At 43.9% G+C, this 71,262-nt stretch overlaps 3 protein-coding genes and 1 pseudogene across 6 annotated transcripts; 1 reads left to right on the forward strand and 3 right to left on the reverse strand.

Annotated features, from left to right (window-relative positions):
• The first annotated feature begins 2,266 nt into the window (after nt 1-2,266).
• NLRP3 (NLR family pyrin domain containing 3) lies at nt 2,267-33,921 on the forward strand. Of its 4 annotated transcripts, none has more exons than XM_030936884.1 (11): nt 2,267-2,434; nt 4,340-4,577; nt 5,051-5,371; nt 9,567-9,686; nt 10,184-11,933; nt 15,129-15,299; nt 19,195-19,365; nt 21,066-21,236; nt 29,215-29,385; nt 29,912-30,082; nt 33,498-33,921. In XM_030936884.1, exons 3-11 carry the CDS (start codon nt 5,089-5,091, stop codon nt 33,595-33,597), a joined length of 3,108 nt encoding a protein of 1,035 aa, XP_030792744.1. In that variant the 5' UTR covers nt 2,267-2,434; nt 4,340-4,577; nt 5,051-5,088; the 3' UTR covers nt 33,598-33,921. The 4 variants fall into 4 exon arrangements, with proteins under 4 accessions (XP_030792744.1, XP_030792745.1, XP_010385638.1 ...); XM_030936885.1 differs by having other exon boundaries at nt 4,996-5,371; nt 33,498-33,688; XM_010387336.2 differs by having other exon boundaries at nt 4,340-5,371.
• LOC115899241 lies at nt 24,352-33,294 on the reverse strand (annotated as a pseudogene).
• A 2,199-nt stretch (nt 33,922-36,120) lies between the features above and the next one.
• LOC104681130 (olfactory receptor 2B11) lies at nt 36,121-37,162 on the reverse strand. The gene has a single exon (XM_010387342.2). The coding sequence runs from the start codon at nt 37,142-37,144 to the stop codon at nt 36,191-36,193; it is 954 nt and encodes a 317-aa protein (XP_010385644.2). The 5' UTR covers nt 37,145-37,162; the 3' UTR covers nt 36,121-36,190.
• Nucleotides 37,163-58,817: 21,655 nt separating this feature from the next.
• On the reverse strand, nt 58,818-59,612 carry LOC104681155 (olfactory receptor 15-like). The gene has a single exon (XM_030934942.1). The coding sequence runs from the start codon at nt 59,610-59,612 to the stop codon at nt 58,818-58,820; it is 795 nt and encodes a 264-aa protein (XP_030790802.1).
• Between the last annotated feature and the right edge of the window lie 11,650 nt (nt 59,613-71,262).

A 71,262-nucleotide genomic window follows, 5' to 3' on the forward strand; every position in this document is an offset into this window, starting at 1 on the left:
TAGAGACGGGGTTTCACCATGTTAGCCAGGATGGTCTCGATCTCCTGACCTCGTGATCCGCCCGTCTCGGCCTCCCAAAGTGCTGGGATTACAGGCTTGAGCCACCGTGCCCGGCCTCAATTTTTAATACTAACTAATATTGTATTGTGTATATATGCCCTAAACTCTTTATTTATTAATCTGTCAACAGACACCTGGGTTGTGTGCCTATCTGGACCATGGTGAATAATGCTGCTATGAACATGGGTGCACAGATGTCTTTGTGAGGTGGTGATTTTATTTCCTTTGGATATACACTCAGAAGAAGGATTACTGGGTCATATGGCAGTTCTATTTTTAATTTCTTTAGGAGCCTCCTTATTGTTTTCTGCAATGGCTGCACCAGTCTGCATTCTCAGCAGCAGCGTGCAAGGGTTCCCTGTTCTTCATGCCCGAGTCAACGTTTGTCTCTTGTCGTTTTGATAATAGCTATCCTAACAGGTTTGAGGTGGTACCTCATTGTGGGTTTGGTTTGCATATCCCTGATGATTAGTGATGTTGAGCACTTTTTCGTATACATGTTGGCCATTTTTGTTTCTTTGGAGAAATGTCTATTCAGGTCATTTCTTCATTTTAAAAATCAGATTATTTGTTTTATGCTATTGAGTTGTGTGAATTGCTTACATATTTTGGATATTAACTACTTATCTGATATATGGCTTAAAAATATTTTCTTCCAATTTGTTGGCTGCCTTTTCACTCTGTTGATTGTTTCTTTTGCTATACAGGAACTTTTTAGTTTGATGTATTCCCACTTATTTATCTTTACTTTTGTTCCTTTGCTTTTGGTGAGACATTAAAAATATCCATGCCAAGGCTAATATCAAGAAGTTTTTCTCCTCTGTTATCTATTTTTTATTTTTAGTTTTTAATTTGTTTAGAGATTGGCTCTCATTCTGTCACCCAGGCTGGAATGCAGTAGAGTCATTACAGCTCACTGTTACCTCAAATTCCTGGGCTCAAGTGATCTTCTTGCCTTGGCCTCCTGAGTAGCTGGGCTACAGGTGCACACCACCATGCCTGGCTAATTTTGTTTTTATTTTGTAGAGACAAAGTCTCACTATGTTGCCCAGGCTGATCGTGAACTTCTGGCCTATAGTGATCCTCCTGCTTCAGCCTCCAAGAGTGCTGGGATTACAGGCATGAGCCACCATGCCTGGCTTCTTCTGTGTTTTCTTCTAGGAGTTTTACAGTTTTAGATCTTATGTTTAGATCTTTAATCCATTTTGCGTTGGGATTATAGGCATGAGCCACTGCGCCCAGCCTGAGCTCCTTTCTTTTGGAGCATATTTGGTCTGCTTTCTCTCTAGCTTCAGCACCTGAAGTTTTTGCCGCTGCTGCCCCGGGCCCGGCCCTGAATGACACCTTCGTCTGGTTCACGGAGACTCAGGTCTGCTCTCATGCCCCTGAGCAGGACTAGATGCGTCTCTCATCTTGTAGAGCATTCTCTCTGCAATTCTGTAGAAAGGTGGTGGTCATCGGAACCAACTGCTTCTTTTAGCTTCTCTGTGCCAGGCTCTGTTTTAAAGGCCTCACGTTTAGCCAGTCACTCAGTGTTTTCTGACAGCCTTCTAGGATAGGTGCCATTATTTGGGTTGATGTAGTGCTTGGTCAAATGCAGCATAATGAAGGGATCAAGGAGGGAAGAATTCCAAGCGAAGCCACTTGTTCACCCATCCTGAGTCTAGGAGATTGGGAAGATCTAAAGAAGTAGCAGGCGATTATTGTCACCATTTTACAGATAGAGGCACAGAGAGACCCAGTCATTTGCTGACATCCCTCCACTGAACTGGGCGCTCGTCCTTGTCACTCACCCAGAGGCTGAGCAAGTGCCTCTCACCCACCAAGCTCTGTTGAACTTGTGCCTTTGCCAGGCTGTGATCCTGTGGCTGTCTCATGGAGCTGCAGAGTAGGTCTGTGTGTGTCTCTCCTCAAGCTACTCAAGGTGAGGCTTTGTGTGCATGCCTGGCACACACCAGCCATTCCGTAAGTGTTAGTGGAACAGGTGAGTCAATAAGTCAGGGAGTAAAATTTGTGCTTTAAAAGTAGAACATGACGGAGAGAACTTGTACTGCCTTCCAGCCACCTTGCTGTGAGTGGACAGGGCATGGGCTCTGGAGTTTGAAGGCTGGGTCAGGTCATGCTCTGGATTCTTTACTCGCTCACATGGCATGTCCTTAGTTTCACTTCCCTCGCTGTCATTGGAGCTGTTGCAGCGGGCAGTGTCAGAGGCAACATCCGTTTAGCACTGCCAATTCAACCCCTAGCCCCATCTTATACTGGCCTGCCACCCTGCTTCTGTGGGGTGCCTCAGAGGAGAGCAAGGTGAACCCAACTATGGAACCGAGACACGGCTTTGACAATACTGTTGATCCCGTTTGGAAAATCCAGCTATGTGAGTAACCATTAGTTTCTCTGCCTCTGCTATGATGTAAGTGGGGACCACATCCTTCCTGCCCCTTCTGGGGCTGTGACTGCTATAAATTCATTGCATTTCCTCTCTAGCTGTTCCTGAGGCTGGCATCTGGGTAAGTCCAACTCCGTGGGGCAGGGTAGGCGACAGGACTGGGAGAGCAGTGGGGGAGGTTGTGTTGAGAGGGCAGAACTTGTCTTGGTTAATGCACTAGCAATTTCTTCTGCTAGCTCCAAGTTTGTGCTTCAACAACATTTCTGGAATGTTCTTTTATCATCATTTGGGCTCTACGTGTGCAAGTGCATGTGTGTGTATGTGGTGGGGGAAAGGGGAGAGGACGGGGCAGCAAGCATAGTTTACACCCATGACTTCAGCAGATTTGCCCAGTCTCCCTCCCAGGGGAGAAGATGCATGGGATACATAGAAGGAAACAAACCTCCTTAAAAACCAAAGGGCAGCAGATATTGTGCTGGTGTTCGGGTGGAAGGAGCACAGAAGAAAGGCAGAATCCTGATGCGGATTGAAGGACTGATGGGGCAGGAGCTGGGAGGGTATGCAGAGCTCATAGGGCTGTCTGGAGAGCAGTCACCTCAGGATGCACAGGGCTGGGTTTGCGGGGCTCAGGAGGTGAGGAGTAGATAGGCAGGAATGGAGATGGGACGGGAGAGATGAGTGAGTCTGGGGCGTCTTGACATTGAACTACAGTCACAGAAATTCCAGTTTGGAGAGCTCCACTGTTTTCCAGGTTCTCTCCCTCCCTTGAGTGTTATTTATGGCTTTGGGTTGAGGTGCTTTGCCAAATACAGTATAATCAAGGGATCAAGGAGGGAGCAATTCCAAACAAAGCCAGCTTGTTTGTCCAGCCAGGCTCTAGGAGATATGGAAGATCTAAAGATACAGCAGGTGATTGCTAGTTTTTGTGGAACTCAAAGTCTAGTTGGGAAGACTATGTTGGTGAATGCTGCAGTGAAATACCTGTGATAAATGCTGGGAAAGTGTGTCTTTTAGTCATCTATTTTGTTGTCTTTGTCTTTGTCTGACTGAAACAAGTGATGGAAGACATGGTCTCACAGCTCTAGTCAAAATCCTGGCTCTGCTCCTTCCTGGCTCCAAGCCCCTCGGCGGGCTTCTTAGTCCCCCTAAGACTCAGTTTATGCATCTATAAAATGGGCTAGGATTAGATGCACCTCATAGAGCTCTGTGCAGGTTAGATGGGGAAAAACAGTGAGCGCCTAGCCTGTGGAAAGGTCTAAATTAATGTGAATTATAATGATAATTGCAGATTTTGCAAGGAGACATTAGATAGATGTATGTTTTTATTTATTTTATTTTATTTTTTGAGACAGAGTTTTGCTCTTAATGCCCAGGCTGGAGTGCAGTGGCGTGATCTTGGCTCATCGCAACCTCAGCCTCCCAGATTCAAGCAATTCTCCTGCCTCAGCCTCCCGAGTAGCTGGGATTATAGGTGCCTGGTACCACGCCCAGCTAATTTTTGTATTTTTAGTAGAGACAGGGTTTCTCCATGTTGGTCAGGCTGATGTCCAACTCCTGACCTCAGGTGATCCACCCACGTCGGCCTCCCAGTGCTGGGATTACAGGGATGCATGTTTTTATTATTCTCCGTTATGCACTCCCAGCTTCATCTTACTTCAAACCACTGGTTGATAGAAGTGCAGTCAAAGACCATCCCCTCCTCTGCAAGCTTTTATGTTCTCTCTCCTCTCTCCCTAGCCATGTCCTGCTCTGCTATCAACACAGTTACTCACCTCCTGGCCTTCTCCTTCTATTGTCTCGCATCCCTCTTCCCTCATGAAAACAGAAGCAAAGAGCTAGAGCCTTCGGTTTGGAGGAACTGAGAACATTCTCTTCTGCTTTCTCATTTTATAGATGAGGAAACTGAAGTGGAGGAATAGTGAAGAGCTCATCCAACGTTGTAGCCCCGTAATCAACGGGACAAAAGTTTTCTTGCTGATGTGTCAAGATGGCATCATGAACTGGTTGTTCACTGTAAACTGTAATACAATCCTGTTTATGGACGTGTTTACATATTTTTCCCTGCATAGGGAAGCCTTTCTTCCATAGCTCAGAACACACTCCTAGATCGAGCCAACAGGAGAACTTTCTGGTAAGCATTTGGCTGATTTTTTTTTTTTTTTTTTGAGGTGGAGTCTCCCTGTGTCACCCAGGCTGGAGTGCAGTGGCGTGATCTTGGCTTACTGTAACCTCCACTTCCCGGGTTCAATCAGTTGTTGTACCTCAACTTCCTGCGTAGCTGGGATTACAGGCACCCACCACCACACCCAGCTAATTTTTGTATTTTTAGTAGAGACGCAGTTTCGCCATGTTGGCCAGGCTGGTCTTGAACTCCTCAGCTCAGGTGATCTGCCTACCTCAGCCTCCCAAAGTGCTGGGATTACAGGTGTGAGCCACTGTGCCTGGCCTTGGCTAACTTTTCAAAATTAACGATTATGACTTGTTACAGTCATGTGAACTTTTTTTTTCTGTCTGTTTGCTGAGTTTTTGATAATTTATCTCTCTCAAAGTGGAGACTTTAAAAAAGACTCATCCGTATGCCGTGTTCACTGCCTGGTATCTTAGTGAGGACCGAAGCCTAAGGACCCTGAGAACGGCTGCAGATGAAGATGGAAAGCACCCGCTGCAAGCTGGCCAGGTACCTGGAGGACCTGGAGGATGTGGACTTGAAGAAATTCAAGATGCACTTAGAGGACTATCCTCCTCAGAAGGGCTGCATCTCCCTCCCGAGGGGTCAGACAGAGAAGGCAGATCATGTGGATCTAGCCACGCTAATGATTGACTTCAATGGGGAGGAGAAGGCGTGGGCCATGGCCGTGTGGATCTTTGCTGCCATCAACAGGAGAGACCTTTATGAGAAAGCAAAAAGAGATGAGCCGAAGTGGGGTGAGTGGAAGGAAGACTTTAAAAAAAATTGTGGCGAAGTGCACATCACGTACAATTTTCCACCTTAATTTTTTTTTTTTTTTTGAGACGGAGTTGCTCTTGTTGCCCAGGCTGGAGTGCAGTGGCGCGATCTTGGCTCACTGCAACCTCCACCTCCCGGGTTCAAGCGATTCTCCTGCCTCAGCCTCCCACGTGTAGCTGGGACTACAGGCGTTGCGCCTCCACGCCCGGCTAATTTTGTATTTTTAATAGAGATGGGGTTTCTCCATGTTGCTCAGGCTGGTCTCAAACTCCCGACCTCAGGTGATCCGCCTGCCTTGGCCTCGCAAAATGTTGGGATTATAGGTGTGAGCCACCGTGCCTGGCCTTAATAATATTTAAATGTACAGTTCAGTAGTGTTAGGTACACTCAAATTGTGCAACCAATCTCCAGAACTGTTTTCGTCTTGCAAAACTGAAACTCCTCACCCGTTGGACAGTAACTCCCCCTTGCCTCATTCTCCCAGCCCTGGTAACCACCTTTCTATTTGCCACCTCTGTGAATCTTACTACTCTGGGTACCTCATGTAAGTGGAGAAACATACAGCATTTTTTTCCTTTATGAGTAGTTTATTTCACTCAGCATAATGTCCTCAGGGTTCAACTATGTTGTATCACGTGTCAGAATTCCCTTCCTTTAAAAAAGACTGTATAAATACTCCATGGTATGCATATACCAAATTTTGCTTAGTTATCTGTTGATGGACACCTGGATTACTTCTACGTTTTTGTTATTGTTAATGCTGTTATGAGTGTCGGTGCACAAATATCTCTTCAAGACCCTGCTTTGAATTATTTGGGGTGTATACTCAGAAGTGAAATTTCTGAATCATGTGGTAATTCTGTTTGATATTTTGAGGAACTGCTCTACTGTTTTAGATACCATCTGTGCCATTTCCCACCAGTAGCACACAAGGGTTCCAATGTCTTCATATCCTAAGAAGACACGTTATTTTTATTTATTTTTCCTTTTTATAGTAGCCATCCTAATGAGCGTGAGGTGGTATCTCACTGTAGTTTTGATTTCCATCCCCCTAATGGTAGGTGATGCTGAGCACCTTTTTGTGTGCTTGTTGGCCATTTTTAGAGCTTCTTCAGAGAAAGTTCTGTTCAAGTTCTTTTCTCATTTTCAGATCAGATTTGGTTTTTGTTGTTGCCTTGTAGGAGTTCTTTATATATTCTAGATATTAACCCCATGTTAGATATATGATTTACAAATATTTTCTCCCATTCTGTGGGTTGTCTTTTCATTCTGTTAACTGTGTCCTTTGATGCACAGAAGTTAGTATTTTTTTTTTTTAATAATTTCTTGGCCGGGCATGGTGGCTCATGCCTGTAATTCCAGCACTTTGTGAGGCTAAAGTGGGTGGATCACCTGAGGTCAGGAGTTCAACACCAGCCTGGCCAACATGGCAAAACCCCATCTCTACTAAAAATACAAAAACAATTAGCCGGGCGTGGTGGTGGGAGCCTGTAATCCCAGCTACTCAGGAGGCTGGCCTGAGGTAGGAGAATCGCTTGAACCCGAGGAGTGGAGGTTGCAGTGAGCTGAGATTGCACCACTGCACTCCAGCCTGGGCTAAAGAGCAAGACTCCGTTTCAAAAAATAAAAATCTCTTGTATTGTCTTGGTTTCTTCCTCTTTTCCCCTCTCATGGTAGTGCTATGAGAAGGTGGAGGCAAACTGTTTTCTCTAACTCCTTTAAAAAGCCAGTGCAGAGTGTACCTACCCCCTGGGCACCTGCCATGATTAGTTCCTCTTTATCCGAATCTCAGCAGTGCCTGGACCCGCCTCCAGTCCTCCATCCAGCTCCTCAGATCACATGTTTTGTCCAGTGTATGCTGTGTGGTCAACAGGCTTGGGCCTCTGCTTCCTATGGCCCAGAGGGCAGCCTCTCTCCTCGAAGAACCGTGGAGTTTGTGGCAGAAGCCTTTCCTTTCACCATCACTTTGGAAATTGGAATGTGAAAGAAATTCTCTTAATCCCCATGTACACATTGAGGATAAGATTCTTTCTTTTGTCTTGTGTTCTAGGCAAAGGCAGGGCTCAGAGAAGGGCAGGGTATTGCAGGATGATGATGTGGAGCCGGTAGTGATGGGAAGGAGGAATAAAAATGAGTCAGTGGATAGGGAGACACATGTTAAGGCAGGGCAGCAGTGTGGGTGTAATGACACTGAGGAAACAGACAGGCGTGTGCAGCCGGGGGAGATCAGAAACCGACTTCCGCAATGACTCTCACCTGTAGTCCCAGCTACTCAGGAGGCTAAGGCGGGAGGATCGCTTGAGCCCAGGAGTTCAAACCCGGCCTGAGCAACATAGTGAGACCTCATCTCTGAATAAATAAATAAAGCAATTATCATTGCGTTAGTACTTATATACTCACATACCCAAAGGAAAGTGTCATAATCACAACTGTAGAAGTACTTTGCTAAGCAGTTTTTATGAATTTTGTGGCACATTCAAGAACCCCATGAAATAGCTTCTGGTTTTATCCCTCCTGCAAGTGAATGAAGTGAACCTGGAAGAGATTCTGACTGGCCCAGGCCTTCTTTCTAGCCATACCCAGAGCTGGGGCAAAAAGCAGAGCGTGTCTTTGATCAAAGCCCAGCTCTTAACCACTATACCATCTTAGCTTCCATGTCTGGATTTTGAGGCAGAGAAGTTATAACTAGGGTCAGAAGTTTGTTTGTTTGTTTCCTGGGGTGGGGTTAGGTTTCAGGTAATAGACTTTGGCTAATCTACTGTGATGGCTCATACCCAAGTCCCAGTTACTCAGGTGCTGAAGTAGGTGGATCACTTGAGCTCAGGAGTTCCAGGCTGGAGTGAGCTGTGACTGTGCCACTGCCCTCCAGCCTAGGGGACAAAGCAAGACTCTGTCTCTTAAAAAAAAATAAATAAAAAGAATAAGGTTTTGGTTTTGGCTTAGATTGTTTGGATTTTGTTTTGTGACATGGTTACCAATACCTTTCTTTACTTTCAGAATAAGTAGGCAGCTGTCAGAGGTCTTTATGGGCTGGGCACAGTAGCTCATGCCTGTAATCCCAGCACTTCAGGAGGCCAAGGTGGGAGGATTGCTTGAGCCCAAGAGTTTGAGACCAGCCTGGGCAACATAGTGAGAACCTGTATCTACAAAAAATGCAAAAATTAATTGGGCGTGGTGGCATGTGTCAATAGTCTCAGCTGTTCCGGAGGCTGAGGTGGGAGGCTCACTTGAGCCCAGGAGGTTGAGGCTGCAGTGAGCCGTGATTGTGTCATTGTACACCAGCCTGGGCAATAGAGTGAGGCCCTGTCTCAAAAAAAAAAAAAAACGAAAAACAAAATCATTTATGTTCCTCATAGATTCCTGCCCACCTGAAGTTATCTGTCTTGTATATTTCCCCTAGTGACTAACTCTTGTTTTACCTAACCTGAATTTCTCCTATAGAATGCCTTCTTAGGATGTGCTATCTAGTGACTGTTTGGATTTGTGATTCTCAACACAGATGCATGTTGGAATCACCTGGGAGCTTTTAGTATGTAATGGTTCCTGGGCTTCACCTCAGAGGGACTGAAAAAAAGAACCTCTGGGAATGGAGTCCTGGAGTCCGTATTTTTAAAGCTTCCTGGGTGATTCTAAAGTCAGCCAGGATTCCCAACCACCAGATTAGGCATGAAACAGACTGGTCATTCTCACTCTTGAAGAACCAGACATCTAGACTTGACAATAGAAGATGTGTGTGAAATGGATCGCAGGGAACTGGGGTCAGGGAAGGGTGACCTTTCTTAGTCCACGGCTGCCCTGGGGATATAGGAGAGCTTGGAGATGCCCTCACAATCAGGCTGCCAGGGTCAGGCAAAAGCAAACGAGGGTAAAAGAAACTTAGCCTGCTTCACATGTTTGCTGATTGATTTCCAGGCCTGAGGAAGAGATTCTGAGACTGGGGACAGTGGGGATGCATGCTTGGCAGGTGGACAGCAGAAGTTGTTTTGAGACTAGGAGTGCAGAAATGCTCCCAACTAGACTTTTGACTGAACGCCTGTCCTCTGCAACTCAGAGCCGTGTTTTGATTTGGGGGATGTTTGGGGTCTCTTCTCTCATGCCAAATATTAGGCCAGGTTTCAGTTGCATCCTCTGTGATAATAGTTCTGGGTTTTGACACCTTTTTTTCCCTTTTAGGTTCAGATAATGCACGTGTTTCTAATTCCACCGTGATATGCCAGGAAGACAGCATTGAAGAGGAGTGGATGGGTTTACTGGAGTACCTTTCGAGAATCTCTATTTGTAAAAAGAAGAAAGGTAAGCACCTGGGGTGGTGCTTCTAGTTGAGCTTTAAGGCCTGGTTCAGGAGGCTCTGCGAAGCTGAGCAGCTGGGTAACTTGGCCACACTATAGGTTCCTGCTCTTTAGGATGCAAAGGCCTGTCTCAGGAAATCCATTGTCAGTTGAAGAAACACATTCATGTTTGTGTGGCTCTTGCAGTCCCAGAGCCAGCAGGGGTGATTAGGCATTTCAAGTTTGATAAGGCATGGGATGTAGATTATTTAAAGGAATAAGATTGATTCAAAGAATCTTTGGGCTGATGGCTACACATACAGACAGGCCTTCTGCTCAACTGTGTATCTGAAAAACTTGACAACAGAGATTCTTGGCAGCTTTCCCACCCAGTGGAGAGAAGCTGCACCTTCCATTTCTCTATTCCGGTTGCCACTTGCTTCCGACGACAGGCCCCTGTTGAGAGCGCATCTCAGGTACATGTGTGTGGCCTTTCCCCCTAACTTCCTGTCTTTGCTGTAGATTACTGTAAGAAGTACAGAAAGTACATGAGAAGCAGATTCCAGTGCATTGAAGACAGGAATGCCCGTCTGGGTGAAAGTGTGAGCCTCAACAAACGCTACACACCACTGCGCCTCATCAAGGAACACCGGAGCCAGCAGGAGAGGGAGCACGAGCTTCTGGCCATCGGCAAGACCAAGACGTGGGAGAGCCCCGTGAGTCCCATTAAGATGGAGTTGCTGTTTGACCCCGATGATGAGCACTCTGAGCCTGTGCACACCGTGGTGTTCCAGGGAGCGGCAGGGATTGGGAAAACAATCCTGGCCAGGAAGATTATGTTGGACTGGGCGTCGGGAACACTCTACCAAGACAGGTTTGACTATCTGTTCTATATCCACTGTCGGGAGGTAAGCCTTGTGACACAGAGGAGCCTGGGGGACCTGATCATGAGCTGCTGCCCTGACCCAAACCCACCCATCCGCAAGATCGTGAGCAAGCCCTCCAGAATCCTCTTCCTCATGGACGGCTTTGACGAGCTGCAGGGTGCCTTTGACGAGCACATAGGACCGCTCTGCACTGACTGGCAGAAGGCCGAGCGGGGAGACATTCTCCTGAGCAGCCTCATCAGAAAGAAGCTCCTTCCTGAGGCCTCTCTGCTCATCACCACGAGACCTGTGGCCCTGGAGAAACTGCAGCACTTGCTGGACCATCCTCGGCATGTGGAGATCCTGGGTTTCTCCGAGGCCAAAAGGAAAGAATACTTCTTCAAGTACTTCTCTGATGAGGCCCAAGCCAGGGCAGCCTTCAGTCTGATTCAGGAGAACGAGGTCCTCTTCACCATGTGCTTCATCCCCCTGGTCTGCTGGATCGTGTGCACTGGACTGAAACAGCAGATGGAGAGTGGCAAGAGCCTTGCCCAGACATCCAAGACCACCACTGCGGTGTATACCTTCTTCCTTTCCAGTTTGCTGCAGCCCCGGGGAGGGAGCCAGGAGCACCGCCTCTGCTCCCACCTCTGGGGGCTCTGCTCTTTGGCTGCAGATGGAATCTGGAACCAGAAAATCCTATTTGAGGAGTCTGACCTCAGGAATCATGGGCTGCAGAAGGCGGATGTGTCTGCTTTCCTGAGGATGAACCTGTTCCAGAAGGAAGTGGACTGCGAGAAGTTCTACAGCTTCATCCACATGACTTTCCAGGAGTTCTTTGCCGCCATGTACTACCTGCTGGAAGAGGAAAAGGAAGGAAGGACCAACGTTCCAGGGAGTCGTTTGAAGCTTCCCAGCCGAGACGTGACAGTCCTTCTGGAAAACTATGGCAAATTCGAAAAGGGGTATTTGATTTTTGTTGTACGTTTCCTCTTTGGCCTGGTAAACCAGGAGAGGACTTGCTACTTGGAGAAGAAATTAAGTTGCAAGATCTCTCAGCAAATCAGGCTGGAGCTGTTGAAATGGATTGAAGTGAAAGCCAAAGCCAAGAAGCTGCAGATCCAGCCCAGCCAGCTGGAATTGTTCTACTGTTTGTACGAGATGCAGGAGGAGGACTTCGTGCAAAGGGCCATGGACTATTTCCCCAAGATTGAGATCAATCTCTCCACCAGAATGGATCACGTGGTTTCTTCCTTTTGCATTGAGAACTGTCATCGGGTGGAGTCACTTTCCCTGGGGTTTCTCCATAACATGCCCAAGGAGGAAGAGGAGGAGGAAAAGGAAGGCCGACACCTTGATATGGTACAGTGTGTCCTCCCAGGCTCTCATGCTGCCTGTTCCCACAGGTGAGGAAACTCGGCTTCCAGCTACTTCCTCCTGCTTCCTTGCCAGCTTCTTCTTGGCGCTTGCCTCCTCTCATCTCTTTTCAACTGTCTTCCAAAACAGTTGCCACGGCTACATAATGCCACCACCATCTGTTTTAGACCCCTTGATGAGCAAAGATTGACGTATGGTAGGTGGATAAATGGGATGAGGCAAAAACAATAAAACAAGGAACAAATGTTTGGGAAATGCCAGTTTAGCACAAGGTAGGATTGCCTACAAATGTTTGTCAACTGAAACTGCTTGTAAGCTACTTGGAGTGCTAGTGCCTAAGAGTCAGTCAATGTCTGTGGGGCAGAACAATGCCAGAGAGCCTGTGTCCCAGGAGCACAGGGGATAGAGGGCCTCAGAGCGGGAGGCTAGGGGGGGTTTCTTGGAAACGTGCAATCTAAGCCTGCCTTTAAGGAATGGTGGAACCTGGGTGCATAGAGAAGAAATTAAAGGAATTCTGGCACTGAAGACTGGTGTGAGCCAAGTCATGAATGCAGTCTGAGAAAAAGTGAGTGCAGGTGACAGTGGAGAGAGACACAGTGTCCTTGGGAAAAATCACGATGAACGTAAGGGGAATACAGCAGAAACGTCGAGACCCTCCGTTGAGGCCCCCATGTTGCTCTGCACTGGGCTGTGGCCAAAAGCCCGTTTTCGGGGCTGTTCACACACTTGCTGGGTGGTTGGAAGCTAGTGGCCAAGTCTGTGCAATGAAGTGGTTGAGTCACCTGACTCCTGAGTCCCTTCTGGGTTTATCATTCAGTGCCTCCTGCAGAAGGACCACCCACAGTGGTTGTAGGAAGGTGGCCACCCTGTAGTGATGTGTGAGTTTAACCTGGATAGAAGATACTAGACATGGGGCACAGTTAAGGGAAACAGGAGGCTGGGCCCTTCCACAGGCAACAGTGAGTTTCAGCTTTCTCGATCCCTTGACATTACCACGACCAGGACCACCTTCGTAGTCATGGTTTGGCCATGAAGGACTGACTGCCCACGGGACCCAGTGGTGGCGAAGACCCAGGTCCTGGTCACAGGGACTTGAGGTCCGGCTGTGGGACTGTCTGGAAACAAAGGCAGATGTCGGGGGGACGGGGTCACAGACTCTGACAAGGAAACTTGCAGAGTATCCAAAGCACAAGGGGACGGACCTGTTGACCAGTGGGGCGCGGGTATCCCCGCTCAGCCAGCTTCTGGAGGATGGGCAGTGAGAGAGTGAGAGAAGGCGAGGGGCAGCCAGGCTGGGGGTATACAGTGTTTAGAGAGAGGGCAGGCATGGGAAAACAGGGTACGGTTTCAACAGCAGCAAACAGTTCCAAGTGACTGGAAAAAAGACAGTTGTCTTCATCCATCAGGCTGCCATAGCAAAACACTACAGGCTAGTTGGCTTATAAGTGACAGGAATGTTCACTTTACAGTTCTGGAGGCTGGGAAGTCCATGATCCAGGCTCTGGCAGATCTGGTGTTTGGTGAGGGCCTGTTTCCTGGTCAATGGTGCCTTCTCACTGTGTCCTCAATGGTGAAGGGGCCAAGGCCGCTCTCTGGAGTCCCTTTCCTAAGGACAGCAGTCCCACTCCTGAGGGCTCCAGCCTCATAACATAATCACACCTCAAAGGCCCCATCTCCTAATACAGTCACGTTGAGGGTGAGGATTTCAGCATATGGATTTTGGGGCACACAAACATTCAGACCGTAGAAATGGGAGAAGAAGAGTAAGACAGAGAGAAAAGTAGGCAGAGCTACTCATTAAGAGTGAGGTGGAGAGGGCAGGGAGACCTTATGAAGATCATAGTCCTGTGAGGAAGGCTTGCACACTCTCACTGAAGCCCCGGTGGGAGGCTGAGCACCCTCTAGATGCCTCCTCTGAGGACAGACTCTGACTGGAGCCCTGGTAGGGGGCTCAGCATCCATCTCTCTAGATGGCAGCTGCCTTCCTCTGAGGGCAGGAGCTTGCTTTGTATGTTCCAGTCCCTTCTGAGAACCAGAAGCCTGAGCATCTGTTAGAAATGCAGGATCACGGGCCCAATCTTAGACCTAGGGAGCTAGACTTTGCATTTGAATGAGAGCTACAGGTGATTCAAAGGTGACTGCCTGTGTGGGTGCAGTAGCTCATGCCTGTGATCCTAGGTTTTTGGGAGGCCAAGATGGGGGGATTGCTTGAAGCCAGGAATTCAAGTCCTTCCCGAGCAGCAAAGTGAGAGCACTTCTTTACAGAAAAACAAAAGCAAAAACGTGACTGCATGTTGGAGTCACCTGGACATTTAAAAAAGATCCATACAGCTGGACACAGTGACTCATGCCTGTAACCTCAGCTACTCGGGAGGCTGAGGCAAGAGGATTGCTTGAGCCCAGGAGTTTAAGGCTACAGTGAGCTGTGATCATGCCACTGCATTCCAACTTGGGTTACACCTAAAAAAAAAGTTTAAAAAATTCGTCTGGTTGCACCTCAGAGATTAGAGATTCTGATTTTATTTCCATGGATGTGGCCTGGGCTTGGGATTTTTTTTTTGAGATGAAGTCTCGCTCTGTTGCCCGGGCTGGAGTGCAGTGGCACGATCTTGGCTCACTGCAACTTCCACCTCACAGGTTCAAGCGATTATCCTGCCTCAGCCTCCCTAGTAGCTGGGATTACAGGCTCGTGCCACCACACCCAATTAATTTTTGTACTTTCAGTAGAGAGAGGATTTCACCATGTTGGCCAGGCTGGTCTTGAATTCCTGACCTCAAGTGATCCACGCACCTCAGACTCCCAAAGTGCTGGGATTACATGTGTGAGCCACCATGCCCAACCTGGCCTGAGGATTTTTGTGAGCACTCCTGATGCTATTGTGTAGCCCGGAGTGAGGACTGCCCTCTGGTCACCCAGCACAGAACGTTCAGGGCCATGTTGGGACAGTGGACTGGTAAGGGCGAGAGAGAAGGACACTGGGGAGCAGGCTGCAGGGTGCCACAGTCAGCCACAGTCACAGGCTCATGCTGTCCATCCGAGAGGAGGCAGAACTGGTTTTTACCAAGGCTCATCCAGCCCTCTTCATTTCTCTGGGAGTAATTTTTGGTTTCATGACCCATTTCTTAATCCCCGGAAGGCATTTCTCTGAACTGGTGCCCCCAGCTCCAGTTAGTTATTATTCAAGGCTGATTTCTTTTCTCTCTGTCTTCCTTCTCATTCCTAGATTGGTGAACAGTCATCTCACTTCCAGTTTTTGCCGGGGCCTCTTTTCAGTTCTCAGCACCAGCCAGAGTCTAACTGAATTGGACCTCAGTGACAATTCTCTGGGGGACCCAGGGATGAGAGTGTTGTGTGAAACGCTCCAGCATCCTGACTGTAACATTCGGAGATTGTGGTGAGTCCCCGTGCGTGTGACCTGTGTGACTGCAAGTTCATATGAGAGAGAGAGAGAGAGAGAAAGAGAGAGAGAAACAGACTGGAAAAAGATCTTCAGGACCAGATTGCTGGTGTGGTTTCTTCCTTTTCTTTTCTTTTTTTTTTTTTTTGAGGCGGAGTTTTGCTCTTATTGCCTAGGCTGGAGTGCGGTGGTGCGATCTTGGCTCACTGCAACCTCTGTCTCCTGGGTTCAGTGATTCTCCTGCCTCAGCCTCCTGAGTAGCTGGGATTACAAGCACCTGCCACCACACCCAGCTAATCTTTTGTATTTTTAGTAGAGATGGGGTTTCATCATGTTGTCCATGCTGGTCTCGAACTCCTGACCTCAGGTGATCCGCCCGCCTCGGCCTCCCAAAGTGCTGGGATTACAGGTGTGAGCCACAGCTCCTGGCCTGTGGTGTGGTTTCTGCTGTAACAAAGTGCCACAGACTGAACGGCTTCACCAACATAAGTTTATTTTCTTGCAGTTCTGAGGCTGAAAGTCTAAGATCAAAGTGTCAGCAGGGTTGGTTTCTTCTGAGGCACCTCCTTGGCTTGTAGATGCCCCTTTCTCCCTGTGTACTGACGTCGTCTTCCCTCTGGGGGAAGAGTGGCCTAGTCTCCTCTTCTTACAGGGACAGTCTTGATGGATTAGGGCTCCCACGCATGACCTAATGTTAACCTAGTCACCCCTTTTAAGACCCCATTTCCCAAAACAGCCACATTATGAGGTCTTGAGGATTAGGGTTTCAACACGTAAATTTTGGGAGGGGGGGAAGGGGGGCGCAATTCAGCCCAGAACAAGTGAGAAGGCAAAATGGATTGGAGGCCAGCTGGGGAAGTTTTGTGTGGGGAAGAATGAAGGAGGAACTGAAAAAAATGTCATTTCTTGAAAAGACCAGTGATGCTCAATATATTCCATTTCCTCATGGACCATGTTCATAGATGAGAATTGGAGAATTTGCCATTTACCACAATGGTAACCTCAGCTAAAAACTATGAAAACACTTTTTTTTTTCTTTGAGACAGGGTCTCCCTCTGTTACCCAGGCTGGAGTGTGGTGGTGTGATCACGGCTCACTGCAGCGTCAACCTCCCAGGCTCAAGCAATCCTCCCACATCGGCTCCCCCGAGTAGCTGGGACTACAGGCATGCGCCACCACGCCGGCTAATTTGTGTATTTTTTTGTGGAGATGTGGTCTCATCACGTTGCCCAGCCTGGTCAGAATGCTTTGTATGGGTTGAAATGTTGCAGGGTGCTTGCTCTCGCCTGTTGTCCCAGCTACTCAGGAGGCTGAGGCAGGAGAATCGCGTATACCCAGGAGGCAGAGGTGGCAGTGAGCGGAGATCGCATCATTGCACTCCAGCCTGGGTGACAGAGTGAGATTCCATTTCAAAATAATGATAATAATAATAATAATGATGATAATAATGATGTGCTCGCTCCCTCCCACACCATGACTCAGATCCACACGCCCCAGGCGCTGTGCCTGGGCTGTCTCACTGGCTCTGTTTCGTTTCCTGCTCTGTGGATGCATGCAGGCGTCTGCATTTTTGAGGAGCCGCACAGCCAGTGTTAAAGCCCGCCATTCTAGGATATTTTCCTACCTCCCTCTCCGGCTCAGCACACTCACCTTGTCACCAGTCTTACCAATTTTTCCTTCTACCCGAGCTTTTTTCCACTTTTCCTCGTCCTTACCCCACCAGCCCAGGTCCAGCAACCGTCACCACTTGCCTGGACACGCGGTGACCTCCTAGACCATGGGCTCCCCGGGGATAGGGTTTGCGTTTGCTTGTCTTGCCGTCCTCTTTGCCACGCCTGGACAGGCATCTTAGTCCCTGTCAGTGGTCAGAAATGCACACTGAATGAATGTTGGCTCTTTCGTCTTGCTGTGTCTGCCTTTCTCCCTCACCAGACCATTCTCCACACAAAAGTAAGATGGTCATTTAGAAAATTCTGATTTAATTGTGCTGTTCCGTGGCTTGAATGCTTTCTCTCTGCTCTGCTCCTTATTTTTTACTTTATTTATTTATTTTTGTCGATGTAGGGGGCGCAAGCGCAGCGTTGCTTCATGGATATATTATTGCACAGTGGTAGTGTCTGGGCTTTTACTGTAACCCCCCCCGCCTTTTTTGTTTTTTGAGACGGAGTATCGCCTTGTCGCACAGGCTGGAGTGCAATGGCACGATCTCGGCTCACTGCAACATCCGCCTCCCGGGTTCAAGCGATTATTCTGCCTCAGCCCTCCGAGTAGTTGGGATTGCAGGCGTGGGCCACCATGCCCAGCTAATGTTTGTATTTTTAGTAGAGACAAAGTTTCACTATATTGGTTAGGCTGGTCTCAAACTCCTGACCTCGTGATCTGCCCGCCTTGGCCTCCCAAAGTGCTGGGATTACAGGTGTGAGCCACCGCGCCCGGCCTTTGTGTAACTCTTACCCCAAATGGTGAACATTGTACCCAATGAGTAATTTTCCAGCCCTCACCTGGCTCCCACCTCCCACCCTTCTGAGGCTCCAGTGTCTATCGTTCCACGCTCTGTGGATGTTACCCTTTGTTTAGCTCCCACTTGTAAGTGAGAGCATGTGGTATTTGACTCTTTGTTTCTGAGGTTTCACTTTGTTTCTGAGGCCTCCAGTTCCATCCATGTGGCTTCGAAGGTGTGACTTCCTTCTTTTCTATGGCTGCGGAGTATTCCATTGTGTGTATAGATCACACTCTCTTGATCTTTGCTCTTCTGATAAAATTTCAAATTGTCGTACCATGGAGACTGGCTCTTTGGGACACTTAACCTTATTTCTCCAACTTCATCCCCAAGTTCTCTCCCCACTGCCATTGCCCCTGTATGCTTCTGGAGAGGGAGACACAAACAGGAAAGGGTAGGTGACAATGAGATGTTTTGCAGATAAGTAGAGATCCATTTGTCCATTTGCTTGAAGTTGGTGTAAGGATAGGCACAGAAAGGAAGGTGGTCTAACAGGCTCCAGGACCTATAAGCTATTGCCCTGGAAAGAAACTAGAATGTCGTTCTTGCCCCCACGACAGGGATACATTTTTTGTTGCTGGTGGTGGTGGTGGTGACGGTGGTAGTGATGTGCGTGTGTGTGTTTGTGTGCATGTGTGTAACAGTGAAACCAATAAAGAATCAGAGCTGCAGCGGGGTGCAGAACCCTAGCACTTTGAAAGGCTGAGGTGGGCAGATCATAAGCCCAGGAGTTCAAAACCAGCCTGAGCAAGCTGGTGAGACCTTGTCTTTACAAAATAATAAATAAGTAAATAAATAAATAAATAAAATAGCTAAGCATGGTAGCACATGCCTGTATTTGCAGCCACTTGGGAGGCTGAGGCAGGTGGATCCCTTAAGCACAGGAGTTCTAGGTGGCAGTGAGCTATGATCTCACCATTGCACTCTAGCCTGTGCAACAAAGTGAGACCCTGTCTCTAAAAAAAAAGAAAAGAAAAAGAAAGAGAAAAAGAATCAGAGCTGCTTTTCCTTTCAATATAGATGGATGGCTGGGATGAAATCATCAAGCACAATGGGGTGACAATGTTAGTAAAGACAAGCGCTGAGTGAAGCGCTGGCGAGGGCAGTGCCGACTGCAGGCTCATCAACAGTTAGGAACACGAGGGAAGGCGGTGGGGTGCACAGGCCCACACCGCCCGTTTCACTTACAAGCCAGGAGCGCACCATTCACTTGTCTGGGGGGTGACTGCAATGCACCCGGCACTGTTTATGGCCGGGAGTTCACTGACAGGTGCTCCCTCTGCTGTGACTGGGGAGCCTGGGGGCTGACCTCCCAATGTGCCTTGTGCTGTATTCCAGAGCTCTCTGATCAGATGTGTTCTGACGCTTTCTGCCTCTGTTCTTGGCATGAAGGTTGGGGCGCTGTGGCCTCTCACATGAGTGCTGCTTCGACATCTCCTTGGTCCTCAGCAGCAACCAGAAGCTGGTGGAGCTGGACCTGAGCGACAACGCCCTTGGGGACTTCGGGATCAGACTTCTGTGTGTGGGACTGAAGCACCTGTTGTGCAATCTGAAGAAGCTCTGGTGAGTTGAGCCCATTCCCCGAAGGAAGCCCTGCCAACAAGGCGTGTTTCGCACTCTGGCTTCAGTGAGGCCTGGTGGGCTGGAGTTTGAGTGACAGTGGCCTCGGCAGCTCAGGTGGCTGCCTGTGCTTGTCTCTGGGTGTCTGTAGCATTTCGGTCAGTGAGTGTTTGCTGTGGGGAAAGTCACACACTCAACCCTGACAAGGAGCGTAAGTAATAAAAAAAGAAGATGACTGCCTGTAGGGTGCCCACTGCCTAGCTGAGGAAAAGAAAAAAACCAGTGTAATGCATTGCTTTAGAGGAGTTTTAGAATTTCATGATAAGCGCTGGGTCCTCATGTTGTATAAGAAAAATGGTGCTAAAGCAATGCAGACACTCGATGTTGTACGCAGCCCTTCCCTGAATGCTTCTGGGAGACTTGCATTTTGAAGGAGAGAAAAAAACACTTAAAAATGGAAGGGCCAATTCTCACCCATTAGGATGGCTATTATCAAACAAAAGCAAGAAAACTAGAAAACAACAAGTATTGGCGTGGATACGGAGAAATGGAAGCCATTGTGTATTGCTGGTGGGAAAGTAAATGACGCAGCCAGTGTGGAAGACAGCACGGCAATTCCTAAAACAATATAGAATTACTATTGAAGCCAGCATTTCCACTCCTGGGTATATCCGCAAAAGAGTTCAAAGCAGGAACTCAGCCAGGCGCAGTGGCTCACACCTGTAATCCCAGCATTTTGGGAGGCCGAGGCAGGTGGATCACTTGAGGTCAGGAGTTTGAGACTAGCCTGGCCAACATAGTAAAACCTTGTCTCTACTAAGAATACAAAAATTAGCCAGGTGTGGTGGCACATGCCTGCAATCCCAGTTACTCGGGGTGGAGGCAAGAGAATCGTTTGAACCTGGGAGGCGGAGGTTGCAGTGAGTCAAGATCACGCCACTGCATTCCCACCTGGGTGACAGAGGAAGAGTTAAAAAAAAAAAAAAGGCAGGAACTCAAACATGTTATTTGTACACCCATGTCCATAGCAACACTATTAGCAATAGCCAAAAGGTGGAAATAACCCAAACGTCCTTCAACGGATAAAGGGTGTTGAAAAGTGCTACATATGTACATTCAGCTTTAAAAGGAATTCTAGTACACACTACAACATGGATGAGCCTCAGGGACATGGTGCTAAGTAAGATAAGCTAGGATCCAAAGGGCAAATACTCTGTGATTGTCCTTATAGGAGGTGCCTAGAATAGTCAGATTCATAGAGACAGAAAGAAAGGTGGTTGCAGACAATGGGAGAGCGGGGAATGGGAGGACATTGTTTAGTGGTTATGGAGTTTCAGTTCTGCAAGATGAAAGGAGTTCTGGAGACGGTGGTGATGATAGTTGCACAACAATGTGAATGTGCTTAAGGCCATTAATCGTGCACTTAAAAATGGTTAAAATGGTAAATTTCATTTTACACGTATTTCACCACAATAAAGCTGAATGTAGGGAGCTGGGAAGATGTAGTATTGGTGCGAGCTTGGAGAAGGCTTACTTGTTATTCCGCCAGATGGAAGAGGAAATCAGAAGTGTATGTAGAGCTTGTGTCCACTCCCTTTCCATGTGTAAACTGGAGTAGAGGCAGTGGCAGGTACGGGTGCCTCCTTGTTCGTGGTGGAGCGTGGGTGAGAGACATGACTGACATTCTGCCATCTTTGTGGAAGGCTGGTCAGCTGCTGCCTCACATCAGCGTGTTGTCAGGATCTTGCGTCAGTATTGAGCACCAACTGTTCCCTGACCAGACTCTACGTGGGGGAGAATGCCCTGGGAGACACAGGAGTCGCAATTTTATGTGAAAAAGCCAAGAATCCACAATGCAACCTGCAGAAACTGGGGTAAGTCTTCATGGGTGTCTCAGCAGAAACGTAACTTCTTTTCAGAGGTGAATTATGTGGAGAATGTGGATGGGGGTTACTCTGGTCAGGCAGAGTTGAAGGTAGAGTAAGGAGGTAAAAACATCAGCAATGGTTGGAAGGACTGGATGCATATAATGTATACTACTGCTAAGGAGATAATTTATGCTAATTTATGATTATGGCATTAGAGTTTCTTAGTGTTGGAAGAAACCTTAGAGATGGTGCAGCCCAGTTGCCCATTGAGAGGAAACCTTGCTTCCAAGGCACTCACGTGAATAGTCACCCATTTTACGTGTGCATGCTTGCAAGCATGCAAGTTATCGCACAGTGCGTGCAGCCTCTACACTAGGAAAGAGCTCTTACTCTGCAGCCTCTACACTAGGAGGGAGCTCTTACCCTGCAGCCTCTTTATCCTCAACAGTGTCATGGCTCAGCACCTTCACCTGTGTAGCCATGCTCTCCCAGGTACACAGGCTGGTTTGTTAGTGTCTCTCTTTGAAATGTGGTGCCCAGACCTGATGATACGTGGTGGATGTTTTAGCTCCTGTTGCAGAGAACTATGGTTTCACTGGTGGAGCCTCTGATTTCCTTAAGTTTTTTGGCAGTTACATAAGCCTTTTGGTTCATGTTGGAATTCTGCAGTAAACAGTAGTAGAGAATACCCACTAATAATCATGCACTTTTCCTGTACCACTTTCCTGTATCACCTGCTCTTTCCTGTTCTTACATGGATTTTCTCAGTTGGCGTCAGAAAGATGCTATAAGCTGGGTATCTGTGTCTCCAATTTAAAGAGGAGAAAATGCAACTCAGGGAGCCTCATACCTTTGTCCAAGGACACTCAGAGAGAAGGTTGTGGAACTCAGTGTAGACAAACGTCTGTGACCCCCTCAGCCACTGCCTTAATTCCCCAGTGCATTGCCTTAGGAGATGCTGCTAACGGGCTGTCTATGGGGCTTCTTCATCTGGCTCTCAGCCTAAGGGTGGGACCTCCAATTTAGCTTTGTTAAACCTCATCTTACCCGTCTTTTGACCCATTGACTAGGCAGTTTCGAATCTTGATTCTGTCAATGATATCTACAAATACAACAAGCAAATTGTATAGATCTTCATTCATTCACATTATTAATATATATACCAGCCAGATCAGCATTCAAGACCAAATAGAGCCGGAAAGGTCTTCCCAAAGGAGTAATCCACTAATCCTTAATTAACAACCAATATCTTGTCACAAAGCTCTGATCCTTCCTTGGGCCTGTCCCATCAGCCCATCCTCAGATGTGACCATGTCTCTTTCTGTGAAGTCTTCCTGCAGTGCCTTCATTTCCTCGCCTTAGGGCGTTACCCTTCCTTAGCAAACTGCCCTAGAGTATTACCCTTCCTTAGCAATTTGACTTCTGCTTCTCTAGGTTTGTTCAACAGACATGACTGGGTCCTTTTATTTTGCAGGCCCTCTGGGGGCTCTGTGGTGGGCACTGACAGTAGCCATGAGTAAAACAGACCACAACCCTGTTTTCACAACCATTATTTTAGGGAAACGATAACAGATAATAGACAAGCTAAACAGTATACAGTGTATATAAGAGCTATAAGAAAAACTAGAGTGATGACGAGGGGTGCTTCTCTGCTCAGGCTTGGCGAGTGCCTCTCTGAGCAGGTGACATTGGAGAGGTGCTAAGTGAAGTATGGGATGGGCTGTGAAGGAGTCGGAAGAGCCCTCCAGGTAAAGCAGATGGAACCGAAGGGGCCCAGCTATAGGTGCTCAGGTGACTCTCAGTGATCCTGGTTCCAGATTCCAAATGACAAACAAGCCAATTACAAATGTGCCTGTTGCATCTGTAATACACTCTATGTAGTCAATACCCAACCTGGTAGAGCTCCTGTAATAAAGTACCACAAACAGCAGCCTAAACAACAAGAGTTTATTCCACTCAGTTCTGGAGGCCAGAGTCTGAGACTGAGGCATCAGCAGGCTGGGTCCTTGTAGGTCGTACAGGTCCTTCCCAGTCCTTACTTCAGTTGACATCTGCTGCCTTTAATTCACTTCTCTCTTCCTCTTTGGAAGCCTTCTTCTCTCTAATGTTTAGGTCACTGCTCTGTCTTTCCTGCTAATGTTATAGCTTCCCTATAGCTTCCCCCTTCCTGGATCCTGCATTGGCTTCTCTTCCTGTGGTCTGGGGATTTTGCCACTGGTTTAGTTTTGTCGTTTTATTTTTTTTGAAATGGAGTCTTACTGTGTCACCCGGGCTGAAATGTAGTGGCGCGATCTTGGCTCACTGCAACCTCCGCCTCCTAGGTTCCAACAATTCTCCTGCCTCAGCCTCCTGAGTAGCTGGGACTACAGGTGTGCACTGCCATGCCTGGCTACTTTTTGTGTTTTTAGTAGATACGGGATTTCACTGTTTGCTAGGCTGGTCTCAAACTCCTGACCTCAGGTGATCTGCCTGCCTTGGCATCCCGAAGTGCTGGGATTACAGGCGTGAGCCACACACCCTGCCTGGTTTACCTTTTGTTTGTTCGTTTGTTACTAAATGTTTCTGCACTCCCTGAGAATTCTCATATACCTCTCAATTTCAACAACAATAGGTCTTAAACCCAGATGTCATTCACAAACTTTTTATTAGAAAAGTAACACATGCTTGGTGTAAACATATAGTACAAAGTGGAAAGTGAAAACTCCTTCTCAGCTGTCTTCTGAGAGAGCCATTTACAATAGTCTGATGAGCAACCATCAAGACTTTTAAAAATACAATAGATTGTTATATAATCCATCCATCTGTCCATCCATCCATCCATCCATCCATCCGTCCGTCTGTCCATCCATCCATCCATCCATCCATCCATCCATCCATCCATCCATCCATCCATCCATCCAAGGGAGTATCAGAGCTTTGTGAACATATATTGGTTGCTAATTATGGACAAATGGATTTCTTGTATATGCTGATCTGGATGGTATTTATATCAGTAATGTGAATGAAGACCTATGCGATTTTCATGTTGCATTTGTAATACATTGTTACGTAGTATTTTAAATGCCTAGTCTGTTAGAGCTGCTGTAATAAAGTATCACAAACAGAGAAGCTTAAACAACAGAAATTTATTATCCCTCAGTTCTGGAGGCCAGAAGTGTGAGATTAAGATACCAGCAGGCTGGGTCTTTCTGAGGGCTGTGGGGAATCTGTTCGTGCTTCTCTTTGGTGTCTGGTGGAATGTCATCTTGCTGACACATTTTGACATTCCTTGACCTGTCGATGCCTCTCCCACACCATTGCCTTTATGTCTACGTGGCGTCTTCCCTGTGTCTCTGTGCATCTTTCTCCATGTCCCATGTTTCCCTGTGAAAGAACACAAGTCATGTTAGATTAGTAACGACCTCATCTTAACTAATTACATTTTCAGTAACCGTATATCCAAATAATGTCACAATCTGAAGTACTGGGGCCTAGGACTACCACATATAAAGTCTTGGAGGAAACAATTCAATCCATAACACCATATCTATTGAAACTAGAACCATGATATAAATATTTTTCTGTGATATTCTTTTTTCATTTATCATGGATAAATTTCCACACTGATTTGTGTAGATCTATTGATTGGGGCATAATATCCCATAGTGTCCTTTACCATAATTTATTTAGTCAAATAATGCATTTTGGGATAACTGTTCTTTTCCACTATTACAAACAACTCTGCAAAAAGCACATTTTTATATATAGTTTTATGCATGTGTATAAATGTTATATATAGTTTATGCATTTGATTTTGAGATAGATATCTGTAAGTGGCATTAATCAGTCAAAACTTTTATGCACTTTATGTGTTAGGTGTAGCCATACATGTGGCTGTGTATTAGGTATAGCCTATGTGTTAGGTATAGCCACATTTTGTTTTTTTTTTTTTTTTTGAGACGGAGTCTCGCTCTGTCGCCCAGGCTGGAGTGCAGTGGCTGGATCTCAGCTCACTGCAAGCTCCGCCTCCCGGGTTTACGCCATTCTCCTGCCTCAGCCTCCCGAGTAGCTGGGACTACAGGCGCCCGCCACCTCGCCCGGCTAGTTTTTTTATTTTTTAGTAGAGACGGGGTTTCACCGTGTTAGCCAGGATGGCCTCGATCTCCTGACCTCGTGATCCGCCCGTCTCGGCCTCCCAAAGTGCTGGGATTACAGGCTTGAGCCACCGCGCCCGACCCCCACATTTTGTTTTTTCTTGAACTTTAGGTCCTCATGTCTGGCTGCATATTGTGTGCTGCCTGTCTCAATATTGCTCAAGATCACACATGCTGAACCTTTGCAACATTGGTTTAATTATCATACCCCACCTCCCACCCCTGTTCTTTGACCTGCGCCTGCCCTCTTCCTCCTGCCTCGTTGAATGGTGAGGCTTTCCAGGAGGCTGCCAAGTGAGTAAACGGAGGACGGTCCTAAAGCTCTGCTTTCAGTTCCCTCTACCGCTCATCGTTACACCAGAGGGAACTTTTTAAAATGCAAATTTGAAAATATTGACCGTTTGTTCAAAAACTTTCAAAAGTTCTTCTCTGTAGTCAGAGTGACATCTTAGCTTGGCACACAAGGCTGTCCCTGATACTGCCCTCTCTCCTACCACACCTTGCACTCCATTTTGAGTCATGTTGAATAAGTTTTGTTTTGCTGTTTTAGAGATGCGGACTTGCTATGTTGCTCAGGCTGAATTTGAACTCCTCGGTTTGTCTACAGCCATACCACCCAGAGCCCCCAATCTCATCTGAACTCCTGGGTTCAAGCAATCCTCCTGTCTCAGATGCCCAAGTAGCTGGGACTATAGGTGGACATCACTGTGCCCAGCTATGAATTAGTTTTGAAACATCTTGGTGGTTCTTTTAATCTTCCTTATCCTTGCATACTCTTTTCCTTTTGCCTGGAGGGTTACCCCCACTTCCCACTTTCTACCATCCATGTAAGAAGCTCCTACTTATTTTTTAATTGCTGTGATCCTCATTTTGTCCATGTAAAAGTAGGGATAAAAATAACATTCCCATCTTGAGGTTGTGATCATTCAATGAGATAACCCTATTTGAAGTCATCATCCATTCAAGCACACAATAAATACTCAAAAAATGTTCAATCTTCTTCCTCAGTTTCCTGCCTTCCTTCCTTCCTCTCTCTCTCCCTCTCCCTTTCTCTCTCTCTCCCCCTCTCCCTTTCTTTCTTTCTCTCTCTTTCTTTCTTGCCCTTCTTTTTTTAAGATGGGGTTTTTTCTCTGTGGCTCAGGCTGGAGTGCAGTGGTAGGATCATAGCTCACCGTAGCCTTGAACTCCTGGGCTCAAGCAATCTTCCTGCCTCAGCCTTCTGAGTAGCTCGGACTACAGGTGTGTACCACCATGCCTGGGTAATGTTTAAAATGTTTAAAAATTTTTTTGTAGGGCTATGTTGCCCAGGCTTGTCTCAAACTCCTGGCCTCAAGTGGTCCTCCCACCTTGGCCTCCCAAAGCACTGGGATTCAGTTTTCATTATGAGACATTTTTGTGACATAGGCAGGTAGTTAATAAATAAAAATCCCCAACAAATTAACTTAATACAGTACACGGCAAGATATCTAGCTTGGTAAATGTAGAGTTCAGTTAGGTGGATTGGCTCAAATCAAGATGTTATGTCAATCACATTCCTCTCATCCAAGGATTGGTTGGTGGGACGTGGTTGTTTGATTCTTTAAACACTTTATTATGTGTTCAGTGTAACCATTGCTTAATAGTTACCAGCATTTTCACAATTTGGGTATGACATGTTCTTAACAAAACTACACTGTCTGTTGCCACTTCTATTACTACTACTACTGTGTAGTGCTCCCCAGACATCTGTTGAATAATCCATTCTACTCCTTTTTGGAAATAGTGGTAAAGCCTGCATAACTTTACCTACATAACTTTAAAAATATTTTCTCTTTTCCTCTTTGAAGACCATCCCCATTCTGCTGGAATGTCCCTGGCCTTTGCCAGGAATCCTACACATCCCTTCTGCATGGTCATTAACAACAACCCTCTGACAGAATTCTTACCTGGGGTGAGAGCTTAGTAGAAGCCACTCCAAACTTGCTTTTTTTTGTCTGTCTCTCTTGGGCTTCATTTCCCCATTAGTCCTGCTTACTGTGTCTTTTCTATTTGATTCTTCCTTAATTGGGAAGCTAGAAACCAGTGGGTGGATAATCGCTTTTTCCTGCTGGTCATCTGCTCACACTTTGCTGTCTGAATAAACTTTTTCTGTATTTCTATTTTTCCTGCCTCTTAGACACCAAAGAGCTTAAAAAACATGCCATTACCAAGGACTGTGGCAGGAAGGAGGCTACTCCTGGCTTTGTGGAAGGGCTGGAGTATGAGGCTTTCTGTGTACTAGACTACCCTCTGAGCATCTGTGCTCCTAGGAATTACACCACTAGTGATTTTAGAGCTCTTATGCTCTTCCTGGGTGATAGAATGGGCTTAATTTGACTCAAGAATAGTACATCAAAACTCTTAATTCCATTGAGATTAATGCATTTCTGGGGTTTTATGCTCTAAGAGGCCCTTTGCTGTGCAGAAGGAAGAGAGAGGTGGACAGAAAGGGCAGTGGGGAGACGATGAGACTAAAACGTGGAAAGTCCAGATCTGGATCCCTCCTTACCACACACCTGCTCTGTGGCCTTGAGAGAAACATGTAATCTTTATAAGCCTTAGATTTCTAATCTGTAAAATGTATGTAATAGTTTTAGCTGCACTCCTTCCTTGCCAGGTTGATATAATAATCAAATAAGACTGGTCTCTGGGTCAGGCACAGTGGTTCACGCCTGTAATCCCAGCACTTTGGGAGGCCAAGGTGGGTGGATTGTCTGAGCCCAGGAGTTTAAGACTGCAGTGAGTTGTGCACTCGGCCTGGGTGACAGAGCAAGAGCCTTTTTCTTTTATTTATTTGTTTTTGAGACAGAGTCTCACTCTGTCACCCAGGCTGAAGTGCATTGGCAATCTCGGCTCACTGCAACCTCTGCCTCCCGGGTTCAAGCAATTCTCCTGCCTCAGCCTCCCCGAGTTGGGATTACAGGTGCCCACCACCCTGACTAATTTTTATATTTTTAGTGGAGACGGGGTTTCACCATGTTGGCCAGGCTGGTCTTGAACTCCTGACCTCGTGATCCACCCTCCCAAAGTGCTGGGCCTCCCAAAGTGCTGGGATTACAGGCATAAGCCACTGCACCTGGCCTTATTTATTTATTTAGGCAGGGTCTCACTCTGTCGCCCAGGCTAGAGTGTGGCAGCCCAATCATGGCTCACTGCAGCCTTGACTTCCTGAACTCAAGTGATCCTCCCACTTCTCCAATGTGGTTGAGGGCTGGTGAAAGGGGCATTTGGGGGAGCAGGAAGGTGGGAGGTGGCAATTGCTAAGGGCCCCACAGTGTTCCTGTCCCAGCCCTAGCTACGGCTTAGAAGGTCACAATGGACGTTCACCTGTTGTCTTTGATGTTTAAATCCGCACCAACTTCCCATGAGGAGGATTTTTTTTTCCTGTCTGTCTTCAAAACAAAACAAAAGCAAAACAAAAACAAAAACAAACAAACAAAAAAAAAAACAGGTGTCTGCAGTGTTACGGCCACTATTAGTCAAGGATAACCACTGGGATGTGTTTCTGGAAGGAGTGGTGCCGAGGAGCAGTCCTGGCTGGAGGAAAGCTGTGTGAGAAGCAGGAGGAGTATGGTGTAACCGGCTCAGTTTGCCTTGGCTCTCTTTCTGTCGGAGTGATCCCGCAAAACGTCTGCTGAGGCATCATTTGTGTCTCCTGTGGCAGCCACAGACAGCAGGCCATGCTCTCTCCAGATCATATCCGAGATGCTGGCTTCTGCTCTCTGAGCTAAAGGCTGCAGCTGCTGAGAGAGGACAGGGCACTGGGTCGAAGCAGCTGCACAGTGTTGGGGAAGAGCTGGGCACTGAGGACTCTTCTCCCCGTCCTTCTACAGGTTGGTGAATTCTGGCCTTACGTCAGTCTGTTGTTCAGCTTTGTCCTCGGTACTCAGCACTAATCAGAATCTCACGCACCTTTACCTGCGAGGCAACACTCTCGGAGACAAGGGGATCAAGCTACTCTGTGAGGGACTCTTGCACCCCGACTGCAAGCTTCAGGTGTTGGAGTAAGTCCTTCCGCTTATTACAGCGATGAGAACACATGGTGGCCAAGGGTGGAGGGAAGTTTAGGCAGAGTGGCCACAAGATAATCTGTATCTTAGAAGTGAGGTGTCTTCTTAGAGTTTGCCTTGTTACAGGATTGTGGGACTGGGAGGAGTCCTTCTAGATGATAGAAAGGTAGGAACTTGAGTCCTTTCCATCACAGTTTTCTGTACCACAAAACAAGGGCGCAGTATGACACTTATATTTAATGGAAATGTAGGGAAGGGCACAGAATTTGGTAAATCAGTGAACAAACCACTGTTACTAATTTGATCTGTGCAGTGCAGTGGATTTGAAAGATATGCTCCTATCTGAAAAGGAGAGAGAAGAATAATTACTGGCATACAAGGCTGCTTCAAGCTAGTTAGTCCTGTGCTCTCTTTTTTTTTTTTTTTGTACCTGAAAGAAGACAGACTAAGATGCTAAGATCTTGGGGAGCCGGGGGGATGGTTAAGGGGACATTTTCTTTAAATCACCCCCTTTTTGCAGATTAGACAACTGCAGCCTCACGTCACACTGCTGCTGGGATCTTTCCACACTTCTGACCTCCAGCCAGAGCCTGCGAAAGCTGAGCCTAGGCAACAATGACCTGGGCGACCTGGGGGTCATGATGTTCTGTGAAGTGCTGAAACAGCAGAGCTGCCTCCTGCAGAACCTGGGGTGAGTGTGCTCTGCAGAGATGCCTGTGGCGGGACTCTGAGTTCTCAGGAAATGTTGACTGTTATCAAAATCCAGGATGACTCTGGCTTCATTTGCAGCCACTCAGGATTAGGTTGGGCCTGGGTCAGTTGTGTGGATTTTTAAAAATAGAGAATATGGGGCTTAAACTACACATTCCACTTCACTGAGACCATTAGAACAACCAAGGTTAAGCTGGATTTCATCCATATTCCCTAAAGAAACACAAGTCCTAATGCGATCATGGCCAAGGAGGATTGTGTTCTACACAAGGAACCGTACTTTGTAAAACTCGTCTATGGTTCCTTCGAATTGGAAGGGTCTTTACATAGTGGAGACCTTGTTGTTTTGTTTCTGAGGATTTCTAAATGGGAAAAGAGTGCTCCAGGAACAGCAAGATTGGAAATTACACGAAATTCAACAGTGTGTCGGGACATTGCCAACCCACCTCTGTGATACCACTGAGGTAGTCGTCTCCTTTCTAGTAAGAGCTTCTTGGCGAATCCCACGGTTCTGTCAGCCGTGATGATCGCACTTTTCCCTGAAGACGTTTTCACTGCTTGGCTTTAAGGCCAACATATTCTCCTGGGTTTTCTCCTATTTCATCAGCTCTTTCTACTCAGTCTCCTTTCTGACCTTTTCTTCATCGTCCTGACCCCTATGTGTTGAATCCTCAGAGCTCAGTCGCTGGGCTAATTTTTCTTCCCTACACTTTCTCCCTCATTTAAATTACCTGGTCTTCTGGATTCATGATATATGTGCTGTGGCCTCCAGATTATACATCCGTAAATTCTGTGTCTGCATGCTTGTCTGATCTTTCTTCTTGGAGGTTTAATAAACCTCTCAAACGTCACATCCAGATCCACACCCATGCCATTCTCTTCTACCTGAAACCTGATTCTTCCCCATCTCAGTCAATGGTCACTTCCTCCAAGTTGCTCAGGCCAAAACATTTCTGGTTCTGTCGTCACTGTCTCTTTTTTCTTATAACCACGTCCAGTGTGTCAGCACATCCTGTGAGCTCTGCCTTCCCAGCTTGGCCACTCCCTGACCACTTCTGGCCAGCTTCATGGCTTCTTCCCTGGCTCAAGCCACCATCACCTGGTGTCTGGATTGTCATGGTGGCATTCTGACATACCACCCTGCATCTGTTATTCTGATTTTAGCAGACAAGGGATTCAGCTAAAATGTAACTCAGATCATATCACTCTTGCCAACATCGTCTGGTGACTTCTTATCACTTTCATCATCAGAGCAACAAACTCATGGTAGATTCCATGCCCCACATAATCCAGCCTCTCCTGCTTCCGAAGATTCCGCTTCTTCCAACCCTTGCTTATTCTACCCCAGTACAGTGGTCTCCTTGCTGTTTTGCAAGAACACTGTCATCTCTGGATTTTTGCACTTGCTTTTCTTCCTGCCTAGAACTCTCGCCCCTTCAGTATCCACATGCATTATTCTCTGTACATTCTTAAATTCTCTCTTAAAGGTCTTCCTCTCTGTGAGGCTGTCTTTGACTATTCTACTGAAAATAGAAGCAAGCGCTTTTTTCTTCTCTTCTCATTCTCCTCTGCAGTGAAGCACATCTTATGTACTATGTTGTTTTCTTGTTTATTTATTATCTATCTCTGCTCCCAAAATATAAATTCCTTTAGTCCAGGGACTTCTGTCCATATTAATGATCTCAAGGCTGAGAACCTGTTGGAATGCAGGTTTGAATAAACACAAGTTTGAATCAGCCTTGCATCCTTGTGCCGACGTAATTGAGCACGTTTGCTGCAGGACAAGCCAACATTCCCAGAGCTAAGAGAGATGGGGGAAGAAAAGAAGGATTGGTCAGGTCAAAGCTGGCGACACTGCTACATGTAGAGTCACTGACCTAGCCCTGAGGGACATTCAGGACCCAGGCTGAGGGACAGGCTCAAAATAGATTGAAGAATCCATGAATGCAATCAACCTGTTTTCTCAGGCTGCGATAACAAGCTGTTCTAGACTGTGTGACTCAAACACGGAGATTTATTTTCTCACAATACTGGAGACTGGAAAGTCCAAAATCAAGTCTCTGATGAATTTGGTTGCTGGCGAGAGTCCTCTTCCTGACTTGCAGATGGCTACCTTCTTGCTGTGTGATTGCATGGAGTGAGGGGAGGCAAGAGAGAGAAGACAGGGGAGAAAGAGCAAACTCTCTGGTATCTCTCCTGTAAGGGCACTCACCCCATCCTGAGGGCCCCACCCTCACCACTTCATCTAACTCTACCTACCTCCCAAGGGCCTCACCTTTAAGTACCATCACATTAGGGGTTCGGGCTTCATCATGGGAATTTTTAAGGAAGACAAGCATTCAGTATATAACACCACCAACTGAGATGGTTAGAAATGGTGCAGGACAAATGGGCGGATTTATTAGTTAAGTTGCAAGGGAAACTTTATTAAAGAGGAGGAACAACTTAAATCAAAGAAAATGTGAGAGGCATCCTGGGCAAATGCAATGTGTGGAATTGGTTGGATTCATGACTAAATGAACATAAGGTAAAAAAATTTACAAGACAGTTAAGGAAGTGTAAATGCTGACTGGACATACAGTGATACTAAGAAATTATTGTTAAACAGTTTTGGTGTGACAGTGATATTGTAATTATATTTTAGTGGCACAAAGTGAATTATTGACAGATGCATTAAATGCAATATTTAAAATAATCCATGGGTGGGAGGAGTGGCTGGGCAATAGAAGAAACAAGTTGACATGACCTGTTTAATAATCGAACTTGGGTAATGGACACAGGGGGTTCATGATACTATTTTCTATACTTTTATGTATGCTTAAAAAGTTCCCAACTAGATAGTTAAAAATATAACAGGAAGCACATTGGGCACTTAGAGCTTTTTTTCCCCCACATTTTTATTGGGAGCTGTGGGAGGGGCCTCCTCTGTCATTGGGGGTGCTCACCGTTTCTTCAGCCGCTCCAGGCTGGGGCCCTGGGGTCTGGGGGTGGCTGGGCACGTCAGGCTGTTCCCATCATCGCGGACGGGCACTGGGTAGTTGTAGGGCGTGGCCTTGTTGATGGTGACGGAGTACTTGGTGTAGGGGCTGAACGGGGCAGAATTACAGCCAGGCTCCCGATGACGAAGGACACGACGAGCACCGGCTCCTCGGCCCGGGCATCCTTGCAGAAGGCGCGGAGTCTGGCGGCCATCTTGGTCTCGGCGGCGGCGCGGCGGCGAGGACGCGGAGCCCTCTGGGAGTTGTGGTCCCCCGGTTTTTGTTTGTTTGTTTTTTTTTTTAACATTTTAGACGTGTGTGGAGTTTAGGGAAATGGAGAGATGAGACTTCTAAGGTTAACGACTCTGAGAGAGTTATCTGAAGTGGGCAACCCAGGCTTTCTGTTTGCTTTTACAGGTTGTCTGAAATGTATTTCAATTATGAGACCAAAAGGGCGTTAGAAACGCTTCAAGAAGAAAAGCCGGAGCTGACCATCATCTTTGAGCCTTCGTGGTAGGGGTGGAAGCAGGGCTGCCAGACGCCAGCGTTCTCGGGGCCCTCCAGCTGGGGGTCCTCAGGTGAAGTGAGCTGTGATCCATCCAGGCCAAGAGCGCAGCGCTGGGGTCGTTCCGGTGGAGTGTCGGAGAAGAGCGCTTGCCCACCATGCCTTCGTGTGGAGAGCTGGGGCATCTCCTTTGCGCCCGGGTGAGGAAGACACCAGGGCAATGACAGCATCGGATGTTGTTCTCATCACAGCGCCTTAGTTAGAGGATGCTCCTCTTGGTGACCTCATGTAATTAGCTCGTTCAATAAAGCACTTTCTTTGTCTTTATTTTCTCTTCTCACTGTCTAACTTTCTTTTTCCTATCATTTTTTTCTTCTTTGTTCTGTTTACTTTTGCTCATGTCATCATTTCTGCTATCTTTCTATTAACTGACCATAACACAGAACTAGTTGACTATATATTATGTTAAAATTTTATGGCAGCTATTTATTTATTTAAAATTTTTGTAATACTGTTGTTTTCTAATAAGAATTATTCATGCTTTTTGTAGTTAGTTGAAAATTCAGGAATATGTAAAACTTTTTTTTGTATGTATTTAATTAAATTGTTTCCTTTTCTTAATTTTAAAAAAGAGTATCCAGACATTTTTAAAATTATTTCTCTAAAGCACTAAAGGTAAATTAAATTGCTTGGTGCATTTTAAAAGTCACTTTGGCAAATGGTTCTGTTGTAGATAATTTTTAAAAAATTACCTCACTCTAACTGTAATGAGTGGAATTTCATCTTTGCTAGGATAGACTGAAAATCGTGGAGTGAAAGGTTTGAGGGTATCAGAGCCTGACTCCTAACTAGAAGTATTATGTAGAAGATGCATCTTGCTTTCAGTTGATAACAGCTTATTTTGGATTTATCCTATCCGAGGAACAGTTCATCTGTCATACTTCACAGAGCATTAAGTTTTAAGGAAATATTTACTAATTGCTTCTCAACACATGGACAACTCTTAAACCGCATGGAATTGCTCAGGATGGAAATACTACTTCCTCTATACAATTAGCCATCAAAGTAGCCTCACTTTGCTACTCAAAGTGTGGTCTATGAACTGTCAATATAGGAGTTTGTATAAGAATGTAAAACAATCACATTATTAAACATGCCTTTTAGATGAGCTGACATTTAAAAAAACCCTTAAGACTGTTTTTATAAGGGAAACAGTGTGAGATTTACATTCTATTGCAAACTCTGTCTTGTTAGCATTTCTGAGCAGCACCAACTGGAGATTGGGTTTCTGCATCTTGGTGAACTATTACCAACTGCCTTCCTGCTACAAACACTTTGATACCTGTATAAATAATGTAATCAGAAACACATAGCTGAGCTTGAAAGAGAGAAAGATAACTTTTGGGCATTAGGACTTTAAAACTGGCCAGGTTGCTGAGAATGCCATTATTTCATTCCTTTTTATGACTGAATAGTGTTTTTCCATGGTATATATCTCACATTTTCTTTTTCTTTTTTTTTTTTTTTTTTGAGATGGAGTCTCACTGTGTCGCCCAGTCTGGAGTGCAGTGGCGTGACCTCAGCTCACTGCAACCTCCGCCTTCCGGGTTCAAGTAATTCTCTGCCTCAGCCTCCTGAGTAGCTGGGATTACAGGCGTGTGCCACCATGCCCAGCTAATTTTTGTATTTTTAGTAGAGACGGGGGTTTCACCATCTTGGCCAGGCTGGTCTTGAACTCCTGACCTCATGATTCACCCGCCTTGGCCTCCCAAAGTGCTGAGATTATAGGCATGAGCCACTGCGCCCGGCCTGTCTCACATTTTCTATATTCACTAGTTGACTGATGGGCATTTGGGCTAGTTCCGTATTTTTCCAATTGCAAATTGTGCTGCTATAAACACGCATGAGCAAGTAACTTTTTCATATAATGACTTATTTTCCTCTGGGTAGATACCCAGTAGTGGCATTGCTGGATCAAATGGTAGATCTACTTTTAGTTCTTTAAGGAATCTTCACACTGTTTTCCGTAGTGGTTGTACTAGTTTTTGTACTAGTTTACATTTCATGGAAAAACTTTCTGTAGAAGAAAATGTGAACTACAGAGAAAAAAAAATCCAAAATCACAGGAAAGAGATAGCAATCTACTTAATTCCTGGACTTGTTTGAAAAAGTCATGTAAAATTTGTGGAGATTTACGTATATGGAGAAAAACACATATTCATTATAAGTAAAATAAGATTGTATTTCAGCTTCCTCTTGTGTATACTTAGGAGTAATAGAAAAGAGACAAGTGGGGAGAGAATAAAAGAAATACAGGAAGAGGAAAAGAGAAAAGAATCAGGAAATTGGAAGTTAAATAATTCCACACATACTTATTGAAGTCTATTTAAACAATGCTTAAAAACATATGGCCTCTTAGAATTACACTTTTAAAATGAACTTTGTTGCTATGGGATTTGGGGCATTATGACAGGAAGTGAGATGTTTGAAGATAGGGTTGTTGAGCTCTCTGGGTATTAACTCCTTAAGTGAAAGATGCTCTGAGTGCACATTAGACTTGTGCAGTGTTCTTTAATTGATGGAGACGCTACATCTCACGTCCTCATCATCCACAGAGCCTCCAGATCCTGGCCAGGAGTCTTCTCAGAGCCTCCTTCACATCTTTATTTCTCAGGGTGTAGATGAAGGGATTGAGAGTGGGGGTGATTATGGAATAGAAGAGAGAAATAAATTTGCCCTGCTCTTGGGAGTAGCTGGAAGGGGGCTGAAGATACATGTAAATGGCAGGTAGGTAGAAGAGGGAGACGACCATCAGGTGGGAGGAACACGTACCAAAGGCCTTGTATCGTCCCTTGGAGGATTGGATCCTGAGCACTGTGCGGGCAATAAAGCCATAGGAGAGAAGGATGAGAGCCAGGGGCACCAACACGAAGAAGGCCACCAGCACAGCCAGTGTGGCATCATTCACAGCTGTGTCGGCACACGACAGCTTGATCATGGCCGGGACCTCGCAGAAAAAGTTGTTTAGCACCTGCCGCCCGCAGAACGGCAATTGCACAGTCAGGACCACCTGCACGAAGGAGTTGCCGAAGCCACTGAGCCAGGCCAGAGCCACGAGCTGCTGACAGAGAGCACGGTGCATGAGAACGGCGTAGTGCAGGGGCTCGCAGATGGCCACGTAGCGGTCCAGGGCCATGGCGGCCAGGAGGATGCACTCCGTGCATCCCAGCCAGTGGAAGACTGCATACTGCGCAGTGCAGCCTCCGTAGCTGATGGTCTTCTGGGAACTGCCCATGTTGACCAGCATCTGAGGGACCGTAGTGGTGCTGTAGCAGAGGTCCAGGAAGGACAGGTGGCTGAGGAAGGTGTACATGGGGACGTGGAGTTGAGGATCCAGCCGGGATGCCAGGATGATGGCGACATTCCCCAACATGGCCAGCACGTAGGACAGCAGGAGGACCACAAAGAGAGGGAGTTCCAGCCATGGCCTGTCAGACACACCCAGAAGGATGAAGGCTTTAGGGGAGTCCCCTGAGAAGCTCTGGTTGTCACTTTTCATGTTGCGGCATTTTCTGGCACCTGTGACAAATTGAGAAAATCGGAATGAATAATACCTGAGAAGAGGAACTGATCGCTTTCCTCCCTCTTGCATCCACTCTTCCTTCCCCAGGTGATGGCCTGTTTGATTCTCCTTACCTCTGTGGAGACGCTGGGATGTGGAGGGTTCAGAACAAAGAGCCCCAGCAGCAGCCTCTGTGTCTCTGCTCTCCTTCCTACTCAGTGGCCTCAACTAAAGCCATTTAATCTCGCTGAACTTCTGCATCTGTGAAATGGGGAGAAATACCTGCTTAAATTGCCAAGACTTGGGGACGATAGAGACATTAAGTATGTGAGAAGAATACCTCACGAATGACAGTTGTGTTCCAGCTAGAGTGAAGCCTGCCACAGCTCCCATCACCGTCAGAATGTTCGATTTCTGTCTACCTCCACATCGACAGGGAATTGTCCACTTTTTTAGGCTTTCCCATTTTGGGAGGTAGTGGTAGGAGGGAGGTGGGCGGTGACATAAAGCAAGCAGAAGGGCTTTGTGAGCAGCTGGGGGCTGTATTGATAGAACCACCCCCCATCACCTGCTCACGCTTGCATCCAGCTCCCCGATTCATGCTAATCTCTGCTTTCAAGACCTCTCACGCACAGGCAGCCCTGTCACTTGCACTGGTGGTAAAAGCAGCACAGTTCTAGGTCCTGTGAGTCTCTGGAGTGGAAGAGCCAAGTCACATGTTACTTCAGCCCCTGAATAGGTTATGGTAGCAAATGAGACCCCAGAGCATGGAATTTTGAGCACAGGGAGAAAGCTCTTGATTGGCGTGAGAAACGTAGTCCCTGGAACTGTCTACGGAAAGATCAGACTGCCCTCTACGGCTAGGTTTTATCTGATGGCTTGAGTGACGTTCCAATTTCCTGCACCATTTCTTTGCCAAGCAGCTGTCACCGCTCACTGATAGAAAACAGCCAATTTGATTTCTGAAACCATTGCTGTTAGGAAGCAACTGGGTTGCCACCTGCTGATTCATGGCTCCTTTCGACTGCACCCTTGGCTTCTCACCTCCTACACTTGCTCCAGCATTGCACACCTTCCAGTTCCTGATGGGGATGATATGCTCCATGATAGGATTGAAAAATATTATTAATAAACAATAATTAATAATTTATTAATAATAAATCCTGCAAGCAGACAATTTATGAAGGATTTTTATTCGTGATGTGGTACCTTATGCATAGACTGTAAAACTAACGGAGATCTGCTCAGCTTAGATGTTGCAACAGGTGTTCCCCACTGCCCCAGTTGATATTCTGAAGAACTCTACTGTTACTGGAAAACAACTCGAACTCCAGGGTTTCAGTGGAGGAATAAGTTCAAAATTTCCCTCCTGCTTCTCTAGTTTCAAAACTACACAAGGTTTGTTAGAAAGTTCCCAATATTCTTGTGAAACACTCAATTATTGTACTTCCTCCCAGATTCTATCAACAATACTTATGACACAAACTCCACAGAATGTGATCTTATCTCCAGTGAGCTCAAGATGCCAGCCAAAACAGTGAGCTGTGGCCGAGCAAAGTCAAGCTAGCACATGTTCAAGCCTAATTATTAAGAAGTAAAGGAATTATGACATTTCTCCTTCGGAGACTTCTGATTCCAGAGTTTCTTTTCAGAGCCTAATCTGGGAGAAAAGGTAGAAGTTGCAGGGATAGTGAAGAAAGAAATGAGAGAATGAAGGAAGCAAGAAAGATAGAGGGTCAATGTAGGCGGCAATTTCTAATAAAGACAAGCGATTTCCACTCACAACGAGCCAGGTACTGTAATAATAACTTGATGTTGCTTTAATATCTCAGCAAGGTCCATGTTTTCACCCCTAATTCACTGAGTGACTTGGGAGGATAGCTGGTCTACCTTAGTTACACGGCAGCAAATGGTAAAGCCAGGACTGAAAGCCAAACTCCTGCTCTTAACTACTATTCTCTCCAGGACTTTGCTTTAAAAAAAGAGCAGCTGGTGACATGGGGAGCAGCAAGGGCAGTCGCCTGAACGACTGAGACAAAAGAAGATGCTGGGAAGGGGAGATGAGGGAGAAGAAGGTCGCAGGAGAGAAAGGGGCTGGGATTACAGAGGAGAGGTTTTCTTGTAATTATAATCCACTGTACATGTGCACACTTAAGTACACACGTGCACACACCTGCATGCGTGTGTACACACACACAGTTTCTCAACAGCAAAGCTGGATACTGCCCAGCCCTGCCCCTCATGCCCTGGATCTGATGCCCTTCTATTCAGGCCTTTCCACTTGGAGCTTTCGTAGGTGTCTGGCCTCTGCGCTCCTTGACCTTCTTACATCTTCCCACTACCCAAGTACAGGTGCCCCCCATGGCACAGCCTTGCTTCCCTGGATGGACACAATCATTCCCACAAATGTCGCCGTCGCGTTCAAACAGAATCCCTCCAGGCTGTTTCTACATCTGCCAGTTCCTCACTGACCTCTAACCCCCTTTGTGACATTGTGAACTGAGGCATCCCAAATTTCACCTGGCAGCCATCCTCCCAGACTCAAAGCAGCTCCTTCACCTTAATTCTGGCTGACTTCCCTTCAGTCACTGTGACGCCAAGTACTGAGGTTCTTTCTAATCATGTTCTACTCCTCAGTCACTCTAGTTCAACACCAAAGTTAAATAATTCAACACCCATACAACGCTGTGATCCCACCCATACAATGTTGCATCGTTGCAGGCACGCACCGTCTGTATCCTCACCACTGCCATCCTGGGCAGAAACCCTCACCAGGACCCCTCTTGGAACTTGCTACCTGCCTCTCTGCAGGCAGCTTCAACCCCTCACTCACCCTCACACGAAGTCATCTTTCTGAGACTCAGGCCTTAAGAGCAAAGATACCTTTAGGTGTTTCAATTACCAAAAATATAAGAACCCATCGCTCAAGGAGCTACCTGCTGATTGTATCGGGTTCACACTGAATTCCTGCAGTTTCTTCTGAGACCCGTCATGTCCCTCTGCGTTGGCAGCCACCACATGGTATTTTAACAGCAGCACTTAGGCCATGGCTGCTGGCAGGCTAGTCTGTGAACCCGCGGGCTGTGATACACCCTTAGATCTATATCATTCCCTGGAGGCTATATAATCCTTATGATTAATATATCTATATTATCTATCTCTTATCCCTGGCATTTGCTGCTGAAATCTCTGCTGAAGCTTGACAGAATGCATTGTTAGCTATTCCACCACACAAGATCTAAAATCAAATTTACAGCAGTGTGTGGAATTCCTAGAAAGCAGCTTACGAGATGGGCAAACAGAATTTTATGGATCATAGATTTTATTGCTTATTAGTCCAAAGGGTGTCTTTCTTCAATCTAGAATGCAGCCTTCCATCCCACAACCGGGATAGCCTGGTCCAGGCCCTGTTCAGCTGCAGAGGCCATCACTGGGATTACACTCAAGAGAGTCTTGGGGACAAGGCTTAATGATAGCAATGTTTTCCTGATAAGTACAATCGAGACATTAGCTGGCACAGGGGCTTGAAAGCACAGAAGCCCAGCCTCAACTCCACCTCTTCATCTTTATTCTCAGTCTCACTCAGCAGCCTCTGCAATGTAGTTAGTGTCCCTGTGCATGCACAGTCCTTTCTCACCCTGTGCCAGGATCTGGGAAAGTGCACATCCTCCTGCTGGGAATAGCAGGAATGTCTTGGGAATCTTACCTCCTTCCCTTCCCTTCATGTCCCGCCTCTGGTTTCAGGACAGCCCAGTTTCTTTCCTTTAACTGTCCTCACTAATTTAACACTATTCATCGTCTTCTGTAGCTCCCACAGTACAAGGGGGTTTGAGGACCATGAATATCCCTATTGCCACAGTGGACCTGAGGTCTAATTTATCATAACACTTTAATTTGAAAGATTAAACACATTCCTAGCATTGAGAGGAGAAGGGAAGTAAGTCAGCATTGAATGGGCACCCACCAGCTCTCTGTCTGTGCACCAGGCACCGCATATGTGCCCTCCCATATCCCGTTTCAATAACTTGAAAACTCAGAGGTTCAGAAAGATTAAGAAGTTCACCTCGTTCAGGGACTGGGGTATGAGTCCATGGGGTAAGCTATTTAAACACCCAATGATGGTTCACACGGAGGGGAAGTTACTTTCTCGTAAGCCTCTGGATGTCATAATCTGTCACTCTCAAAAGTAACAAACACTTTCCCTTTAAAAAAATTTATTTTATATTTACTTAAAATAAATAGAGATGGGGTCTTGCTATTGCTCAGACTAGTCTCGAACTCCTAGACTCAAGTGATCCTCCCACCTTGACCTCCCAAAGTGCTGGGATTACAGGTGTGAGCCACCTTGCCTAGCCCAGTTTCCCTTTTGCATGCACGACTTTGTTAAACACCCTGTAAACCTGAAAAATGTTAAAGACCTCATCTCATGGAAAAATTTTAAATGTGCTGTATCATTTGATAATCATTTCCAATATGTTAATTTTTTACTTTTTAGGGAGATTGCAATTTCTTTTTTTTTTTTTAATTATACTTTAAGTTCTGGGATACATGTGCAGAAGGTGCAGGTTTGTTACACAGGTATACACGTGCCATGGTTGTTTGCTGAATCATCAACCCGTCATCTACATTAGGTATTTCTCCCAATGCTCTCCCTCCCCTAGACCCTACCCCCCAACAGACCCCGGTGTGTGATGTTCCCCTCCCTGTGTCCATGTGTTCTCATTGATCAGCTCCCACTTATGAGTAAGAACATGAACATGTCTTACATATTATGTCATTCACAGCATAAAGAATGCAATTAATTCACAAAAATGATATTGATTTTGTTAGCAAATCTAAAAGCCTCATCCCTCAAATAGCTCCTTATTCCGGAGGGTACGCAGAGTCCTCAGCCTCATCAGTTATTCCTTCTAGTGCTGGGGAGGAGGGGAAGAGGAGGAGAAGGAGCTGGGGCCCAGCAGTGATGACCTATGGGAGGGAGGATACGGCTGCACAGCCCTCAGCACAGGGCTCACGCAGGGTGGGCCCCTCTGCACATGCCTCCCCCCTACCACCGCCACACTTCTTCGCCTTTTTATGTGGTCTGACTTTTTCAGATTTTTCAATTTGAAGCTTGCTTTCTCGGGGACTGATACTATTCCGCTTTGCGTTCTCTTTTTCTCTCTTTCCATGGCCCTGCTCAGCTCAATACTGCCCTTGTGACTGCAATTCAGCATCCTCAAAAATAGGGGGAAGCAGAGGAAGGGGCTCAGGGTCCCCATACACTGTGTGCAACGTCCACTGTTCCGATGAGTGTCAGAGAGCATGCCTACCTACAGGCAGAGCATCCTGTTCTGCTCCCGGCTCTCTTTTCTAGATAAAACGACACAACACAATTTTACACTTGCTGCTGAATGCGTGGTCCTTGTTCATCGCCTCCTCCATCCTCCACCTCATGTGCCCGTGGTCTCCAGCAGAGACCAGTGTTAATACTGCCGCAGCCTGCACCTCCACTGCACTGTACAGATTTTAGCTTGACTAGAGTTGAGGATGAATCACTTACCTCCAGGGTACCTGGCTCCTACAGAAGACTCGGTTTAGGACTGAAGGCTATATTGCAGCCTGTACTGGTCTTAGTTGCGGAGGGATAATTAAGGATGGACTTGCTAGAAATGCTCTTCATATTCCAGGAAGACACAGTTCATTTCCTCTGATGGGCCACTGTGGCCTTGCCATTTGCTGGAACCCCACCCTCTGAGCAAGTCTGAGAGATTCTTCTCAGTCTAGGAGTCTGCTGTCCATTGCAACAGGCTTGCTGGGGAGACTCAGGCTTTTCTGGACTCTCCCTTGGCAGTGCGTGAGGTCCGTGGATCTGCCCTGACCTTGGTCTCCCAGAGTGCCTATAGACACCTTGACATGCTGGAGGTTACTTCCGAGGATAAAGCTTTCAGGCAATACACCATGCCCGTGTCACGTTCCCGGTTCATTTCAGAATTATCCCTCAGGTTTAACTTGATCTCATCCTCTCCACTGTTTTCTCTAAGGGCCCTGCGCGTTCTCCCCAGACTTGCTCTCCTCTGGCTGTGAAATTATCCCTAACCCTGATGTTTTATTTAATTAGTGTCTAAGGAGTTAGCTGATAATCGAGGTGGTGTTAGAGCTTGGAGTTCTTGCAATTAATGGGAAATCCCAGAAGACCAGAAAACCGGAGAAAACGGATCAATAATGGGGAATGAGAACTCTGTGTGTGTGTGTGTGTTTGTGTGTGTTGAACTCTTCAGGGTTGGTGCATGGTGGGGCGATTACTGTAACATCAGAGTGGAGTAGTAACTAGAGTGTGTGATTCAGTTAAAGCATGAGACCGAACTGGCTTCAGCACCAGGCTCGGTCCTCATGCTGTGTGTCTTTGAGCAGGTTACCTAACCTATCTGTGCCTCACTTGTGTCATCTAAAAAATACAAGAAACATTAGTATTGTTTTGCACAGTCTGTTACAAGGGTGGAATGAATTGGTACTTGTAAAGCACTCAGAACAATGAGTGGCACAGAGTAATACATGTTGAGGGGTTTTTGTTGTTCTTGTTGATATATTGTCTCAGCACCCTATTCTATTTTTCACATGGAGGGGATATAAAAGTTGTAAGAGAGCCCGCAAGAAGTAGAGCAAATTTTATTTTATTTACTTTTTTATTTTCTTATTTGTATAAATTTAAGGGCTACTGGTGCAATTTTGTTACACGGATATATTGTGCAGTGGTGAAATCTGGGCATTTAGTGTAACTATCACCCGAATAATGTACATTTTACCCCACGTAATTTCTCCTCCCTCACCCCCTGACACCCTCCTACCCTCCGTAGTCTCCAGGGTCTCTTACTCCATCCTCTGCATCCCTGTGGACACATCATTTCGCTCCTACTTGTAACTGAGAACATGTGGTATTTGACTTCCTGTTTCTCCGTGGTTTGGCCCAAGATAGTGGCCTCCAGTTCCATCCACATTGCAGCAAAGACATGACTTCATTTTTTTATGGCTGAATAGAATTCTTATAGTGCAAATTTTAATTCATGAGCAATAATTCATGTGATTAAATGCTGCTACAGGAACCACTGTGAATAGCAGCACCTTGGTGCAGTTACTCTCCCTCTCTAGGTTTTGACTTGATCATCTTTTCTCTCTAGCTTTAGATGTCTAAGTGGACACAGGGTGAGTCATGGCCGTGAGTCAGGGCTCTATTTTTACCTACTGGGGATGGAGGGAGGAGAGAGAATATGTACCAGAGGAAGATGGTGCGACTGTGCTTTGGCAATGAAGTGGGAGCTGTCCCTAATTCTAAGCATGCTCTGTTGTACTCTCTCCCACGGAGAGCCAGATGAGGCACCAGGGACGTCTTAGACACTGTCTTTTTTTCTTTTTTTTTGAGACAGAGTTTCGCTCTTGTCGCCCAGGCTGGAGTACAGTGGTGCAATCTCGGCTCACTGCAACCTCCACCTCCCAGGTTCAAGTGATTCTCCTGTCTCAGCCTCCCGAGTCTATGGGATTACAGGCACCTGCCACCACGTCCGGCTACTTTTTTTTGTTTTTAGTAGAGACAGGGTTTCAGCATGTTGGCTGGGCTGGTCTTGAATTCCTGGCCTCAGATGATCCGCCTGCCTTGGCCTCCCAAAGTGCTGGGATTACAGGCGTGAGCCACCGTGCCCGGCCTTAAACACTGTCTTGTTATCCAGCTGGGATAATTTCCAGAGGTGGAGAGGCTTACATATCTGTGCAGTTGGGGGAAGAAAGGTGGAATAGGCAGTTTTGTGCTGAGAAAACCGAGAGGCAATTGTAGTTGGAAACGCTCATGACTAAGACTGACACAGGGTCCCACTGGAATTGTGCTAATTGTCATCTTGATCATCTTTCTTCAAATATCTGTTCTCCCCCTCTTATTGTTGGCACCCCCTTTTACTCCATGCAGCAAGGTACTCTGTGATGTGATTATATTTTCCAGGCTTTCTAACAGATAGGGGAAGCTAATGAGATAAAATTACTGGGAAAGCTTGGAAAAATATTAGCCAATCCTCCTTTCTCTATTTTTGAGCATGGAACGTAGTCTTGATGGCTAGAGCCCTAGCAGCCATATTTGATCTTAAAGCTATCTTCTTTTTTTTTTTTGAGACGGAGTCTCGCTCTGTCGCCCAGGCTGGAGTGCAGTGGCCAGATCTCAGCTCACTGCAAGCTCTGCCTCCCAGGTTCATGCCATTCTCCTGCCTCAGCCTCCCGAGTAGCTGGGACTACAGGCGCCGCCACCTTGCCCGGCTAGTTTTTTGTATTTTTTAGTAGAGACGGGGTTTCACCGTGTTAGCCAGGATGGTCTCGATCTCCTGACCTCGTGATCCGCCCATCTCGGCCTCCCAAAGTGCTTAAAGCAATCTTAAAGAAGAAAGGCACATACTAAGAACGGTGGAACAGGCCAGCCACGGTGCCTCACACCTGTAATCCCAGCACTTTGGGAGGCTGAGGCGGGCGGATCACCTAAGGTTGGGAGTTTGAGACCGGCCTCACCAACATGAAGAAACCCTGTCTCTACTAAAAATACAAAAAATTAGCCAAGCGTGGTGGTGCATGCCTGTAACCCCAGCTACTTGGGAGCCTGAGGCAGGAGAATCGCTTGAACCTGGGAGGAAGGAAGGAAGGAAGGAAGGAAGGAAGGAAGGAAGGAAGGAAGGAAGGCAGGAAGGAAGGAAGGAAGGGAAAGAAAGAAAGAAAGGTGTATATCAATGTCACGGATTAACAACTGAAAAACAAACAAATGGATACATTTAATGGTCAAATAGATGATGATAAATACTTAATGCAGCTGCAGTCAGAGGAGATTGAAGATGAAGGCAGCCAGGAGTCAAAAACTGTTTTATAATTCCAGGCATTCTACAATGAGAAAAGAGAAGAGTTGCTCTGCTTGGTGTGAACTGGGGGGTTCCCTGCGGAGAGGGCGGGCGTGATGTGGATTGCCTGTATTTCTAGAATTGCATGTTATTTCAGCTGTGGTTAGGATTTGAGTGCACAAAAGAAAGAATCACACTAATATCCACAAGGAATATATTTAGGCTGATACTTATTTAACCTGAGTCCAATAGATGGAATTGGTGACAAATGGGCGTTTGCAGCCAAATGAACTGGATTCAAATCCCGGGCCTCACGTATTAAGCTTGGGACCTTAAATGAGTTGCATAAGTCTTCTGAGGCTCAGTTTCCTTTACTGGTACAATAGCAATAATAATTTATGACCATTGCTTTGATATAAGAATAACTGAAATAACATATGCAAATATATTAGTACAGTTCCCGGTACAAAACGTAGTAAGTGGCAGTTCACACTTTCCTTCTTGCTCTCTTTCCTTCCATTCACCCATCGACAAATATTTAAGACATTCTTTTTTTTGTTTGTTTTTGAAATGGAGTCTTGCTCTGTTTCCCAGGCTGGAGTGCAGTGGCGTGATCTCCGCTCACTGCAACCTCTGCCTCCCAGGTTCAAGCGATTCTCCTGCCTCAGCCTCCCAAGTAGCTAGGATTACAGGCACATGCCACTACGCCTGGCTAATTTCTGTATTTTTAGTAGAAATGGGGTTTCACCATGTTGGTCAGGTTGGATTTGAACCCCTGACCTCATGATCCGCCCTCCTTAGCCTCCCAAAGTGCTTACAGGTGTGAGCCACCGTGTCCGGCCAAGAAATTCTTATGATGTGCCATGTGCTATGACTAATGGTGAGATGTAGTGTAAATGGAATTATTTGTGCCCTCAAGGAAACTTTGGAGTGATAGAAGTGTTTTACTAATTGTTTGGAATGGTAGTTGCATGACTGCTTACACTTAGCAAAACTCATCAAACTGAGTATTAAAATGAATAAATTTTGTTATATGCAAATTATATCTGAATAGAGCCATAAGAAAGTATTTGGGCCCAGGTGGAGCTACCAGAATGGTGTAGAAAAAGAGACATTAGGCCGGGCGCGGTGGCTCAAGCCTGTGATCCCAGCACTGTGGGAGGCCGAGGCGGGCGGATCACGAGGTCAGGAGTTCGAGACCGTCCTGGCGAACACGGTGAAACCCCGTGTCTACTAAAAAATACAAAAAACTAGCCGGGCGAGGTGGCGGCGCCTGTAGTCCCAGCTACTCGGGAGGCTGAGGCAGGAGAATGGCATGAACCTGGGAGGCAGAGCTTGCAGTGAGCTGAGATCTGGCCACTGCACTCCAGCCTGGGCGACAGAGCGAGACTCCGTCTCAAAAAAAAAAAAAAAAAAGAGACATTAAGCAAATTGTCGCATAACTATGAAGTACAGCTGCGAGAAAGATTAAGAAGGAAAGAAAGGACAACAAGGAATGCCTCAAAAGGCCCTATTCCTGGCTGGGAGAGGTGGAGGGCCAAGAACAGTTCCTTCCGGATGGGACGTTCAACCTGATCATCATTATCGCCATCAAGTTTAATGACTTCTGAGATGTGCACGGGTGAATACTAATCAGGATGAAACACAGTCACACCTCTGAGCTGTATCCGTGCTAAACCCATGAAGATGTTAGAACTGACCCACCTGCAGTAACAGAGTTTTCTTTTCTTTTTTTTTTTGAGACGGAGTCTCGCTCTGTGGCCCGGGCTGGAGTGCAGTGGCCGGATCTCAGCTCACTGCAAGCTCCGCCTCCCGGGTTCCCACCATTCTCCTGCCTCAGCCTCCCGAGTAGCTGGGACTACAGGCGCCGCCACCTCGCCCGGCTAGTTTTTGTATTTTTAGTAGAGACGGGGTTTCACCGTGTTAGCCAGGATGGTCTCGATCTCCTGACCTCGTGATCCGCCCGTCTCGGCCTCCCAAAGTGCTGGGATGACAGGCTTGAGCCGCCGCACCAGGCCCAAGTAACAGGCCCAAGTTTCTTGCCTTGCAGTATCCTCAGACTGCTCTGATAGACGGCAATGTCCATAGTATCCATGCCACGTAATTTATTGATTGATATAATAATGTCTTCACTAGATTTATGGGCAAGACCTTTGTTCAGAAATAAATAAAGAAGATCAGACCAGAATTAAGTATCATCTATGATTTTTGCCTCTTTGGCATCTAATCAATTAAAATGAAAAATAACCCAGGCGTCTTTCTAAGATCCCACAGTTTGATTTTTGATTTAATAAAAATCACATAAGTAATAAAGTCATCGATGTTGTAACTAGTTTCAGGCTATGTAATGGCAGTCACTCTGGGTGCAAATCAGTGGCTATGACTTCATTTCTGCAAGGTATTGTAAATACAAACATGTGGTTAGCTACAAATGAAAGGAAAATGAAGGACTGCTTCAGCAGGAAAGCACTGCAAAATTAGATTTCATGTATAAGGACTACATTTTCAGATTAACCAGACAGGAAAAACCATGTTGGAAAAAAATAAAGTCTTAAAATGTAAGATCTGGGAATTAAGAAATATTAAGTAAAGTAAGATTTAAAAAACAATATTTTTTTAAAAAGGAAAAGAAAATGAGAATAGGAGGAATGGTAAAGAAGGAAATAGAAAGATTAAAAAGTACCCTTTGTGAGAGACCTAGTGTGACAGATAACTTACCACAACAAATTTTAATTTGTATTTGTGAAACATTATACTTTAAAAAGCATTTCAGGTCATGTGAGGGTATGGCTCTGAATTATAAACTTCAGTAACTCTTCGTATTTGCTGACAGATTATAACTAGTGAGATTTTTCCAAAATAATTAATTTATAATTACTTCCAAATAGTTTCTATAAGTATTAAATAAATCTGACAGAGTCCAGGGCTAATACATGATGTAGAAAGACAGTAAAATGCTTTATGTGAGTCTAGAAGAAAATGCAAATAATAGTCTTCTTACTAGCTTTAGGATGCATTATCACTGTACCACAGTTTGTCACTTTTCATACTTAAAAATGAGTTAAATAAGGTATTAAGTTAAAATTAAAAATTCTAGTTCGACAAATGGGTGGGAAGAGCTTTACATACAAAGCTTTATTCTTTTTTCAAAAAATAAATTTTGTTGTGCATGCTTAAGGCATACCACATGATACTATGGGATGCATATAGAGGTAGTAAAATGGTTACTATGGTGAAACAATTACCATAGCCATCACCTCATAGTTATCTGTGCCAGCTGATGGCAAGAGGAGAAAAGCAACTGTAATCTACTCAGCAAAAAATCTGAGTCGAATATGCTTTATTAACTCTGGTCCTTAGTTATGCTGTACATTAGATCTTCCAACTTGTCCATTCTGCGTATCTGCTACTTTGTATCCTTTCATCTACCTTTCTCCATTGCCTGAACTCCAACCACTGTTTTATTCTCTCGATCTGTATATTTGACCTTTTTTTCTGATTCCATATATAAGTGAGATCATGCAATATTTTTCTTTTTCTGTCTGGCTTATTTCACTTAGCATAATATCCTTCAGGTCTATTCAAATTATGATTAAATGGCAGCATTTCTTTCCTTTTTTTGTTTTGGAGGGTGGTGAATACAGAGGATTTTATCGTTGATGAAAGTGGCTTTCAGTGGGAAGGGGAGCTGGAAAGGGTATGGAGTGGGAAAGTGGTCATCCCCTGGACTCTGGCTGTCCCTGGCCAGGCTCTTCTCTGAAGTCCCACTGTCAAGCCGTCCCTCTGACGTCAAGCTGCTTCTCTGACATCTGGCTGCTTCTTCTCTTCTCTTCTTTTCTGCTGTTCCTCTGCCAGTGGAGCCTGGGGTTTTTATGGGTACAGAATGGGCGGGCCAGGGGGCTTTGGGAAAAGGCAACATTTGAACAGAAAAATGGGGATGTTCTCACTTTGGGCAATGGTTCTAGGCTTGAGGGTGGGGCTTCACCAGGGACCCCACCCTTTTCTGCCTAGAATTTCTCTGCCTCCTGTCCCTATCAAAACCATAGTGTAAGAGAGCATATCAGTGGTTAATCTGAAGCCAGAAGTGTGGAGAGAGGCATTTCCTTCTTTTTAAGGCAGTGAGATGCTTATGTCTATCTAGCCATCTAGCTGGCCAGCTCACAGTCTGTCTATTCCTTCACTGACAGACGCTTAGGTTGTCTTCATTCCTTGGCGATTGTGAACAATGCTGCAATGAACATGGGAGAGCAGAAGTCTTTATGAGGTGGTTACTTAATTTTCTTTAGGTATATACCCACAAGAGGAATTGCTGGATCATATAGGAGTTTTGTTTTTAACTTCTTTAGGAATCTCCAAACTGTGGTCCATAATGGCTGCACCAATCCACATTCCCCCCCACAGTGTACAAGCTCCCCCTTTCCACATTCTCATCAACACTTCTTATCTCTTGCCTTTTTGATAATAACAATCCTAACAGATGTGAAGTATTGTCTCACAGTAGTTTTGATTTGCATTTCCCTGATGACATTGGGCACCTTTTCATGCGCCTATTGGTCATTTGTATGTCTTTTTTGGTAAAGTATCTATTCAGGTCTTTTACCCATTTTTCATTGAGTTATATATTCTCTTAGTTTTGAGTTGTAAGAATTCTTTATAAATGTTGGGTGTTTACCCCTTATCAGATATTTTTTTCCAATATAGGTTTTTCCATAGGTTACCTTTTCATTTTGTTAATTGTATCCTTTGCTGTGCAGAATCTTTGTCGTTTGAAGCTCTATTACTATTATACTTTGTTCTATGGTGTTTGTGAACTAGGGCTTTGCAGAAATGGAAGAAGTGATAAACCAGTGAAAAATGCTGTCCAAGCATCAAAAGTCCTTTGAACAAAATCAGGGGCTCTCTAGATTTCTAGACTTGCCTTTCTCTCTCTTTGCTCAAGAACTGTTTCTCTGGAACACTCTGTCCTCCTCAGCCCTGAAAAACATATACTAGTGTTCTTCAATACAGTTCTCCATGCTTATAGAATTATATACATATGTGCAAATAAAACACGTGTTCCTTTATATGACAAATCATATCATATAATGTAAATGTAAATTATATGCATAAAAGTTTAACTTTTCTCTATGTCTTATCTCTCTACAGTATTTACTTTAGAATTGTCATTCAGACTGTAGAAAGACATCACAGGAATGCATATTTAACAGTTATTTAATCAAAAAGAAATTCAGTGGATTTTCAGATAAAAAGTAAATTTTATACTTAAATTATATGTTACAAATCAAGGGCCAATAGCAGCTGTGAATACATATTACCTGTTTCACAAAAGAGTTATTTCTTGTGCTGAAAAGCTAGTCAAAGGTGAACATACTAATACGTAAGTTCAGATCTTATTATTAATATTCTTTGCCAATTAAGAATGAGATTTACAAACGCCTTTTGTTGAGGAAGAGATTTCTTCCAGGATCCTCAGCATCAGGGTTTATTGAGAAGTACTCTATTGCACAGCAAGGTGTCTATAGTTAAGAACAATATATTGTATATTTCTGATCGGGTGTGGTGGCTCACACCTGTAATCCCAGCACTTTGGGAGGCTGAGGCAGGTGGATTGCTGGAGCTCAGGAGTTCGATACCAGCCTGGGCAACATGGTGAGACCTGCCCTGCAACTCCCATCTCTAGTTAAGAGAGAGAGTAAGAACAATAATATATTGCATATTTCAAAAAAAAAAATCTAACGCCGGGCGCGGTGGCTCAAGCCTGTAATCCCAGCACTTTGGGAGGCCGAGATGGGCGGATCACGAGGTCAGGAGATCGAGACCATCCTGGCTAACACGGTGAAACCCCATCTCTACTAAAAAAATACAAAAAAAATCTAGCCGGGCGAGGTGGCGGGCGCCTGTAGTCCCAGCTACTCAGGAGGCTGAGGCAGGAGAATGGCGTGAACCCGGGAGGCGGAGCTTGCAGTGAGCTGAGATCCGGCCACTGCACTCCAGCCCGGGCGACAGAGCGAGACTCCGTCTCAAAAAAAAAAAAAAAAAAAAAAAAAATCTAAAAGAGGGGATTTTAAATGTTCTCATCTCAAGAAATAATAAATCTTTGAGGTGACGGATATGCTAATTGAATCATTCCACAATGTATACACATATATTGAAATATTGCATTGTAATTCATAAATACATAGTTATTTGTCAATTAAAAATAAAACAGAACTTTAAAAAGTTACAGTATTTAGCTTAAAAAATAAGTGATATAAATTATATGCTACATTATGTGTTAAATTAATCATAAATATGATTATATTTATTATATATAATGTATATTATATTATGCATTATATTATATATTATGTGGCATATATTAGTCAGCATGCAAAGAAATGAGTAATATCATGCAGTTTTCGTGTACCTTGCTTTATTACTGTGGGAAATGGAGGGAAATCCCTTTACATGGGCTGGGTAAGATCATACTCATCTTTTTTTTTTTTTTTCGGAGTCTTGCTCCGTCGCCCAGACTGGAGTGCAGTGGCCTGATCTCGGCTCACTGCAAGCTCCGCCCCTCAGGTTCAGGCGATTCTCCAGCCTCAGCCTCCCGAGTAGCTGGGATTACAGGCGCCTGCTACCATGCTCAGCTAATTTTTGTATTTTTAGTAGAGATGGGGTTTCACCATGTTGGTCAGGCTGGTCTTGAACCCCTGACCTCAGGTGATCCACCCACCTAGGCCTCCCAAAGTGCTAGGATTACAGGTGTGAGCCACCACGCCCGGGCCGTACTCATCTTTTATAGTGGCAGGATCCTTTCCTCCCCAAGCTATGCAGTGGTGAAATCCTAGTGAATTTTCTTGACATGGCAGTGATTTCAGTGTGAAATGAGCTGCCATTTCATATCTTCATGGTGTTGCTGGTTTTAATCAGGGCTCTTTGGTTACTCTGCAATTCCAATTATGTGATTCTGTTGAAATCTTACGTGTTGCTGCCTCTGCCGCCCCTTCTTCCTCATTCTGCCCTGGGGAATATGTCAGATATTCAAGGCACACAGTACTGGCAAGACTTGCTTGCTAAAAACCCATTTCCACCCCCACTCAAGTTTTAAGATCAGAAACGAGGTGGCTACTTGTCCTCTGTTATCTTTCATTCTAAAGTAAAATAATTTCTGAAATTCCCAAATGCTGCAGAAGAAATATTACAAGGAAACTGAGAAATCACGTTTGAGAGATATTGTAGACGATTTGCTTCAACTTTCACGGGTTACTTCTTCCCCACTCCCTCTTCACAATCACTTTTCTTCCACTTCACAGTCAAAAAGTGTTCCTTTAACCCTTCCTGAAGACAGCTAAGAAGCATTGCTCTATGGTCCAAAATCCTCACTAAAGGGATACTTTAAAAAAAAAAAAAGTATCATTTATGGCAGAGAGAAAGCAGAGAGAGAGCTTAGGTAGGAACTGCTGAAGGCAGCATCACCTGACGCCCACCAGGGGGCGAGCACGCTGCGGCGCCGGGGCCCCCCATCCATCCCGGGTATTGGTTTCCTTTTGCCTCCTTCTCATCTCTCTGTTAATACCTATTCTAGAGTTAGGATGCAGGCTTGAAAAAAACGTCACGGAGATGCATTTTTTTATTTGTATAAATGTACTAGGGGTGTAAGTGCAGCTTTGAGACGTGGCTAGACTGCTTGTGGTGAATGAGGGCGTTTAGCGTAACCATCACCTGAAGAGTATGCGCCACACTCGGCAATTTCCCATCCCTCACCCCTCCCACTCTTACACCCTTCCGAGGCTCCGGTGCCTATTATTCCACCCTCTGTGTCCATGTGTACACAGGCTTTGGCTCCCACATGGAAGTGTTTAACACGCTTATTTAATTAAGAGTCGACAGAGGCCTTTTCAGGTGAAAAGTAAGTCTGGTTGGCTTGACTGGTTTGAAAATGAGGACTGTGTTTGCTCACGAAGATAAAGGGGAGGAGCTTTCCAAAAATGAAATATACCTTTTAAATGCTCTTTCCTCTCTTGGAATATTCTCCCCACTTCCTCTCTCATCCAGGACATTTCACTGCATTCTATAAAGCTCAGCTCAGTGCTATCTGCTCACACCACTGTGAGACTAAGAATCAGTGAGTGGAAGAATCTGCCTTATAGTCCCATTCTGCTTATTCCATTGTGTGCACCATTAGACTTTGGGGACTTGAAGAAACTGAGAGCTTCACTGGGCTCTCCAAAGCTGGGAACCACGTTTTCTCTGTAAGGAGACCTGTCTTTACTCCCATCACTCTGTTGAAGTCCTAGTGTCTTTTGTGCATAATTGGTTTAGGGATCACAGTACTTGCAACAGGAAATTCTAGAGTAATTCTTTCAACCACTGTTTGTTAAACCTTTGGCTTTGTGGTAGATTTTAAGACTGGGGTCAGTGGTGATAGAACTGACCAAAATTAACTAATTAATGATGTTGGATTGCTGTAGAATGACTGTATTAATTTCATGTGGGGGCATTCTAAGAACTCCAAGTGTGTGGAAGTGAAGCTGCAAGTTTCCATAAGGAAGGTATTTCTGTAAAGATTGTAGAAACCTAAAATAACCTAATTTCTTTTAAACACGTATGTATATACACATGCCAAATTGCAGGGCATTGCAGAGCACCTTAGTATCTGTTGTTTTTTATTTTTTAAACTTAGAGACAGGGTCTCATTTTGTTACCCAGGCTGGAGTGAGGTGGCGTGATCATAGCTCACTGCAGCCTTAAATTCCTGAGCTCAAGAGATTCTCCAACCTCTGCCTCCCAAGCAGCTGGGACTACAGGCACACAGTACGATGTCCAGCTAACCTGTTGGTTATTTACACCCTGGGTGATCTGTTGCACAGGTGCACCTGTTCTCTCACTTATTTCTCGTGGCTTCACAGTATCCTCTAATGTACTGCTCAATTCCCAGAGGTTTATTTTAAGCCTTCATGTATTACCTCTTGAGATTCCCTTTCATTCCCAGTGGTGTTGAATTGCTTCTGTGGATGGGAAGCCAAATGCCCACATCTCAGAATATAGCAGGCTGCAAGTTCCAACCACAGGGAAATGAGGTGTCTTCAGTCCATGTGTAGGGAGTGTCTTAGTCTGCTTGGGCTGTCTTAAAATAAATACTGCACACTGGGTGGCGCAGACACCAGACATTTATTCTCTACAGTTCCAGAGTCCGGGAAATCCAAAATCAAGGTCCTGGAAGATTCAGTTTCTAGTGAGGCTCCTTACAGATGACTGCTTTCTTATGTGTGTGTGTGTGTGTGTGTGTGTGTGTGTGTGTGTGTATGAGAGCGAGCGAGAGAGACAGAGAGAGAGAGAGAGAGAGAGATCATCTTTCGCATTTCTCTTCTTATAAAGGCCCTAATCCCATCATGAGGACTTCACTTTCGTGACCTAATTACCTCCTAAGAGTGCCACCTCCAAATGCCATCACACTGGGGGTCAAAGCTTCAACATATGAATTCTGGGAGAAGCTAAATATTAAATTCATAGCAGGGAGCCACAGCAAGTCTCTCCATCATATTGGAGATAAATGAAGACACACTCTGAGAATCATTTGAGAAAAGTCACTCAATGACTGAGTCATGATATATGATCTACTTTCATTACTATTTATAAACATGCTTCTGTTATCAAGCCAAGCAAAGTGTCCTTCTTTGTACCTAGAATGTAACCAAGGAAAGCTAGAAAATGAACCGTCAGCTTTTTTTTTTTTTTTTTCACAATGGCAGAATAGCAAACAATGGAATGGATCTAAAGAGTCCAAAGGCAGAGTTTTATCATCCAGGGAAGGGAAGCCCTGCACTCTTATCACATAACAGAAACATTCTCACAGTGGAGATGGATGTAGCTGGATGAATAAAGCTCTCACTGTTGGTGAGACACATCAAGCCACTGCTGCTTTTGGTTTTTGATTCCTTGACCACAGACGTTTGGCATTTTAGGGAGATTTGTTAGGGCAGAGAATGCATTGGCTTGCTGATGGAATGACTGACTACACTCTTATCTTCTATCACCTTTTCCAATCACTTCTCTTCTATAAAGCTGCTTTCTTGTGGGTTTTATAAAGTGTTGCACAGACTCTGAGCATATGGATTAGTGGTTTATACGCAAGATGGATGTGCATTCCTAACCATCTTCTGCCCCAGTCCAAGCGGCCAGTTGGCTCTACTCTTTGATATCTCCCTTTGTAAATCAATGCTCACTGGTTCAAAAAATCTTTTCTCAGAAGCAAACCTCTCTTCTTGTCAGAGATCTCGCTAGTGTACCCTCTGGCACTCTATTGTTCAATTTCTCATGAAAGATCCTGGGCCCTTAATGTTTTCTCTCTCTTTTGGAAAACAAATTAGTGTTAATAATCTGACAATAAAATTGTTTACAGCAAGATTTTTCTGAACCCTTTCCACACAGAAAATTTCAAAAGTTACAAGTAGAACATGTCAAATGTTCAAACTTTCTGAGAAAAAGTATACTTGCTTTCTCTTTGAAGTTATAACAATAAGAGAGGAACCTGCCCATCAAATTTAGTCCAAATGAACTATGGAGCTCTGATTTGATACCACCCCTGACTGTCTTCTCTGCCCTAGGAAATGTTAGCGAGGGATCAGATGTTCAGAACCATGCCCACTTTGAAGCAGATGCCTCATTATGAGCAAAGCATTTGTCTTCATCTCAACAATGTTGGGCTGGGAAGTCAATTTCTGTTTAGATACATGGAAAAAGGAAGGCATTTCATTTAGGTGGGCATCATGGTGCCCACTTGTGGTCTCAACTACTTGGGAAACTGAGGCAGGGAGCCTAAAGCAGGAGGATGACTTGAGGCCAGGAGTTCAAGACCAGCTGGGCAACATAGTGAGATCCTGCCTGTGCAAAATAAAAAAGCTAGCCAGGTGTGGTAGCATGCACCTGTAGTCCCAGCTACTTGAGAACCTGAGGTGGGAGGATTGCTTGAACCCTGGAGATCAAGGCTGCAGTGAACCATGATCCTGCCACTGCAGTCTAGCCTGGGTGCCAGAGTGAGATCTTGTCTCAAAACAAACAAACAATAACAAACAAACAAACAAACAAATGCAAAATGCACACACACAAAATAAAAACCAAAAAGGCAAGTCATAGACTATAGAGCATAACCAGCTTTAAACTTAAATTAAATTTTTTGAGCCCAGGAGGAGTTCAAGGATGCAGTAAGCTATGATTGTGCTACTGTACTCCAGCCTGGGTTACAGAGCCAAATCCTTTCTCCTAAAACACAAACAAAAAAGAGCAAAAGGAGGGCATTTCCTAAAGGAGAGGCTTGGACCTAGTTTTTGATCGTATCTACTTTTAAATAATATTATGAGTAGGGAATAAATGGATAGTATAAATTTTTTTGCTGTAAGTTTCTGATTAAATTCCTCTCTGTTTGTTATGAGAGATCAAAAGTAGTTATCTTCCAGCCCAGGCACAGTGGCTCATGACTGTAATACTAGTATTTTGGGAGGCCAAGCTGGGAAGATTGCCTGAGTTTGAGACCAGCCTGGGCAATACAGGAGGACCCTGTCTCTATAAAAAAGAATTTAGGCCGGGCTCAGTGGCTCACACCTGTAATCCCAGCACTTTGGGAGGCTGAAGTGGGCGGATCACCTGAGGTCAGGAGTTCAGGACCATTCTGACCAACATGGCAAAATCCCGTCTCTACTAAAAATACAAAAATTAGTCAGGCGTGTTGGTAGGTGCCTGTAATCCCAACTACTCGGGAGACTGAGGCAGGAAAATCACTTGAACCCAGGAGGCAGAGGTTGTAGTGAGCCGAGATGGTGCCATTGCACTCCAGCCTGGGCGACAGAGCGAGACCCCGTGTCAAAAAAAAAAAAAAAAAAAAAAAAAAAAAAAAAAAAAAAAAAGATTTTAAAAATACATACTTTAAAAAGTAGGCATCATTCAGAAAAGGGAGTCTCCTATGGCTTTGGCAAGTGGTGAAAACAAATTCGACAAGGACATTATGTGCTTCTGGAGTCCAAATAAATTGGGATCCCCTTTGCACTCTATTAATCCTTAGTTTAAATCTCTGTTCAATCACTGTTCCATGTCTTGTCTTAGGCATTTAGAGCTTAATATTTAGTGATCAGTATACAATGGAAAAAGGCTGTCTCTAATCTCTAGAAGCATACAATGAAACAGAGAAATCAGACAAATGCAGATGATGGCTCATAAATATATAAAATAAGATATATTGAATCAAATTTGTCATAAATTAGTTGAAAGAAGTAAATCTGTTATGGTAAGGCTGAAATTATTATCTCATAAATGAATGAGATGGATTGTGAGGGCATGGATGAAGTAAGAATGGAATAAATTGTAGGGTGACAAGGTGTTGGAGGAAGGAGGGAGGGCATAAGTTGCTTGGAAACAGGAGAGGTTAGAATGAGTAGTTGAGTAGGACACATATCAATACAATAAGTCTTATTTAGAAATCTTCTTGGGGCCTATTCAAGTGTTCTAGCAAATTTACTTGAGAGCATCTGGCAAAAGGGAGAAGTTACAGGAAGGGATTTGAAAAGATGGTGTTGTTCACCCTCCCATAGATGGATGGACCATGCTGCCCATTGTGTCCACTGAAAAGGAAGACATTTGGGAAGGGTCAAGAGAAGCACAATGGCTCTATTTGGGATTTCAGAAGATAGCACTTTCTAGTCAAAAGAGCTTCTGCAGACATCAGGGTAGCTGATGCTGAGAGATGGGAACTCTTTCATGGAGCTTGTGGACACTCATTTGGAAAGCCGACATGCTATTATTAATGGATGCATGCAGGCAGAGATTATCTGGCTTTTCAAGACTACCCTACCCTAGGACAGTAGGATCCTACTCCATGCCCTCTTCACTTTCTTATTTCTCAGGGTGTAGATGAATGGTTTGAGCAGCGGAGTGACAACAGAGTAGAAGAAAGATATGAACTTGGCTTGAGTATTATTGGCAGAGTGCTGGACGTACATGTAGATTGCTGATCCAAAGTACATGATGACGACCACCAAGTGGGAACTGCAGGTGCTGAGAGCCTTGTGCCTTCCTTTGGCTGAAGATAACTTCAGTACAGCCCTCACAATGAAGGCATAAGAGATGAGCACAAGCAGGGGTGCCACCAGTGCAAAAGGGATAGCACCCATAGTCAGGGACAGGTCATTAGCAGTGGTGTCACCACAGGCCAGCTTGATCAGAACAGGCACCTCACAGAAGTGATCCAGGGTGTGGTGACCACAGCATTGAAGCTGGAAGGTGAGCATGGCTTGGATCAGGGAATTGGCCAGGTCACTGGAAGAGGCTGCAGCTGCCAGCTGCACACACACCCAGGGACGCATAATGAGTGTGTACCCGAGGTGCTGGCAGATAGTCACATGGCGATCAAAAGCCATCACTGCCAGCAGGGCACATTCAGTGCAACCTGTCCAGTGGAACAGGTAGGCCTGCGTGATGCAGCCCCAGGAAGCAATTGTCTTCCCTGGTCTCCAGAGGTTGGCCAGCAGCTGTGGTACAATGGTGAAGGTGACACAAAGGTCGAGCACACACAGATTGTCCAGGAAGAAGTACATGAGTCTGGAGTCTGGCTCCATGAGGGAGAGAAGGATGATGGAGCTGTTTCCCATCAAGGTGAGGATGAAGGAAACCAGAACCACTCCAAAGAGAGGAATCTCTAGCTATGGATGCTCCAAGAAGCCCAACAAGACAAATGTGCTGGAAAAATTCACATTTTCTCCTTGCATGGTATCTACCTTACATACAGCTGGAGGGAAAGAGACAAGATTTTGAGGATAAATGTGATTTTTATTTTTTTATTTTCTTTTCAACTTTGATTTAATGTTTGGGGGTACATGTGCAGGGTATTCAGGCAGTAAATGTGTGCCAAAAATCCAACTTTCATATTTCAACCACTCCATAGGAACCTCCCCAAGTCTTCAGCTCTGTTGGTGGGATAATCTGCATAATTGCTCTGGGAAGTTCTTAAAATATGAGGCAGATTCTGTATGGCACTTCCCTAACAGTTGACATTAAAGTAGGGATGAAGGTGTAGTATTCTAGACATGGCGAGAAACGCTACAGAGCCCAGCCAACTCAACTACATATTTGTTTATATAAAGATTTCTCTCTCTTTTTCTCTCTCCCTCTTCCATCTTCCTCTTCTCCACCATTGTCGTCCAGTTCATTCATAAAGCTCACTAAAAGAAAGACATGCAGTCCTTTGCATTTAGCATGTCTCCTTCAGAAAACCGGTTATAGGAAACACTGCTTAATGTTTCCTTTCAGTCAAGTTAGATGGAAGATATTTGGATTCTCAGATAGACAGATTAGAAATTGTGGGTGTTCTTACAGCTGCAAAACAGCACAAACTCTTTCTGCAGTGAAGAGGCCATCCAATGGTAGTTTATTTTAGGCAATCCTCTCTCCTTATCTTTTTCCTCCCAGTTTTAATTATGGTAAAACATACATAACATAAAAATGCACTGTCTCAACCATTTTGAAGTACACGGTTCAGTGGTATTAAGTACATACATATTGTTGGGCTACCATCACTGCCATTCATCTTCAGAATCTTCATCTTGTAAAACACAAACTATACATATTAACCAATAATTCTCTGTTCTCCCCTCCTCTGAGGCCCTGGCAATCACTACTTTACTTTCACCTATCCTCAGCTCACCACCACTTAATTGTGAAAACAGCTCATTTCCCCTGACTCATTTACTGTGCTTGGGGAAATCACCTTTGTTCCACCCTCCAAAGAATGAAATTATCTCCCAACTAGGCCAGACAGGCAGTTACTGCTGTGGTGTAGTTTTAAAATGCTGAGTACCACACTGATCAAATACATTTCTGTTATTAGTGTGCTCATACTTCTCATCTCATTTTATATTGCAAAATTTTACCAGGATGGGTCATGATGAGGAGTTGTCATATAATAACTCATAATAACTGCAACTGTCAGTTTTATGGGTGTTTATCAAACTAATGTTATTCAGAAAGACTCACACTTTTTTGTTTTTGTTTTTGTTTGAAATAGGATGAGTAAGATTGATTGTAAGAGAGAGAGAGAGAGATTCTGAGACAGATGGGCAGATTGTCTTTCCAGATTTCAAAATCAGAGTGATTGTCATTAGTTATAACTTGAACTAATCTTTTAATTACAGTTTTAGGCTCAGTACTCCTACACTAGCTTGAAACTTCAATATTTTAAAGAATGTGAAAACTAGCAAAAGCCACTACATAGTTCTTGTACTTCATTCTTCTAGCCATAGGTTTTATTTGGATATAACAAATTTGTATTTTTGCCCTTAAACTGTTAGGTCACACAGTTATGTGTGGATGCCAACCCCATTAAACAAATGTAGAATCCACTCAGTTTTTATATACCTGCAATATTAATTATAACAAGATTGATGAGACTATTACGAGGTTGTAAGCATTTTCAACTGTTTATGAAAAACATAATGTATAACTTTTAATGAGCAAGTTTTCTCAATGTTCTAACAAATACAGCTTCACATTGCTAACACCCAGAGTCTAGTTTTAGGAAATATATATGAAATCCTCTGTATTGTATCAAAAATATTTCTAATTTATCATGTAGAGATTACTACAAGATATGAAATTAGAATGAGAGCTAAATAATTCAATAGTTCGATGTAGCCATTCTGTAAATATACCTCTTTTCTTTCTAAACAAAAGGAAATCATTCACCAAATCCTCTTCGTACTCAAAGGCTTTTGTGTTGAGTTTTCTCAAGATTTGCCATTAAATATGATTCATCTTTGTGGATATGGTTCCAAATAGAATTTTAACTGAGCTGTATAATAATTTTATTCCATATAATTTCACTACCCTTTGGCTTTTAAATTATGTTAAAACAATATATACACACACATATATATGCTTAAATATATGTTTATATATTATTGTAACATAATTATATATTTAAACATATATATGTATATTTAAAAACTGGCTGATTAACTAGTAAATATAACCTTGCCTTTGGGAATTTCCCTACTTCTTAAACTTCTGTGGAGAATAAATGTATTGTGGACCTTAATTAGCACAATTTCCTGAAGAATTAACTTTTAAGTTCCATGCTTAGAAGCAAAGCTTGCATGAACAAAAAACATCTGTTGCCAGACATTTTATAACAAGGATCAGTGTCACTACTTGACAGCAGCACTGCTATTGTCACTGTTGTATTGTACTCCCCAAACTCCCGCTTTCCATCCAGAAGTCAGTCTGATACAACTAGCAGGTTTATTTTATCTACACACTCCATTATCATATGCTATGGACTGAATTGTGGCTCCCAAAATTCATATGCTGAAGCGCTAACCCCCAGTGTGACTGCATCTACAGATAGGATCTTTGGGAAGTAATTAACGTTAAATGAGATAATGAAGGTGGCACCCTAATTCAATAGGACTGTGGCCTTACTAGAAGAGGAAGTGCTCTCTCTCACTTGCTCGCACGCTCTGTGTTTCTGTCTCCCTTTCTCTCTCTTTCATATTCTTTCTCTCTCCCCACCATGTGAGGACACAGAGAAAAGGTGATCTTTCACAAGCCAGGAAGACAGTCCTTACCAGAAACCAAATCCTGACAGAAACTTCATCCTGGACTTTTCGGTCTCCAGAACTGTGAGAAAGTAAAGTTCTACTTTTTACACCGTGGTGGTAATTTGTTATGGCAGCCCAACCAGGCGAATGCATCACCTTCATTATATTGTCTCTCTCTACCTCATTCATTCTTCTATCCTTTTCATTTCATTAAAAAACAAATCATTATGTAACATAAAGTCTGGATACACAGCAAATGTTTTCATTTGTTCCACATTTTGAAGGACTTTTAATCTCAAACATGGGAAGAGTGCATATAAACTAGTTTCAGAAAACAAATAGCATGAATTTGGAAACATAATTTCCTGAAGGCTGAAAAAACTAAAACTATGAGTTAAGTTTTTAGAAAATGCTACAAAATTATATTTTTTTCTTTATGCAGAAATAAAAACACACAAGGAAAACGTAGAATAATTGCTAACTACAATCTTATTTAGAAAAGTGAGTTCTAGAAGAGCATTTCAGCACTATACTGTCAAGCAATTAGGAACAAGCACCTTGCATTGAACATGTGTTTAATTCTTTAGATTCACAGATATTACAGCACAATATCTTCAATTAACTTGTAAATGATTATAGTCACGGAAAATTCCTATCAGAAAAAGTATCGGCCCGGCGCAATGGCTCACGCCTGTAATCCCAGCACTTTGGGAGGCCGAGGCGGGGGAATCACCAGAGGTCAGGAGTTCGAGACCAGCCTGGCCAACATGGTGAAATCCCATCTCTACTAAAAATTAAAAAAAAAAGAAAAAAAAATTAGCTGGGCATGGTGGTGCGTGAAAGCAGAATCCTGGAATTAAACATTGACTAAGTTTGTGATAAACTCTGGGGAGACCTGGAGGAGAAACTAAATACATAATCTTGTAATTTTATAAGCATTTTGAGAAAGTGTGAGCAGTAGTAGCAAATGGAGCCAACTCTAAAGAAACATAAAAAATAGCATGATTTGCAGAATGTGGCTTTGGATGTTGGTTGAGAGTGGGCACCATGGACATGGTTGGGGCATCTGGTTTAGGGGGATAAGCATAGTGTTTGTATCCAGAGTACATATCTCTGGATCTGTGCCACAGACACAGTGACACTACATACTTAGGGCAAGAAGTATCAGCACTTTGAGCCTCAGCCTTCTTGCACAAAAATGCAAGAAATAACGTTTGCCTCCTAGGGTTTGGAGATGATTGAATGCTTTAATGTATGGGAATAGAAGGCATGCTGAAACTGATTATTTCTTCATTCCAAAAATGATTATTTTTTGTAAATAATAAACAAAAACAAGCAAAATCATAACAGCATGCAAGAATCAGTGTGGGAAGAACAGAAATTATGTTGCCGTGTTCCAAATAGTACTGCCTACATTTTAACAGTTGTTGAGCCCTGTGCAATTTAGTTAGCTTCCAGCTGAGCCTCTATTTTCTCACTTCTAGAGCAAGAATTATCACAGTTTATACATTATTTGCACTTTAACTTGGTGCTAAATAAATGGGAAATATATGTAGTCGATGTAGAGGAAACTGAAGCACAGAGAGATCAGGAAAGCTGTAAGAGAAAGCAGAGCTACACCATGACACAGCTGGAGATTACACTCAGGCCAGAAGCCAGGCCCTTTCATTGCACTGCCTCATAAAAGAGATGCAAATCTATGATGATGCGAAGCTGGCAGGGACTGCTCATGCACATCACCCCAACAATGAAGAAGTTGATTCTGAGTAAAAAAGATAAAACGTAAACAGGATGTTGCTTTAAAATTCAATTGCTCCATTATAGGCTTCGGGAAAGCTGGTTGGCAAATTGCATGTGCAATAAAATTCTGACAATCTCTCTCTCTCTTTTTCTTCTTTCAGTTTAGAAGGTTCTATGAAAAGTTTTCTTTGATTACACATTTTAAATAAATAAAGCAATAGAGAAATTATGAGAAAACCTAATGAATTGTTTTAATAGTAAAAATACCGTTCATATAAAAATCTAGTAAAACTAGTAAAACTATGCATTCTGTACTGTTAAACCACTTGTTTTTTTTTTTGTTGTTGTTGTTTGCTTGTTTTTTGTTTGTTTATGTAACTTATTTTTTCCTTTCTTTTCTTTTTAGTTTTCAACTTTTATTTTAGATTCAGGGGAGGTAATCTTTTCAAACTGAATTTTAAATTGACACACTAAAGTGTTTGGGAGGGGAGTCTGGAGACTTGCTGTAGAACACTCTCTTTGAAGGATTTATTATTGGCAGGGCCAGTGTTACACAGAAATAATATCATTTTCTAAATGAGTTCACATTTGGGAGAGAGGGACATACACCTGAACATTTTTTTTCAGTAGGAAACTACATTAAAACACAATGAGAGCCAGGAGTGGTGGCTCACGCTTGTAATCCTAGCAGTTTGGGAGGATGAGGTGGGGGGATCGCTTGAGGTCAGGAGTTTGAGACCAGCCTGGGCAACATGACGAAACCCCATCTCTACTAAAAACACAAAAATTAGCCGAGTGTGGTGGTGTGCGCCTGTAGTCCCAGCCACTTCTGTGGCTGAGGCAGGAGAATCACTTGCATCTGGGAGGCAGAGGCTGCAATGAGCTGAGATCATGCCACTGCACTCCAGCCTAGGTGACAGAGTGAGACCTTGTCTCAAGAAACAAAACAAAAATCACCCCCCGCCCCGCTGCAAAAAAACAAAAAACATTTAGAGGTCAATTTTGGATAAGTAGGAGTAATTTTTTTTTCCAGGGATTTTCTCTGTGCAATACCACTGAAAGTAATTTGCTTTTGGCTGGGCCACCAACTTTTGGGAATAGTGCAAAAAGACTACTTCATGAAATCCAAGAGCAAGTTAAATGGACACCTTTTGCCATCCTCTTGCTGCCATAATGTTTCTTACCTATCACTGAGATACCTTGTTTCCACAGACACCTAATCTAATCCATTCTTCATGCTTACCTGCTTGAATAATCTTCAGAAATTGCAATCCTCATTTTATGATTCAATTATTTTAAAGCCCATACGGAGCCTCCAAAGAGCAACATGTGACACCTGGAGCCATCTCTGACTTGTCCTCTATGTCACCCCATGCCTCCTCTCTCACCAACCTCATTCTCTTACCACTTGTTCCAATGTTTAAAAAACACATGCTAGTTTCAGATAGAGAGGAGGAAGAGGCTTTGAGATCTACTGCACAGCAAAATGGCTATAGTAAATAATAGTGTATTATGTATTTCAAAATGACTGAGGGTACATTTCAAATGTCTCACCATAAAAAATGATAGGTAGGTGAGGTGATGGATATCTTATTAGCCTGACTTAATCACGTCACGTTGTATAAACGTATCAAAACATCACATAATTGTACCTCATAAATGTATATTACGATTTCTTAAACCAAACTAATAGTAATAATAAATTTAAAAAAAATGAAAGAATGACCAAAACAAAAAAGGGAGAAGCACACACTCTAGGCTGGTTTCTTTGCATATGCTTGTTTCTCTGTCTTTCTCTTGCATTAACTGGCTAGAGTCCTACTTATCCTCTAATACTTGGATCAGTCTCATTTCCTTCTATGAAACTTTCTGTGATGTCCCTGTCTTTGTTTCCAAATTCTGCTTTGTTTTCTTGTGTCATTACAGTCCCCTGCTGGCCCTGCTTTCTGCCATGTTTAAATTCCCCTTGCCTCCTCAGGACCTAGTTTTGGTCTGTAGAAGCTATTTACTAAATGCATAAGTAAATAGATTGATTCCGGGGTTACTGATCAAAATATTTGCTTCTGTAATGTCAGTCTAATTCTATTGTCAACTATTGTCCCAAATAAATGCTCATGCTGGCCTGCTCTTGTCTACCTTTTTATAGCTCACTTAGTCATTGTCGCCTCAATTCATCCGCAAATACATTCTTTCACTTGCCATACAAACTTCTTCGTATTTTTTTCCCCAATTCTACTCAACATTCTAGACTTGGTTCAAATTTTTTTCTTTAGCCATTTGTCTTTACTATTGTGTAACATACAGGATGGTAGAAATTTTTTATTCTATTGTCTTGATTTTTAAATATAATACCTGGTACAATGCTTGATGCCTATTAGAGGCTCAATATGGGCTTGGATAATTATCGTTTTTTGTCTGTTTGGCTGTTGGCTTTTCCTTTGCCACTGGCTTTTAAAAAATATATACACTCAGTCCTAATCTGTTCCTGGACCTGAAAACTACTGTGATGATTCTGGAAAGGGGGTCATAATTAGGTTTGAGAGGACTGTCTCCTTAATGCTTTTATTTGGGGTCCCATTTTTTTTACCTCCCACTACCTAGAGTAGTCCATGCTCCTTGGGTAAGTGAGAGAATCTCCTTCATCATTCTGGGAATTCAGTAGAAAAGAAATGAGTGTTAATTCCTGTGCTCAAACCCAACCTAAACCTAAGTGGCCCTTCCACTCATTTTACCTTGAGGTTGAAGAAGGAAGAGAGGTGAGGAGCCAGCAGTAGGAATGTTCAGACCTAGGTCAGGAGATGCTGATTCTCTTCAGGGGGTCTAGAATTTAATGGTCAGATGGGTGAGACTAACCCAAATTCAGCCAAGAGAGAAAAAACTTGCTGACATTGGAAGGGACCTCCTGAGGTTTATTCTTTTGACTCCTCTGAGACCTGAGCAACTACATGTAGATAATAGTTCAGGGGCTTAGTAGGTAAAAAGGAGGGATTTCTGCTCCTTCTAATTTATTGTCTTTAAAATAATCTTTGCCTTAGGGAATAAACCTGAGTGAGCTGAAGGCAAGACCCTGAAACATAAAATTGTTGTACAACAGGACTGAAATAGAGTCTTCGGCCACATCATGTTTTCATAGGCTTCCTATTAAAGAACATGCAGAGGGACAGAATGATGTCCATCATAGGGAAATTTTTGTTTAAAATTTTATAGTTAATTACATGTGAAGCAATAACCTAAAAAGAATAAAATATCTAGGAATACAGTTAACCAAAGAAGTGAAAGAGCTCTACAATGAGAATTACAAAACACCGCTCAAAGAAATCAGAGAAGGCATAAACAAATGAAACAACATTCCATGCTCATTGATAGGAAGAATTAAAACTGCTAAAATGACCACACTGTCCAAAGTAAGTTATAGATTTAATGCTAATCTTATTAAGCCACCAATGACATTCTTCACAGAATTAGAAGAAACTATTTAAAAATTTATATGAAATAAAAAAAGAGTTTGAATAGCAAAGGTAATCCTAAGCAAAAAGAACAAAGCTATAGGCATCACATTACCACACTTGAAACTATATTGTAAGCCTACAGTCATCAAAAAAGCAAGGTACTCATTCAAAAACTGATACAAGAAACCAAAGGAACAAAATAGAGAGCCCAGAAATAACATTGCAAATCCACAACCATCTGATTGTTGACAATGCTGACAAAAACAAGCAATGGGGAAATGATTCCCTATTCAATAAATGGTGCTGGGATAACTGGCTAGCCATACACAGAAGATTGAAATTGGACCCCTTCCTTACACCATATACAAAAATCAACTTAAGATGGATTAAAGATGTAAATGTAAAACCTAAAACTATAAAATCCCTGGAAGATAACCCAGAAAATGCCATTCTGGACATAAACCCTGGCAAAAATTTCATGACAAAGATGCCAAAAGACACCAAACAATTATTGCTCTTTTTGCAATAAAAGCAAAATTGACAAATGAGATCTAATTAAATGTAAGAGCTTCTGCACAGCAAAAGAAACTATCAATAGAGTAAACAGCCTACAGAACGCGAGAAAATATTTGCAAACTATGTATATGACAAAAGGTCTAATACGCAGAATCTATAAGGAACTTAAACAAAGTTACAAGCAAAAAAAAAAAAAAAACAAAAAAAACAAAAAAAAAAACAAAAAAAACCCAAAACAAAAACAACCCCATTAAAAAGTGGGCAAAAGACATGAGAAGACACTTTTCAAAAGAAGACATACATGTGACCATTGAACATATGAAAAAGTGCTCAACATACATGGAGCACAGTGGCTCACACCTATAATCCTAGCACTTTGGAAGGCTGAGGAGGGAGGATCACTTGAGCCCAAAAGTTCAAGACCAGCCTGGGCAACATAGTGAGATTCCATCCCTATAAGAAATATAAAAATTATCCAGGCGTGGTGGCTACTCAGGAAGCTGAGGTGGGAGGATCACCTGAGCCTGTGGAGGCAGAGGTTGCAGTGAGCCGTGATCAAACCACTGCACTCCAGCCTGGGTGATAGAGTGAGACCCTATCTAAAAAAAAAAAAAAAAGACAAAAAAACAAAAACAAAAACAAAACAAAAAACCTCCACATCAGAGAAATGCAAATTAAAACCACAATCTCACACCAGTCAAAAGAGCTATTATTAAAATGTCAAAAAATAACAGATGCTGACAAGGTTGTGGAGAAAAGGGAACTCATATACGTGACTGGTGGGAATATACATTAGTTCAGCTCTTGTGGAAAGCAGTTTGGTGACTTCTCAAAGAACTCAGAACTACCATTTGACCCAACAACTATTCACAATAGCAAAGACATGGAATCCATTTAAAAGCCCATCAACCGTAGACTGGAGTTTTTAAATGTGGTACATATAGACAATGGAATACTATGTAGCCACAAAAAGAATGAGATCATGTCCTTTGCAGTAACATGGGTGGAGCTGGAGGTCATCATCCTAAGCAAACCAATACAGGAACAGAAAATCAAATACTGCATGTTTTCACTTATAAGTGGAAGCTAAACTTTGAGTACATGTGGTCACAAAGAAGGTAACAACACTTACCAGGTCTTACCTGAGGGTGAAGGGTAGGAGGAGGGTGAGGATGAAAAAACTACCTGTCAAGCACTACACTTAGTACCTGAAAGACAAAATAATCTATACACCAAAACCCTGTGAAGTGCAATTTACCTGTACAACAAAGCTGCACATGTACCACTGAACCTAAAACAAAAGTTAAAAAAAAAAAACCAAAAAACCATCAATGTTAAGAGAACAAAAAAAAGTTTAGAATGATAACATCAGTATACCATTTATGTAAAGTTTTAAAGTGTGCAAAAATATTATATTATTTTTGAATACATGTATGATTAAAATGAATTTGAATATGTTTGAAAATGATAAACATAAAATTTATTTTACCTCTGTGGAAAGAGGGAAATAACATGTTCTCAGGATCCTTGAATATACCTATGTTTTATTTAATAAAAGACCTGGAACACGTAATGCAGATGTCGTAAAGCTGAGTGGTAGTTAGTCTATCCATTGTTATCTTATTTTGTCTGTGTATCTATAAATCCAAAATATTTTATAAGTTTAAAAAATCTACCAACATAATGCCAAATAATCACTTTTACTGACATTTTCTTGAATTGACTGAAATAAACAGGTTTTTTTTTGAAAAAAACAAACAAACATGTGAAGCTGTATACTTTAAACATTAAACACATCACTTCAGTAGAAAATTGGGAAGTTCTTTAGGTGGATAGATATTTATTTTCTTGCCATGGGGGCAACTTTATGGTATCTTTATGAAATACCGTATTTCACAGTACAGTTTTTCTCGAACTGTACTTTTTCTACAATGAAAACCATTATTTTGTTCCAGTCTTCCAATGTTAACTATTATCACCATCATTCAGAGAACTTCAGAGAGGATGAAACTGCTTTGTTTTACTTTATGAACAAGTTATTGGCTGCAATGACTTTTCCCCACCATGGGGGAGCTGGTGATGAGCTTATGCACTCCCAACTTGGAGAGACAATTGTCACAAACACGTTTTTTATTTGTATAACTGTAAGGGGTACAAATGCAGTTTTGTTGCATGGATATATTGCATAGTGGTAAAGTCTAGGTGTTGGCTGTAACCATCACCCAAATAGAGTACATTGTACCCATTAAGTAATTTCTCATCCCATATCCCTGTTTCACTGTGAACCTAATGGACTTCATTCACTCCTCCAGGAAAGGGAAATACTGAATCAAGGAACAAATTGTAAACATCAATACTGTAGAAGGTGTTGTGTTAAACTACAAATGCAAAAATTCTCTTTCATTTTAGCTAGAAATGTCCATTTTCAAAGTTCTAGAAATGACAGAATCCCATGCAGTAAAAACACAATTATATACATAAAAAAAAACTTAAAATGTTAACTTGGAGCCTGAAAAACCATAGTTTGAATCTCTTCACTAATTACCCTCCACCTCAATAGTTTCAGTTGCATTTTGCTTAATGTAATGGGAAGGATAAGAGATAAAATGATTGGTGAGAGGTGGTTCCAGTTTGGGCAGCCAGTGGCTACTAGTTATTTGATCTTGAGTAAGTCAGTCACCTCAGTATAGTTGGAAATTAATATTTTCTTATGTAAAATTAGAAATTAAGGTTTTTTTTCAAACTATGCAAGCTTTTTTAATCAATAAAGGTTAACAGTTGACATTCAAGAAAATTGGAGATATTCTATTTTCTGCTACTTCTTAAGAGATTCCTATTTTGACTTAATACACTAATGCCAGTTCAAAATGCTAAATAAAATCTTCCAAACAAATGATTTTTGGCAGCTGTATGGAAAGCTGCCGTTGCCATCTAGTGTTTCTGTCTGAGGGGTCTCCCGTAGGAGGTGAGATGAGAAAGCCTTGGCAACTGGGAAGACACAT

This window comes from Rhinopithecus roxellana, chromosome 8 (assembly GCF_007565055.1).
Source record: "Rhinopithecus roxellana isolate Shanxi Qingling chromosome 8, ASM756505v1, whole genome shotgun sequence".
Lineage (NCBI taxonomy): Eukaryota > Metazoa > Chordata > Mammalia > Primates > Cercopithecidae > Rhinopithecus > Rhinopithecus roxellana.

Bases quoted from the DNA above. Each gene is read 5' to 3' on its own strand.
- LOC104681155 (XM_030934942.1), bottom strand. From the start codon at position 59,612: ATGGGAAACAGCTCCATCATCCTTCTCTCCCTCATGGAGCCAGACTCC.
- LOC104681130 (XM_010387342.2), bottom strand. From the start codon at position 37,144: ATGAAAAGTGACAACCAGAGCTTCTCAGGGGACTCCCCTAAAGCCTTC.
- NLRP3 (XM_010387336.2), top strand. From the start codon at position 5,089: ATGAAGATGGAAAGCACCCGCTGCAAGCTGGCCAGGTACCTGGAGGAC. The intron at 11,934-15,128 runs GTGAGGAAACTC...TCTCATTCCTAG, and splicing joins CATGCTGCCTGTTCCCACAG to ATTGGTGAACAGTCATCTCA. The intron at 29,386-29,911 runs GTAAGTCCTTCC...CCCTTTTTGCAG, and splicing joins TGCAAGCTTCAGGTGTTGGA to ATTAGACAACTGCAGCCTCA.